At 43.7% G+C, this 71919-nt stretch overlaps 1 protein-coding gene across 2 annotated transcripts; it reads left to right on the top strand.

Moving 5' to 3' along the window:
• The first annotated feature begins 23459 nt into the window (after positions 1–23459).
• Positions 23460–54051, top strand: Gnl3l (G protein nucleolar 3 like). Of its 2 annotated transcripts, XM_059250804.1 has the most exons (16): positions 23460–23579; positions 25746–25815; positions 34333–34373; positions 34960–35067; positions 36392–36508; positions 37769–37856; positions 38162–38293; positions 39301–39404; positions 41199–41343; positions 44176–44263; positions 44689–44863; positions 44955–45097; positions 45350–45486; positions 48341–48468; positions 51427–51649; positions 53893–54051. In XM_059250804.1, exons 2-16 carry the CDS (start codon positions 25797–25799, stop codon positions 53973–53975), a joined length of 1731 nt encoding a protein of 576 aa, XP_059106787.1. In that variant the 5' UTR covers positions 23460–23579; positions 25746–25796; the 3' UTR covers positions 53976–54051. The 2 variants fall into 2 exon arrangements, with proteins under 2 accessions (XP_059106787.1, XP_059106788.1); XM_059250805.1 differs by lacking the exon at positions 34333–34373 and having other exon boundaries at positions 23526–23579.
• The last annotated feature ends 17868 nt before the right edge of the window (positions 54052–71919 follow it).

Raw genomic sequence — 71919 nt, 5'->3', positions numbered from 1 at the left:
ATGTGTGTACTGTGTATATGTGAGTGTGGGTGCATGTGGGCCGCTGAATTCATGTAGACAGCATTTAGGAGCCAGAGGCGGGTAGATCTCTATGAATTTGAGGTCATTCTGGGCTAGATAGTGAGTTCTAGGCTAGCCAGTGCTACATAATGAGACCTTGTCTCAAAACAAAATAAAACAAACAAAAAAACCAACCTGAGCAAATGGTTCCAATGGAGTTTTGGTTCCAGTTGTGGAAATGGCCAAAAGCTCAATTTACAACTGGAGAACAACAATTGCTAGCTGGGGATGAGAACTGCAACAGGTGGAATCCTGCACTGGTTCCACTTTGTAACAATTAAAACAGCGCATCCAATTAAAGGTTGGCTCGGAGGCCATTTAGTCAAGCGTCTTTCTGGGGGTGCTGTGCTGGCTAGTTTTATGTCAACTTGACAAAAGCTAGAGACAGCAGAGTCGAAGGAGCCTCAATTGAAAAAATGCCTCCGTAAGATCGGGCTGTAGCCAAGCCTGTAGGACATTTTCTCAATTAGTGATTAATGGGGAGAGCCCAGCTCATTGTGAGTGGTGCCATCCCTGAGCTGGTTGTCTTGGTTTCGATAAGAAAGCAGGTTGAATAAGCCACGAGGAGCAAGATGGTAAGTAACACTCCTCCATGACCTCTGCACCAGCTCCTGCCTCCAGGTTCCTGCCCTGAGTGATTTCCCACCCTCACTGCTTTTGATGGTGAACTGTGAGTGAAATAAACCCTTTCCTCCCCAAGTTGGCTTTGGTGTTTCATCACAGCAATGGTAACCCTAAAACAGGTGGCACAGAACTAAACTCTGCAAAGGTGGCATGCATATTTATAGCAACTTAAATGGGGTGTCTGCAAGCCCTGTCACCAATGTCATGTAGACTGTGCTGAGACCAGTGTCATTTCAAGGCACCAAGCCCTCTCCAATAACTGAAGAACTGATACAATTTTGGAAGGGACATCACACATTCCTGTCTTGTACATAGATGGTATAAGTAGGGGCACTAACAGGGCTGGATTGCTGTGGTGGGTTGAATGAGAAGTAGTCCAAATAGGCTCAATATTTACATACTTGCTCCCCAGTTGGTGTTGTTTGAGGAGGCTTTGGAACCTTGGGGAAGTGGAGCCTTGCTAGAGGAAGGAAGTACACATGTCACTGGGGGCAGGCTTTGAGTGTTGGCGCCTCAGCCAACTCCCCACCCCCATCTCCTGTGTGTGGATGAAAATGTGATGGGCCTGCTATGATGGATTCCAAATATACAATTGTAGCTGGAGCTTTTTTTTAGCCCTGTTTGGCCCACAGTCAGGACAAATCTCTCTCACCCTCCAGTCCCGCAGCCGCTCAGACCCAACCAAGTAAACATACAGAGACTTATATTGTTTACAAACTGTATGGCCGGGGCAGGCTTCTTGTTATTTATTTTTTTATCTTAAATTAACCCATTTTTATAAATCTATACCTTGTCACATGGCTCGTGGCTTACCGGTATTTTACATGTTGTTACTCATGGCGGCAGCTGGCAGCATCTCTTTGTTTCAGCCTTTTACATCCCAGAACTTTTTTTTCTCTTTGTCCCGCCTATACTTTTTGTCTGGCCACTGGCCAATCAGTGTTTTATTTATTAACCAATCAGAGCAACACATTTGACATACAGACCATCCCACAGCAATACAATATATCCTGATTATAGCCTTGACAGATGGAGGCCCTGATGGGACAAGCACGTAAGTCAACCTGTCCTGTGCAGGTGGACATCCTAGGACCTATGCCTGCCAGTGAGGGATGGGAATATGGCCTCATTTGTGTGGCAGCTGCCTTTGAGTCAGCCACGCTCCTGTAAAGACCCTTGCTTGAGTCACCCACCCGTTCGCTAAGCTAGACTTGGGTGGAACTGTTTCTTTGGTCTCTTGTTGGTGCCCTATCTGGTATACAATAGATACTGTTCATGTCGCTCCAGGAAAAGTCATATGACAGCAACAATACCGAAAACCGAAACCACAAATCAATACTAACCCATAAGAAAATCTCAGTGAGTTCCAAAAAGCAACACTAAGAGAGACGATTTTCTTTGCTCACAACTGGATAAAACAAGCAATTACTACTAAATGTATCTTCCATTTGAATATGGAAAAAAACTCAATTTTTGGGTCAAAGGAGAAATTCAACTAGAATGCTGAATTTCTAGACAATGACAGGGAAACACCACTGTGGTGATTTGAATGAGAAGTGCCCTCCCATAGGTTCCAGTATTTGAATACTTGGTCCCCAGTTGGTGGCACAGTTTGGGGAGGTTTAGGAAGTATGGCTGTCTTTGCTGGAGGAAGTATGTCACCAGGGGTAGGATTTGAGAGCTTAAATCCTCCTCCTAAGCTCTACTTCAAGTTTGTCCCCTCTGCTTTAAACAGAGGATGTGAGTTCTCAGCTATACACACTTAAATTAAAAACCAGGAAAGTCAGGCCTGGTGACAGGCCTATACTCCCAGCACCTGGGAGGCTGAGGCATGAGGAAGATTCCAAGTTCAAGGCCAGTCTGGACAACATAGTGAGCCCTTGTTTCAAAACAAGGGACATAGCTCAACAGTAATGTGTTTGCTCAGTACCGAATAAAAAGGAAAAATCACAGTGAACAAATATTAGACTCAAAAAGTTACAGGAGCTGGGCGGCGGTGGCGCACGCCTTTAATCCCAGCACTCAGGAGGCAGAGCCAGGAGGCTCTCTGTGAATTCGAGGCCAGCCAGGGCTACAAAGCTACACAGAGTAGCTTAAAAAAAAAAAAGAAGAGCCGGGTGGTGGTGGCGCACGCCTTTGATCCCAGCACTCAGGAGGCAGAGCCAGGTGAATCTCTGTGAGTTCGAGGCCAGCCTGGGCTACCAAGTGAGTTCCAGGAAAGGCGCAAAGCTACAAAAGAGAAACCCTGTCTCGAAAAACCAAAAAATAAAAAAAAAAAGAAAAAAAAAGTAGTTACAGGAAAAAATTATTAAAGGGAAACAAAGAATTAAGAAAGGTAAAAGTTTATTTAATTCTTTCTTTTTTTCCAAGACAAGGTTTCTCTGTGTAACAGCTCTGGCCACCATCACCTGGCTTCTCTTTCTTTCTTTTTTTTTTTTAAAGGCAGGCTCTCATATAGTATAGGGTGACTTCCAACTTGCTACGTAGTCCAGGCCGGTCTTCAATTTCTGATTCTCTTGCCTCTATTTCCCAAGTGCTGGGATTCAGGACAGGTACCACCACACTGGACAACAAAGGTAAGAGGATAAATAAAGCTTTAGACAGCAATGGTACTAATAAACAAGCAAATCAATGAGCTGATTCTGTTTTTTAAAAGCTATTAAATTTGAAAAGCTATTAAATAAAATAGCTCATATATTCAAGAAGAGGAAAAAGCACAAATACATAAAGTAAGAAATGAAAAGGTTTTTTTGTTGTTGTTGTTGTTGTTGAGACAGGGTTTCTCTGTGTAGCTTTGGTGCCTGTCCTGGATCTCACTCTGTAGACCAGGCTGGTCTCGAACTCACAAAGATCTGCCTGGCTCTGCCTCCCCAGTGCTGGGATCAAAGGTGTGCGCCACCACCACCCAGCAAAATGAAAAGTTTGGATATGGCTACAGTAAGAAGATGTTTTAAACATCATAAAGTTGTTTTTTTTTTTCTTTTTGAGAGAGAGTGTCTTCCTATGGCTGGCCTCAGTCTTGCTATGTTGTCCAAGCTGGTTTGAACAAGCTGAGACTTTCCAGCCTCAGACTCCTGAGTTCTGAGATTACAGAAATGTAGCACTTTGCCCACCCATAAAAGCCTTTACATAACTCTGTGCAAAAGGTTTTAAAGGCCAGGAAGAAATGGATAATGTCACAGGAAAATGTCACTTACCAAAACTGTCCCCAAAGAGACAAAAATTCCATATGGAACAATGTCCTTGGAAGACACAGAGATGTTGTAAGGAGCTGTCTGCCCCCTGGCAGTACTAGTCTGAGATCTTTTCACAGCAGGGGGGGAATTAACACCAAAAGCAGATAAACCCAATGCTAATTTGATTTTTCTAAGCCTAAAGAAGGAATGGTTTTTGTTCTATGTGGTTCTGGAGGGGAGGGGGGGATCAAGCCCTGGGCCTCACTCATGTTGGGAAAATACTTTGCCATTATGCCATACTCCTAGCCCAAGGAACCGTTTTAAACCTTTTGTTTGTTTCTGTTTTTTTTTGAGATAGGATCTTACTGTGTATCTCTGGCTGTCCTGGAACTCACTATGTAGGCCAGGCTGGCCTTGAACTCACAGAGATCCACCTGCCTCTGCCTCCCGGAGTGCTAGGATTAAAGGCCTGAGACACCACCATCTACAACTTTTAAATCATTTTATGGAGTAAATACAACAAGATCTGACAAAGATCCCAGGAGTAAAGGTAATTATGTAGACCTAGCCTCACTTATGATTACTGGTACAGAATCCTAAATAACAGAATCCATGACTATGTGGAGTTTATTCCAGGAATGTAAGAATCATTTCAATACTAGGAATTCTACTAATAGAATCTAACGTATTATTTAATTCAAATAGAATAATTATATTATCATTTCCAAAGTATACAGAGTCATTTGAAAACAAAAACTAAAAAAGATGTAGTCTCTCCACTTGGGAATCAGAGTGTGTGGGGGGAGTTTGAGGAAGGAGTGGGCTACATAATAAAACCTTGTCTCAAAAAAAATCCAATACAAAATTCAATATAAGGAGTTGGAGAGGTGATGATGGTTAAGAGCTCTTGCTGCTCTCAAAGAGGAGCTGGGTTCAGTTCCCAGCACCCACATGGTGGCTCACAACCATCCTTAACTCCTGTTCCAAAGGATCTGATAACCTCTACTGGCCTCAGTGGGCACCAGGCATGCATATGACACACATACATACATGCAGGTATAACACGCATATGCATAAAACAAAAATAAATAAGTCTTTAAACATTCAATAAAAGAGGAATATATGGTTTCTTCCTTTAAAACTTTATTATTTAAAAAACTTGCAAATAAAACACCAAACAATCAGACCCAAAGTCTATACATCTCAATGAATATATATACAGTTAGAATAGGCATTTGGAGGGGGCTGGAGAGATGGATTAGAGGTTAAGAGCACTGGCTGCTCTTCCAAAGGACCTAGGTTCAATTCCCAACACCCACATGGCAGCTCACAACCATCTGTATCTCCACCAGTTCCAGGGCTTCTGACACCCTAAGACAGACATACATGCAGGCAAAACACAATGCACATAAAATAAAAAAGAATGACACAGAAACTATGAAAATATTATTAAAAAAGAATAGGCATTTGGAATAGAAGCTGTGGAGCTTCATATTAAAATGTATACTTCCAGTATCAACTGTATTTTACACACTAATCTACTACTAAAACAACAAAAATCACAACAGAATTAGAGCTAGAAAAACAGCCAGGCAGTGGTAGCACACACCTTTAATGCCAGCACTTGGGAGGCAGGGGCAGGTGGATCTCTGAGGTGTAAGTTCGAGTCCAGCCTGGTCTAGAGAGCTCCAGGACAGCCAGGGCTACATAGTGAAACTCTGTCTCAAAAAAACCAAAACCAAAACAACATCAAACTAGAGAAACAGTTAGCTTTATAGTATCTTTCATAACACTGTCCATTACCTGCATTCAGGTCTTCCTCATACCCTAATTAGCTCTTCTTGTTCTCTTTCATGTTATACTGTACCCACATGTACATTTGCTTACACACAGACACATAACACACTATTGGCTAAATTCCACACATGTGAGAGAACATGTAGTTTTTTTTCTTTCTGAGTGTGTAACCTCACTTAAAATTATACATTTGAAGTCCATCCATTTTCCTGCAAATTTAAAAAAATTTTCTGAGACAGAGTTTCTCTGTGCAGCCCTGGCTGTCCTGGAACTTACTCTGTAGATCAGAGTGGCCTCGAACTCAGAGATCCACCTGCCTCTGCTTTCTGAGTGCTGGAATTAAAGGCACGCACCACCGCTGCCCGGCTTTTCCTACAAATTTTTAAATTTCATTTTCTTTTAGACCTGAGCAGTCATAATCCATCTTATACATATATCAAGTTCTCATTATCCATTAATTTGTTGGTGGACAAGTAGGTTGATTTCAATTCTTTGCTAAGTGAATAAAGCAGCAATAATATGAGGGTGCAAATATCTCTATGATAGAGTATGGAGTTCTCTGAGTATGTGTCTCCAGTGAAATAGCTGTGGGCTATGTTATAGTCTGTATTGGTTACTCTGATCTTGAATTTCAGGATTCAAGCGATCCTGTCTTAGCCTCCAGATTAGCTGGGACTACATATATGTATCACACACCTCTCTCTCTCTCTCTCTCTCTCTCTCTCTCTCTCTCTCTCTCTCTCTCTCTCTCTCGATATATATTCTTCCTTGATATAATGCTTTCTCTATATATAGAGATAAATAGATTGTGCAAATCCTACACTTTATTTAATCAGGAAATACCAAACAACACTCGTGTTAAAAATTACAAACAACATTCAGCAGTGGTGGTGCACACCTTTAATCCCAGCACTTGGGAGGCAGAGCCAGGCAGATCTCTGTGAGTTCGAGACCAACCTGGTCTAAAAAGTGAGTTCTAGGACAGCCTGGACAGTTGCACAGAGAAACCCTGTCTTGAAAAAAATCACAAACAAGCTAAAGTGATCTACTTTCTCCACTGTAATTTACCAATTTACCATCTGATTGAAGATAGCAATCATTGCAATTAAAAAAGAGACATCAGAAGCCAGGCATGGTGACTTACACCTGTAATCCCAGTACTTGGGGGTCTGGGACAGACCATGAGTTCAAGGCTAACATGGACTACACAGCTTCAGGTTAGTCTGTATGGCAGATTGAGACCATGCCTCAAAAACATAAACAAAAATGTATGTGGTGTGTGACTCAAACTTGTAATCCCAGAGCTGATGGGAGGCTGATGCAGGAAAATAGCCAGGAGTTTGGGGCGAGTCCTGGCTACATGGTGAGTTCCAAGATAGCCTGGGCTATAGAATAAGACTGTATCTCAAGAAACAAAAGTAGGGGCTGGAGAGACGGCTCAGTAGTCAAGAGCACTGGCTGCTCTTCCATAGGACCCGGGTTCAATTCCCAGCAACCACATGGCAGTTCACAACTGTCTGTAACTCCAGTTCCAGGGGATCTGACACCCTCATGCCAATGCACATGAAATAAAATTTAATAAATGATAAAAAGGAAACAAAAGTAGGGGCTGAAGAGATGAGTCAGTGGTTAAGAGCATTTGTTGCTCCTACAGAGGACCTGGGTTTGATTCCCTGAACTGATGTCAGGTTCCTCCCCACCATCTGTAATTCCAGCGCCAGGGAATTCATGCCTCTGGCATCTGCAGGATCTGCAACCATGTGCATGTAACCACATGTACTCGAGTGCACACACACATACTGAAAAATAATAAACATTAAAAAGAACCAAAAATGAACAAGAAAGAAGAAAAATAAAAACTTAAAATTGGAATACAGGAAGTAAAGCTATCACTGTTTATAGATAATAAGATTATATGGGCAGAAAATATGACCAATCAATAGACTATTAAAATCAGAAAACTCAGTAAGGTATTATGATAAAAAATTTATGACCGGGTGGTGGTGGCGCATGCCTTTAATCCCAGCCCTTGGAAGGCAGAGGCAGGCGGATCTCTGTGAGTTTGAGGCCAGTCTGGGCTACAGAGTGAGTTCCAGGAAAGGTGCAAAGCTACACAGAGAAACCCTGTCTCGAAAAACCAAAAAAAAAAAAAATATGTAAATCAGTTAGGAGATATATAGAAGAGAAGGCTCTAGAAAGACAAAATACCTAGAAACAACTTTAAAAAGAAATGCCCCAAACCTTTATGAGAAACATTCATTTAACACCTCAAAGAAACAAACAGAAAGGTGTCTTAGATAGGAAGACTCACAATTATACAAACGCCAAATGAATTTTTCTTTTCTTTTTGTTACTACAATTACATCATTTCTCTCCTTCAAACCCTCCCTTCAAGGAGTTGGAGGTGTGTGTGTGTGTGTGTGATCAAAACAGATAGTGTGAAAAAACACTTTTGATTAAAAGAATGTAAAAAACTCATCTTTATCCTTGGATTAACTGTCTCCTCTCCCTTTTTCTGTTGGGGTTGTTGGCTTTTCTTTTGTTTCTAGAACCTTGTTAAATACCTAGAAAGAAAACACTTGTCAGTGATGACAGTTGTCAGTTTTGGTTTGGTTTTGTTTTTTGAGGCAGGGTTTTGTGCACTCAAGGCTGGCCTGGAACTTGCTATGTAGCTAAGGATGACTTTGAACTCCTGATGCTCTTACCTCCACCTCCCAAATGCTGTGTTTACTGGTGCCCATATTTTTTGGTTGTCATTTTTTTTTACTTTGCTAATGGCTGTTTGCAATCAAATTTCTTAAGATTAAAAAAGATTTATTTATGTATGTATATGAGTACTCTGTCTAAATGTTTGTCTGCACACCATAACAGGGCATAAGTTTCCATTATAGATGATTGTGAGCCACCATGTGGTTGCTGGGAATTGAACTCAGGACCTCTGGAGTTAATAACAGCCAGTGTTATTAACTGCTGAGCCATCTCGCCAGCCCAAGATTTGTTTTTTAATTTTCCTTTATGAGTGTTATTGTATGCATACTATGTGTGTGCCTGGTGCACAGAGAGGTTAGAAGAAGACCCTGTAACTGGTGTTATGAATGGTTGTGAGCCACCATATGGGTGCTGGGAATTGAACCTTGGTCCTCTACAAGAGCAACATATGCTCTAAACTATGAGCCATCTCTCTAGCCCCAGATTTATTTGTATTTTCAAGTGTGTGTGTGTGTGTGTGTGTGTGTGTGTGTGTGTGTGTGTGCCCATAAGTGCAGGTGTCTTAGGAGGGCAAAGATACCAGATCCTCCCTTGAGTTGGAGTTACAGGCAGTTGTGACCACCCAAAATCTGGTCCTCTGCAAAAGCAACAGACATGCTTAACCACTGAGCAATCTCTCCAGCTGCTCCAATCAGCTTTTTGTATCTATGGAAGTGATTTATTTTATTCTTCCTTATCTGTTTTTCTTTTCTACTGCTACTTATTTTATTCAGTTAGTTTAATAGGAATCTTACCATGTAGCCCAAAAGTAGTTTTGAGCTCCTTGGATCAAGGATCCTCCTGCCTCAGCCTCTTGAATATCTCACACTACAGCTGTGTGCCACAGTAGGTTTTCTTTTATGGGCTCTAGATTTTGATTCATATATTTTATAATATATTGTATTTTATGATGTATTGTATATTTGTATCTTTAATTATGTGTATACGTGCACATGAGTGCAGGTGTGCCATGTTTATTCATTTTTTTTCTTTTTTTTTTTCCGAGACAGGGTTTCTCTGTGTAGCCCTGGCTGTCCTGGGACTTGCTCTGTAGACTAGGCTGGCCTTGAACTCACAGAGGTCCTCCTGCCTCTGCCTCATTAAAGGTGTGTGCCACCACCACCTGGCCCTTTGCCCACCTCTTGCCATTCCTTTCCTTTCTCCAGTAGCCCCTTGTGGTGGTTTGAATGAGAATGTCCCACATAGGCTCATATATATGAACACTTGTTCCCCACTTAGAATTGTTAGGGATTAGGAGTATGGTATTGTTTAAGGAGATGAGTCACGGGCAGTGGGATTTGAGGTTTTCAAAAGGCCACACCATTTCCAGTTAGCTCTTTATGTCTTATTGTTGCTAGAGTTTTCCTGCCTGGCCCACAGTCAGGACAAATCTCTCTCACCTGCCAGTCCCACAGCCACTCAGACCCGACCAAGTAAACACAGAGACTTATATTGGTTACAAACTGTATGGCCATGGCAGGCTTCTTGCTAACTGTTCTTACAGCTTAAATTAATCCATTTTTATAAATCTATACCTTGCCATATGGCTTGTGGCTTACTGGTACTTTACATCTTCCTTGTCCTGATGGCAGCTGGCAGTGTCTCCCTCACCCAGCTTCCTGTTCTCTCAATTCTCCTCTCTGTTAGTCCCGCCTATACTTCCTGCCTAGCCACTGGCCAATCAGTGATTTATTTACTGACCAATCAGCAACACACTTGACATACAGACCATCCCACAGCATCTTATGCTTGTGGATCAGACATAAGCTCTCAACTACTGCTCTAGGGTCATGCCTGCTTGCCCGCTGGCCTGCTCTCCACCATGATGGTCATGGACTCACTTTCTGAATCTGTAAGTCCCTAATAAATACTTTCTTTTATAAGTTGCTTTGGTCATGGTGTTTTGTCAAGCAATTGAAAAGTAACTAAGACACCCCCTCTTATGTTTCATGAATTGCAGTGGGTAGCCATTCTAGCTTTGGTCAGGAAGTTCCAACCCCCACTGAGGCTTCGGTAACTATCACGCTTACAAGGTAGGGCCAAGAGAGGGCTCTGAAGACCCAAGATCTGGATGTGCCACCTTCTCTTAGTTCCTGGAATTCTCTCTCCTTGTCCTGCCTATACTTCCTGCCTGGCCACTGGCCAATCAGTGTTTTATTTATACAGAACGATATCCACAGCAATTAATGACCCCCATTTTTCATCTACCTAAGTATTCACAATGCTTGGTAATACCCTTCCACACTGACTGAGTTTAGCCATGTGATTTGCTATACCAATGGAATAGTAGTAGCAAACTTGATATAAAAAGAAATTTCCTGGGCAGTGGTGGCGCACGCCTTTAATCCCAGCACTCGGGAGGCAGAGCCAGGCAGATCTCTGTGAGTTCGAGGCCAGCCTGGGCTACCAAGTGAGTTCCAGGAAAGGTGCAAAGCTACACAGAGAAACCGTGTCTCCAAAAACAAACAAAAAAAAAATTCAAAAAGCTGTTGGGTATTTTCTTTTCTCTTTTGGACATCAGCCAAAGCTGTGAAAATATACCCAGGCTAGCCCACTAGGGAGTTGTAGAACTAAGTGTAGACATCTCAGTTTGTTTTCTACAAGATCCAACCTCTAGCACACCCAATGGAGTGCAGACATAAGTTAGCCCAGTTGAGATGAACAAGAGCCTGACCCAAAACACAGAAACTTCCCACTGACACACAGATTCTAAGTTCGGGTACATAAACATTCATTTCAGTATTTATTTATTTATTTATTTATTTTTGAGACTGAGTTTTTCTGTGTAGCCTAGCTATCCTGAAATTCTCTCTATAGACCAGGCTGGTCTTTAATTCAGAGATTCACCTGCTTCTGCCTCCCAAGTGCTGTGATTAAAGGTGTGTCCCACCTCTGCATGACTCTTCCTTTCATTTTTTTAAAGTTTACTTTTAATTATGTGTATTTGTGTGGGTCTGTGTTTGGGGTATGTGCACATGAGTGCTGGGATCTGCAGAGGCCAGAGGCATTGGATCCCCTGGGTTAGAGTTACAGGCAGTTGTTGAAACAACTCATGGGTGCTGGAAATTGAAGTCTGGTCTTCTGCAATAACCATATGCACTCTTACCTGCTAAGCCATTTCTCCTGCCCTTATTTCAGATTTTACAAAGCACTATAGTGACAGAAAATGCTTTTCATTCTTTTCAGAGTTATCCTGCCTGCACTTTCTTGTGTCCTGGAACTCTGTCTGTAGGCCAGGCTGGCCTTGAACTCTCAGAGCCTAACCTGCCTCTGCCTCCTGAGTGCTGGGATTAAAGGTGTGCGCCACCATCCAGCCTGCACTTGCTTGTTTTCAATATGAATTTAGGGTTAGCTTGTCTGCTTTCAGAAAAAGACGGATTGGTATCTCTCTTTTTAGAGATAGATTATTACATTTTTACTTATTTTTTTTGTGTGTAAAAATGCAGGCATGTGCATGCCATGGCACATGTGTGGAGTCAGAGAACAATTTTGTGGAGTCATTTCCTCTCCTTCTACTTTTATGTGGGTTCTGGGGACTCCAGGCAATTCGCCTGGCTTTCAAGGTCTTTGCCTGAGAGGCTATCTCACCAGCCCCAAATTGGTATTTCTAACAGACTTACACTAAATTTATGAATTCATACAAAAGCCAAGCTCAGCGGCACATGTCTGTAGTCCCAGCTAAGCTGGAGGCTGAGGTGGTAGTGCTTGAGTCCTGGAGTTTAAGAACAGGGTGGCCAACATAATTAAATTTAAAAAATGAATTTGTATTACCAACATGACTGCCTAAGCATGAGCTGGACAAGGACATGCCAAAGTGGATGGGAAAACCCCACAAGGTCTCAAGCCTACACAAAGAACTAAGGCAACCAGGGAATGCTGAGAGTGGGAGAAATAGTCTTCCCCAGGGAGGAACACACCAATTGGTTCTCTAATACCAAATGGTCAGCCCTGAAAACATACATGTGAGCACAGACTAAGCAGGTTGTATTTAGGATATATATGAACGTACATACATATATATGCATGCAATAACAATTAATGACAAGGAGACCATGTGAAAAAGAGCATAATGTATTGCATGTTCATCCAGTGTTTCTAGTGAGGTATCCAGTGAGGCAGGATCTCAGATACACAGATTCCTGCACATCCATGTTTAGTTTAGTGCAGCAATAGTCACAGCCAGCTTGGACTACAGACTGAACCCTGTCTCAAAAAAAAAGAACTGTTGTACAATGATTTATAATTGTATTAGAGTTTTCATCATTGTTGTATTTTGTTTTTATGTATAACACACATTTTTAAATATCAAAGCTATTTTAAAATTATACTTTGGGGAGAATCACTGTGTGTTCAAGGCCATCCTGGGCTACATAGCGAGAATCAGGCCAGCCAGGACTACACAGTGAGACCCTGCCTCACTGGATGCCTCACTAGAAACACTGGATGAACATGAAATACATTATGCTCTTTTTCACATATCCATATTTCATGTCAGGAGGTCGTAGCACATGCCTTTAATCCCAGCACTCAGGAGGCAGATGCAGGCAGATCTTTATGAGTTCAAGGCCAGCCTGGTCTACAGGGCTAGTTCCAGCACAGCCAAGGATAGACAAACTGTCTCAAAAAACAGACAAACAAACAAACAAACAAAAACCAAAAACAGCAACAACAAAAAGGTGTATACCATCATGCCCAGCTCCATAGTGATTTTCATATAAACCAGTGGCTGGACTAATTTATAAAGAGAAAAATGTTAAAGTCTAATAAAGAACAGAGTTAGGTAAAGGTGTATTGAACAGTCCATAGTCATTGTTCTTGGATGGAGTGAGTTGTTATAATGATGCCAACTATTTTTTGGTGTGTGTGTTTGTGTGTTTGTGTGTGTGTGTGTGTGTGTGTGTATACTAGAGGTCAACATCAGGAGACTTCCTCTATTCCTTCCCATCTTATTTTCTGAGACAGGGTCTTCCACTGAATCTGGAGCTCCCAGATTCAGCTAAACTGGCTGGCCAGTGAGCTCCAGAGGGGCTACAGACACACCTAGCTTTGACATGGGTGCTAGGGATCCAGATTCTGGCCTTTATATTACACAGCAACCAACTGAGTTTCTCCAGGCTTCAATCCTCTTAAAATAATTCATAAATTCGAGCTGGGCGGTGGTGGCACACGCCTTTAATCCCAGCACTCGGGAGGCAGAGCCAGGTGGATCTTTGTGAGTTCGAGGCCAGCCTGGTCTACAGAGCAAGATCCAGGAAAGGCACAAAGCTACACAGAGAAACCCTTTCCTGAAAAACCAAACAACAACAACAACAACAAAATTCATAAATTTATGCGGTAACATATAAAATCATTTTAAAAGAAGACTAAAGGGAAGGAACTGCCCTATCAGACACTAAATTATATTATAAGACATTAAAATCAAATGACATTAATGCAGCAACAAAGATCTCTATATGTGTGTCATGGTATATACATATATGTATACATACACACACACATATATGTATACATATACACACATATGTATGTATGTATATATAAATGATAAAAGTGGCATGGGAAGTTAATGAGAAAAAAGGAGAAACTGTTTTGTATTTGATGGCAGGAATTCAAGTTCATTACATGAAAAGAAAGAAAACTGCATCCCTACCTATTACTACTCATAAGAGTGGATTCTAACATACTAGGCCTCGTGGCACAGGCTTTTAATCCCACATTTGGGAGTCAGAGGCAGGCAGATCTCTGTGAGTTCCAGGCCACTCTGGTCTACATAATGAGTTTCAGGATAGACAGACAGAGAGCTACATAGTGAGACCTTGTCTCAAAACAAAAATGTGGATTCCACATAGATAGAAATATAAATTTAGGCCGGGCGGTGATGGCGCACGCCTTTAATCCCAGCACTTGGGAGGCAGAGCCAGGCGGATCTCTGTGAGTTCAAGGCCAGCTTGGGCTACCAAGTGAGTTCCAGGAGAGGCGCAAAGCTACACAGAGAAACCCTGTCTCGAAAAACCAAAAAAAAAAAAAAAAAGAAATATAAATTTAACCATCAAAACCATATTAACAGAAAAAAGGGAGAATACCTTTGCAACCTACAAGGGAACTACTTTAAAAATAAATTTTCCAAACTAAATCTGCAAAGAAAATACAGTGAAGGCTTACTGTAGTTGCCAACAGCAGTTAGATAGAGAGGATATTCTCCATGTTCTCCTATGTACTATCTTGCTGAAAATATTTAATCTTAATATAATCTCAGAGAACAAGAAGATAAATCTAGAACTTGGGACATTCTACAAAACAAGTAGATTGGACTCTTCAAAACTATCAATATATTCAAAACAACAACTGGGCATGGTGACAGACATCTGTAATTCCAATAGCTAGGGGTAGAGGCAGAAGAATCAGGAGTTCAAACTGGGTGGTGGTGGCGCACACCTTTAATCCCAGCACTCGGGAGGCAGAGGCAGGCAGATCTCTGTGAGTTTGAGGCCAGCACGGTCTACAGAGTGAGTTCCAAGACTGCCAGGGTTACAGAGAAATTCTGTCTCAAAAAACAAAAACAAACAAACAACAAAAAACTCCAACAAAACAAAAATCCTACAAACAAACAAACAAAACAAACCAGGTTAAATGTAATACATACATCTTGATGAGATACTGGGATCAAAAAATGAAATAGTTTTAAAAATATTTTGAGGATAATTGGGTAATTTGAGACTGTGACATGCATATATTTGTATACTGAAGATCTATTTATGCCTTAGATATATACGTTAATCTGCATTAACCTTTTTTTTTTTTTTTTGGCTGCGTTGGGAATGGAATCCAGGGCCTTGCTAGGCAAATATTCTGCTACTGAGCTACAACCACAGCCCTGGACCATATTTAACTGCATTATTTAAGTACTGGGGTTATCTGTAGTATGAGTGATTGAACTCTAGGCTTTACACATGCTAGTCAAGTGCTCTCTCACGGAGCTATATCATCAGCCTGCTTTTTGACTTTTTAAAAATTGAGACAGGGTCTCATTCAGTTGCCCAGGCTGGTCTTGAACTCACTCTGTAGCTCACACTGCAGGACTAGGGGTGAGGTTAGCTCAGTGGTAAAATGCTTGTTTTTCTTTCTTTCTTTAGTCTATGTGTTTTTCACATCATGTATCTTGATCCCATTCATTCCCCGTCCTCTCAGATCTGCTCTCCACCCCTGCAACCCCCTCCCCTGTAACCCCCTCCCCCAAGAAAACAAAATTCAAGAAAAAAGGAAGAAAATAATATGAGAAAAAATTTAAAAAGGAATTAAAAATCTTGTCATGGAAGATGCAGTGAGCCCCAACAAGTCACACCATATACCCCTTTGTCTGTATATCTCTACTTGGAAGTGTTCATTGCTAAGAGTCTGGTTGGAGGCCCCTGGTCTCCACTACATTGTCAATGCTGGGTCCCCACTAGGACTCTTCCTGGACATCCCACTGGTGCCCTGTGTTGTGGAGATCCTGCAGCTTTGGGTCTGTGAGTCAGGTCCCTTCACGTGCTCCAGCAGATCATAGATGGGGTGGATGTTGGGGCAGGCCAAGTCACAAGCCTGGGTCTGGGCCTGGGCAGCTGTAGGGTTGGTCTGCCAGATGGGAAGTGGGGACAGCTCTCCCATGTTCACAATTTCGGGGCTGGCTCGCCCATACCTGCACTAATAATGTTGGCTCTATTGTGTTGCCCTGGTCAGGTGTGTAGGGCTTGCTCCCCTGAATGTTGCAGCTGGTGGGGGTCAGGGATAGCTCTCCTGTTCTTATGACCAGAGGGCAAGCTCTCCTATCTGCTCCAAGTGTTGATGGGGGGCAGGTAGAATGCTTATAAACATGCATTAGTCTAAATTCAAACCTGGTACTAAAAATAGCACAAGGGGCTGGAGATTTAGCTCACCAGTTAGGAGTACTGGTAACTTTTTAGAGGACTGGGTTTCAATTTCTAGCAGTCACAAGGTGGCTTACAACTGAATAACTCCAGTTCCAGGGGATCTGACCCCCTCTTCTGGCCTGTCTGGGCACCAGGCACACACATAGTGCACAGACATATATTAAGGCAAAACTCCTTTTAAAAAAAGAAAAAAGAAAAGCAGCCAGGTGTGGTGGTGCACGTATTTAATCTTAGCACTCAGGAGGCAGAGGCAGGTGGATCTTTGTAAGTTTGAGGCCAGCCTGGCTATACAGTGAATTGCAGGATGGCCAGGGCTGCACAGAAATGCTGTCTCGAAAGAAAAGAAAGAAAAAAAGAAAGAAAGAAAGAAAGAAAGAAAGAAAGAAAGAAAGAAAGGCAAAACACCTATACACATAAAATAAATAAAATTGAAAATACTGGTAATTAAAGTGGCTTATAGGTGTTGCAGCTGGGTAGAGCTGTTTAATTGCTTCCCTCCCTTGGCAGCTTGTATAGTGTTTTCTAGAAGCATGGAAGCTAGACCATAGGAAAGAGGCTTTCAGGTTAGACCCATCTCAAGTCATCTGAGTGTGTCCTAAGTGTAGAGTGCCTTCAGCAATAGGGGCTTACCCTCAAGCTCTGAGAGGCAACCAAGAGCTACATCAACAATCTGTATTGTTTTCAGTCACTTGGACTACCCTGGCCAATCATTTGAAAGGAGGTTTCCAGTGCCTGGTACTGGGGTTTTGTTAGTCTACGGATTTTGTGGGGAGCCTTGTCAGCTTAAGTGGTTTACCTTCCTTTAGGATATAATAAATACCATCACATATACAGTATATAATTTTAGGTAAATATAAACTAATGACTCCCGGAAGCTGTATCACATAACCTTGGTGTTGTCCATGGTCCTTCCTCTCCTGCACTGACTGTCCTCTTCCCTTCCCAGCTGCAGCCCATTCCCCTTCTTCCTTTCCTCCCTTTGTGTCACTTGCTTCCTGCTAGTCCCCTCCCAAGCCCTACCTCCACCCCCACCTATGATCCTTTTATACCTTCTTGGTTTCTGTGCTTACTCCATACTCCATGTTGTATTCATCTGAGGCTTTCGAGCTAGGAACCACAGATGGGAGGAAAAACAGGGCATCTGTCCAGGTCTATGCCATTTCATGCAATGCAATCTTTTCTACACCTGTCCATTTACCTGAAAATTTCATGAGTTCATTCTTCTTTACAGCTGAATAGCATTACATTGCATGTATGTATCACCCTTACCAGCATGGCAAGACACGCATAAGAGGCACTCAAATGTTGTTGACACTCAACGGGAGGAAAATCATGCCTGGTATTGGAAACATACCCAGCCTCCCAGGATAGCGAGGTCAAGGAACATAAAAAGAATCTACTACTGCTACCTTGCTAGTGCTAGACCACCATAATTCCTTACTATATCCTAAATTTTATCCCTATACTCAGCCAAGTGTAGCTACCACCCCTCATCAATCTCTCTCTCTCTCTCTCTCTCTCTCTCTCTCTCTCTCTCTCTCTCTCTCTCTCTCGTTTTGCTTTTCCAGACAGGGTTTCTTTGCGTAGTTTAGGTGCCTGTCCTGGATCTCGCTCTGTAGCCCAGGCTGGCCTCGAACTCACAGAGATCCTGCTGGCTCTGCCTCCCGAGTGCTGGGATTAAAGGCGTGTGCCACCACCGCCCAGCAAAGAAGCCTCTCTTTACAGCAAATGGAGACCATCACAGCAAACCACAACTGGACACAGTGCAGAGATACACTGGATTGTGGGGAACCCAGCCCCAATGGATATGCAATTCCAGCATCTATGGTTCAAGGAACGTGACAGGAGAGGGGCAGAAAGTTTGTGAGAGCCAGAGGACCAAGAAGTCTGCTGTGAGACAGTCTCTCCTAGACAGGGCTGCATAAACAAGGCCAACAATGGGAATATCAGTGGACATGTTAGCGTGGAAGGGGGCAAATTTCTCAGGGTTCACTCCTAGACAAAGAACTACAGACAACTAATAACTGCTGGGAGATGAATTAGTCTCTCCCAGGGATGAGGCCTCTCACCGGCTGTCTACTGAAACCACATACACACAACCAATAAAAAATGGACTCAGCTGGCTACATTTATATATACAGACACACAAATACGTTTGTAACAATAATTATCAAAGAAAAAGAGGCTCTCAACTTGAAAGTGGGGGACAGTTTTGAGGTAAGGTAGCTAAGAGGGGCTGGAGGGAGGGAGGGAGGGGCAAACGTAGTATAATTCTATTTCAATAAAAACATTAAAATGAGCTGGGCAGTCGTGGCACACACCTTTGATCCTGGTACTTCGATCCCAGCGGAGGCGGAGGCAGGTGGATCTCTGTGAGTTTGAGGCCAGCCTGGTCTACAAAGTGAGTTCTAGGACAGCCAGGGTTGTTACATAGAGAAACCCTGTCCTGAAACTCCCCCTCCCAAAAAAACATTAAAATAAAATAATAAAATTAAATAGTACAAGTTGTAAAAGGATATGTGAAAAGTGAGAACTTTTTTTGAGACAAGGTCTCACTGCAGCACAGGCTGGTCTGGAACTCACTATATAGCGAGCCTTAATCTCGTGGCAATCTTCATGACTCAATGTATAATTTAAAAAATCTAGAAAACATTACAACATTATATATATATAATATATATATATCACATATATAAGCAATACACACACATACATACACACACACACACACATATGGAGATCCACAAGCAATATCTTTAAAGGAGAACCACCAACCAGGCATAGTACCATCTAGCTGCAATCCCAGCACTCAAAAGGCTGAGGTAGGGGTGATCAAAGCAAGAGGCCAGCCTGGACAACATAACGTGTGCAGGCTAGTTCATGTCAACTTGACATAAGCTGAAGTCAGCTATCTATGAAGAGGGAACCTCAATTAAGAAAATGTCTCGGGCTGGAGAGATGGCTCAGTGGTTAAGGGCACTGACTGCTCTTCCAGAGGACCTGGCTTGGATTCCCAGCACCTGCACGGCAGCTCACATCTGTCTGTAACTCTAGTTCCAGAGGATCTGACACTCATGGCAAAACACCAATGTACATAAAATAGAAATAATTAAAAAGAAAACAAAATGCCTCTCAAGTCAGGTGTGGTGGCACATGTCTTTAACCCTAACATTCTTTAACCCCAGCACTTGAGGCCAGCCTGGTCTACAGAGAGAATTCCAGGACAGAAAGGACTACTAAAACCTGTCTCACAAAACCCAAACCCAAAACAAAACAAACAAAAAAAGGGAAAGAAAAGAAAAAAGAAAAAGCCTCCTAAGGTCAGGCTGGAGGCAAGCCTCTAGGGCATTTTCTCAATTAGTGATTGATGGGGAAGGGTACCATGGTAGTGGTACTATCCCTAGGCTGCTGGTCCTGGGTTCTATAAGAAAGCATGCTGAGCAAGCCATAGGAAGCAAGCCAGTAAGCAGCACTCCTCCATGGCCTCTGCATCTGCTCCTGCCTCCAGGTTCCTACCCTGTCTTAATTCTGTCCTGATTTTCCTCAGTCTTGTGATATAGAAGTGTAAGCCAAATAAACTCGTTCCTCCCCTAACTGCTTTTGGTCATGGTGTTTCATCACAGCAATAGGAACCCTAACCAAGACATAGTGAGACCCTGTTTCAAAAAAAAAAAAAAATCAGGTCGGGTGGTGGTGGCGCATGCCTTTAATCCCAGCACTTGGGAGGCAGAGGCAGGAGGATCTCTGTGAGTTCAAGGCCAGCCTGGGCTACACAGAGGAAACTCTGTCTTGAAACAAACAAAGAAAAAATCAGGAGAGAACAAACAAATACAGGATGTTGATTATCTCTAGACATACATAGGAGGCTTAATTTTTTTGTCTAATATTTTATCTTCTAAACTGGATAGTAAATATGTGGGTGTTTGCTATACATTTTCAATGGTTTGTGAGCCTGAAATAAATAATTCATATTTTTATTTATAATTTTAAAGTCAAAGATATACAACAAAATATTAAAAATAGTTAAATTTATATCAGCAGTGGCTTATTAGGTTTTTTTTTAGGGGGGAAGCTTTCAAGACAGAGTTTCTCTGTGTAGCCTTGGCTGTCCTGGAACTCACTCTGTAGACCAGGCTGGCCTTGAACTCACATTGATTCACCTGCCTCTGAGTGCTGGGATTAAGGGCGCATGCCACCAACTGCCTGGTTAGTTAGGCTTGGCTGTGATAAAACACCATGACCAAAACTAACGTGTTATCTGAAAGGGTTTATTTCAGCTTACACTTTTGGGTAATTGTCCATCACTGAGGGAAGTCAGGGCAGGAACTCAAATAGGGTAGGAACCTGGAGGCAGCTGCTGAAGCAGAGACCATGGAGCAAGTGAGTGCTGCTTACTGGCTTGTTCACCATGGTTTGTTTGCTTGCTCAGCATGCTTTCTTATTATCCCCATCCCAGGAACCCTTGCACCACTCGTCCAGGGGTGACACCACCCACAATGGGCTGGGCTCTCCCACACCAATCACTAATTAAGAAATTTGTTGGATGGTAGTGGCGCACGCCTTTAATACCAGCACTCTGGAGGCATAGGCAGGCAGATCTCTGTGAGTTCGAAGCCAGCCTGGTCTCCAAAGTGAGTTCCAGGAAAGGCACAAAGCTACACAGAGAAACCCTGACTCGAAAAACCAAAAAAAAAAAAAAAAAAAGAAAGAAAGAAAGAAAGAAAATTTGCCCCCCTCCACACACCTACAGGCCAATCTTGTGGAGGCATTTCCTCAACTATGGTGCCCTTTTCTCAGATTACTCCAGCTTGTGTCAGGTTGACAAAAACCCCATCCCAACCAACCAATCAACCAAACTCCCAGAAAAAATAAAACTACCAGCCTAGACAAATAACTTTCTAATTCTGAACAGCATCAGAGTCATGGGCTGGCTTATTAAAATATTAATTATGGGGCCCCATGACCAGAATTTTAGTTAAGAAAATTAGGTTTGACTCACGAATTTGCATTTCCAACAAATTCCAGAATGGTCATGTCCTCTGGTAGTCCAAGCACCACATTTTGAGAACTACTAATGGAAAAAATAAGATTATTTTTGAATTTTATCCTCCTTACATTTCTGTGTTTTTCATGTACCTGAGAAGCATGTATTACGTTACAGGTTTTGTTGTATCATAAACTCACTTTCATCTAGACTCGGCACTTTCATGTTCTTCCTGGAGACAACCATTTAAGATCCACGACTGAACTGGAGATGGGAACTGGAGATGTAGTTCAGATGCTAGAGTGCTTGCCTAGCATGCAAGAGGCATTGGATTGGATCCACTGCAGGGCACACATTTAAATTGGGTGTGGTGGTACATATTTATAATCTTATTACTCCAGTAGTGCATGGAGAAGGAGTTTAAGGCCATCTTTGCTACACAGAAATTCTGAGGCCATACTGGACTACAAGATACTCTGTCTCAAAACCAAGAATTTCCTTTTTAAGACATTCTGGCTGTGCAAAGCTGGCTCTTCTTCAATTCCCGATCCTCCTGTCTTAGACTCTGTAGTCCTGAGGATTACAGGTATGCATAACATACCTGGCACTTATTTTTCTCTTTATCCTGACCCATTTTTTCCCAATGCTATCTACTAAATTGTTCAATCCCCACTTATTTGCAGTGCACGTCTTAATTTCACTTAACAAATTTGCTTGAAGCCTGTGTTGTACTGGGTCTCCTTGAGAGTTCAAAGACAAATTGTCCCTGCTCTGAGGAGTCCTCTCTCCCGTGTAATGAAGCCACGTTAAGTATAGTATAGGGACTGGAGAGATGGCTCAGCGGTTAGGGGTGCTTCTTGCTCTTGCTGAGGACCTGGGTTTGATTGCAAGCATTCATATGGTGGCTCACAACCATCAGCAACTCCAGTTTCAAGGGATCCAACGCTTTCTTATCTCTTCAGGCATCAGGCACATACGTGGTGCACATACATACATAAAGGCAAACACTTGCACACATAAAATCAAACGAATCTATTAAAAAACTTTAATAAAAAATTACTATAGTGTAGTATTGTGCTAAATCCCAGACAGGTAAAGGTAAGGACTGCTATGATTCTTACTCAACTGGGAGCCAGGGAAAGTGTCATAAAAACAATTGCATAGAAACTTCATATAAGTGACAGGAGTTAGGCTTTAAAGAAATAGAACCTGCAAATGTTGTGACGACTTTGGGGGTTCGGAGGAATCTGGTGTCTAGGGTGAAAGGTAACAGTGAATCCTATACTGTAAGAGGAAGGCGGGCAAAAGGGTTATTTTCAGCGGGGATGGGTTGAAAGGGAAGAAACACTCCTTCAGGGTGTTGCCTTACCTAGCCCAACCCCACCCCTAAGGTTTAGGCTTGAGGAGGGAGAAAGGACTGGAATTAAATGACCAGGAAAGATTTAAATTAATAGTTATGTGGGTTTTTTTTTTTTTGAGGGACATCTCACTCCCCAGTCAAGTCAGGAGTCTCTTGAAATGCTTTTTAAAGACATCCTTACCTACCCTCGCTTTACAGCTACGTTTAGTTTCTGCAGACACAGGAATCATACATGAGGGAGATGAGAGGGTAAACCGGTGAATGAAAATCCCAATAGTTCAGGTTCCTGCTCCGGGTGAGCTTTGCTATGTTTCAGGGTCCTATGAGACTAGAAGGCTGCTGAGAACAGCTAACTAACTCACTTCAGGTGGGAAATACTGGTCCAGACAGACACGTGATCCCGGCGGCCATTTTCTCGCACCCGGCCTGTCGCCATCGCCATCTTCCAGAAGGACAAACGATTGCCCCCCTACCCTCTTCTATCGCCGCCAGTGATTTCTTTGACGACTGAGACTGGAGACTATGTATCTTTTTTTTTTTTTTTTTGGTTTTTCGAGAGTATGTATCTTTAACCCTAGCCAGGAGGTCGCACAAAAGAGTTCGTTTTACAAATAGCTTTTGTGGCCACACGAGTATACACACCCACACACCCCGCCCTCACCATCGCCCGGCTGCCGCCCCCCCCCCTTTGCTATTTCTTTACCCGCGGGCAGCCAGGAGGCGGGGCCAGCGTGGGAGCCGGGGCGGGACTGCGCGGAAGCAGCAATTATCTCGAAACTCCGCCCCCGCGCAGTACGCAAAATAGGCGGAGCCACTAGCTGGGCTGGGATCCGGAAGTCCGGGCGGAGCCTAGCTGCGCGGTCCTCGTCAGGCAGCGTTGTGCTTCTAGCAGCTCTCGGAGGTCCCTGCCGGAAGTGTAGGTAAGAGACTACTCTCTTCTTTTTTTCCCTTGTTAGCGCTCACCTAGCCAGCAGTGCAGTGAGGATCGTTTTTTTTAAGGTGAAACCAGAGATGTTCGCCATCCTGGACTAGAGAGGTGAACAGCTGGCTCGCTTCTGAGGTAGAAGGGCCCAGAAGAGGGATACGGATAGCTCCACGTGTGGAGATGCGCTGAACTGCATTCTGGCGGCCCCAGAGAGAGGCTAGTAAGATGCACTCTGGGCCATATGCGTGACACAAAATGTCGGTTGCCTTCTGCCTTTGAGGATATTTGGCGTCATTTCGCTTTACTGCCATTACTCTCTTGTAGACAGACGCCCCCTTCCATGTAGGAGCAGATCTATTACGTTTATATTGCATTACCTAATTTGTAGACAGGTGTCAACCCATCAAAATGGTGGCGGTGACATCGTCCCTGACGTATAAGCAAATAATTTCCAGTACAAAGCTGAACAGTATAGACTTCTTCTGGCTGATTAAGGCACAGATCTTCATCGAGGCATCTCCTTGTCCACCTCCATACTGGTATAGAGGAGCTCAGAAATATGTAATATCTAGAGGAAGAGAACTCCTGATACAGAGACTTGCCCTTACCGTGTCTACCCTTAACTAATCGACACCGTCATCCTGAATATCAAAATGATTAGAGACACGTGCGGGCAGACACACAGACTTACACCCCCCCCCCAGTGGAGACTCCTCACCGTGGAAAATTAGACCCCATACTTACCCCATAATGAATGGCTGTTTTATTGACTTTGTAAAGGCCCACCCCCAAACTGGCTCACAGTACATGGGAATAGACTTTAGTCCATTGAGAGGAAGTTATGTCTGTCAAGAAGACCTCAGGGTGAGCGACTCAGATTTATTCTCCCTCCTTTTGAGGTAGACACAGACTCCATCCTCCAAATGATTAATAATCACCAAATTGACCAAGAGAGAGGCATCTGTGCAGTAGAGATGCAGATCATCCCCCTCATTTAGCCTTGACAGCTAGTGATATCACTGATTACCCTACAATATAGGGCATTTGAACTCTGTCATTTTTTCCCCCCCAGAACTAAGGACAGAACCCAGGGCCTTGCGTCTACCACTGAGCTAAATCCCCAACCCCAACTCTCTCCTTATCTAAAGTATAGGAGCTTAGATTTCTTCTCACCTAGGGTAAAATGAGAGACGCATACTTCCCAAGGTGGGAGCAGATTCATTGAGTTTATAATTGCATGGCCTTATGCCGTCTTATTTCTTAGCCATATAGAGAACCAGAGGCCCTATTCCCTTCACTACTAATATATACTGCTGATTTTAACCCACATGAAATGTACACACACCATTCCTGTCCACCACCTATGGAAGGATTCAGAATAGCCTCCATCAGGCAAAGGTGTGTGGACCCTCCTCATTCAAAGCTGCACGATTTCCTTCATGCTACCTCTTCATAGAAATAAGCATAGCAGCCTTGCTCCTTATTGACAGATGAGTAAAGAGAACTAGGCTCTTCCTTTTCCAACATTAAGAAGTGCCTGGATCAGTGCTCTCTCATGTAGCAGAGACGCACACAACGACTGTGTTGATTTCTTAAGTCAGTGACCCAAGAATAGAGGGACAAATGACTAATCCTTTCTATTGTCAGGGTACAGACCCCAGCTACATATGCAGGTGAGATTTGCCCCTCCCCCCCAAACCCTGAGATTTGGCATTGACGTCAACCTATGCACACATAAGAATTCTAAGAACCTAATTCTCTAGGGTAGAATCCTGGGATTTGTTCCCTTCCACATCTCTAAGGGTAGGTGACTCACAGAAGCCCCCTTTGAAAAAGCAGTCCACTTCATGAAATAACAAGTCATTTGCTCTTCTCCCCAGTGTGGAGGGGTTTAGCGCTAGTCTTTTACCTACAGTGTGACACTACAAGTATTCATTCAATGTATTGGAGGCATGGACTCCATCCAGGAAGAGAGATTCTGATCTACTCTCTTTGAGTGATACAATACTCCTTTCCTTGTGTGTACTCAGCCATATCAGGCCCTAGGTCCAATTGGTCCTTCCTGATCATGTTCTGTGATGTGCTATTTTGCCTTTAAGAGGCTTAAAAGGGAATTGTGTGTCCTAGGTCTGTCTTAAAGTTGCTGCCTTTATTCCAACAGGAAGAAAGTGGCAGATTTGAAGGCTTCTCTTTGCAAGCTTGTCTGATCATCATGATGAAGCTTAGACACAGTGAGTTTCCTCTACCACCCTCTCCCAGTCCTATACATTCAGTATTCATGTTATTTCACAACAACTTTGCTGTTTTTCTTTTTTATTTGTTTTGAGGTTGGCCTTGAATTTGCTGTGTAGCTGAGGCTAGTCTTGAACTCTTGATCCTCCTGCCTGAACCTCCCAAGTGCTGGATTTACAGGCATGCTCCACCACATGTGGGTTTTTTTTTGTTTGTTTTTTTGGACTAGCCTCAAGTTCTTTAAGTAGTCCATTGTGGCCTTAAACTCCCTTTTATCCTGCATCAGCCTCTCAAGTATTGAGGTTGTAGGAATGTGTTGCTAGGCTTAGCTCACAACTTAAAAATTACTCAGTATGTCCCTGCTCTCTCAGTCTGAGTCTTTTACATATGGTACCTTTGGTATTCTCATAATTTCTTGTAAGGAAGTCAGTTCTTCCTTTCTCCCCGTTCTCATTTCATAGATGAGAAACTGGAGGCTCAGCAAGGGTGAGTGGCTGAATCTGAGGTAAACAGCAGTAAATAGTATATGATGCTGCATAATAGCCCCCAGCACATCTGTCTTCATAACTTACATCTTTCAGTTGATACCATAAGTTGTACTGGTTTTATGCTGCAGCCACATTGAGTTTCAATCTCACCTCTGTGTTTTTTAAATTAGCTGTGTAGCCTTGGCCAAATCACTTAACTCCACTTTCCTTATCTACAACACAGAGGTCATTAATTATAATGTCTCCCTATTTGTATTGTTTGGGGGATTTTATGTGTCTTGACATAGGGTCATTCCAGGTAGCCTATGCTGGCTTTGTCATCTTTCTGCCTGACTCCATCCCTGAATTGCTGGCATTACCGTCATGAGGTACCACACCTGTCAAGAGGAATTTCTTTTTGAGTCAGTGCTCATGTAGACCAACCTGGCCTCAAACTCACTATGTAGTTGAGGATGACCTTGAACTTTTTCTTTTTTTTCTAGACAGGGTTTTTCTGTGTAACAGCCCTGGCTGTCCTGGAACTTGATTTGTAGACCAGGCTGGCCTCCAACTCACAAAGATCCACCTGCCTGTGCCTTCTGAGTGCTGGGATGAAAGGTGTGCCACTACCCCGTGACCTTGAATTTCTAATGTCCCTGTTTCCATTTCCTTGGTCCTAGGGTTACCCGTTTTATGAAACCATGCTCAGAATAGGATTAAAAACTATTTATTCATTTGTGTGTGTGCGCGTGTGTGCATGCACACTTGTGTGGCATGGCACATATGTGGAGGTCAGAGACAACTTGTAGGAGTCACTTCTCTCCCTCTGCTATGTGAGCCAACAGGATTGAATTTAGGTTGTCAGGCTTGTTGACAAGCAGCCTTTTACCCACTGAACCATCTTGCTGGTTTCAGGGTAGTTTTTTTGTGGTGGAGCATGCCTGTAAATCCAGCACTTGGGAGGTTCAGTATTTCTCAGAATGGCCTCAAATGCTGGGCACAAGGCATCCTCTCATCCTAGTCTCCTGGGTATCTGGAATTATGAAGAATTAATGACTTTAAAGAGATGAAATGGTAAGAACAGTGCCTGGTACTTTGTAAGCACTTTCTGTAAGTACAATCATTTCTCTGTTTCCATAGGAGACTATTTTTCAAGATCTTTGGCAGATAAAAAAAAATCATTGAATGTTCAAGTCCCTCTGTAAAATAGCATGTCATTTGCATCTAGTCTACACATATATTCCCCTGTGTTTTAAAACTTTTCTAGGTTGCTTGTAATGATCTAATACAATGTAGGTCATATGTAAATGGTTGTTAGACTTGTTTAGGAAATGATGACAAATAATATCCAGTACACATACTTTTTTTTTTTAAAAAAATTACCTTAATCTAGTCTGTTCATATGCCTGCCATGGTACATGTGTGAAGGTCAGAGGACATCTTTCAGGAGTGAGTTCCCTCCATTATGTGGGCCCCAGGGATCGAATTCAATTCATCACGCTTAGTGGCAAGTTCCTTTACCCACTGAGCCATCTTGCTGGCCCCTAGATGCAGTTATTGTTTCAGTTAATTGAGTCTGTGGATGTATCACCCATAGATATGCAGAGCCTTATAACTGTGTTATAAGTATTGGATTAAATATTTCAGACAGGTATAGTGGCATACACCTTTAATCCCAGCAGAGACAGATAGATCTCTGAGTTCTAGGCCAGCCTGGAACTTGAAAATCCTTGTCTCAAAAAAACCCATATATATATATATTCATTCCCCAGTCTTATTGGTCATGGCCATGCATACTTATAATCCTAGCACTCAGGAGACATAAGTAGGAGAATTGTTGCAAGTTTAAGACCAGTCTTAACTGCATAGGGAATTCCAACCAGCGTAGATTATATAGCAAGACCTTGTTTCAAAACACTCTGCCAACATTCAGACTCTATTGATCCTTCGAATTTAGCATTGCCTGATTTCTGAATGTTAAATTTTTCTTAACTAAAACAGACCATGTGGATGAATTGCTGGTCTTTCAGCCTTCAGAAAGACCACCCCCCCCTTTTTTTTTTTTGATGAGACAGGTTTTCTCTGTGTAGCCCTGGCTGCTGGGATTAAAGGTGTGCACCACCACTGCCCAACTTCATTTTTTATTCTCAGTGCTTTCATTGAGGTAGGGTTTCACTCTAGCCCAGGCAGCCCCAACTGACAATGTAAATAGCCTGGAACTTACAGCATCTCTCCTACCTCTGCCTCCCAAGGGCTGAGATTACAGGCAGAGCCACCATACTCTGCTGGGGGAGTCTTACAGAGTATTTAGCTACATTTTCTGTGGTGCTGGGTATTAAAACCCAGGACCTTGTGTGTACTAGGTAAATGATCTATACCTGAACTTTACCCCCATGCAATTTTAGTTGATCAGTTTTGAATGGTCATTTAAAGGGGGTTGTGTTTTATAATTTAAAAAGTTTACAGTGACCAAGCATGGTGATTCTTACCTCTAATCCCAGCATTCTGGAGACAGAAGCAGGATTTCTGCAAGTTTTAGGCCAGTCTGAGTTGCATATTGAGGTGCATCTCAAAAAAGAAAAAAAAAATCTAGGCTGGGGAGATGGCTTATTGGATAAAATGCCTTCCATGTAAGCATGAGGGCTAGAGTTCGAATCCCCAGGACCCACATAAGAGCTGGGCAGGCATGGCAGCCTCTTGTTATCCCTGTGCTCCAGAGGCAGAGATAGCAGTCCCTATGGGCAAGCCAGCTAGGTAAGGCTACCTAAATCAGTGAGCTCTGGGTTCAGTTGAGAGACCCTGAGAGAGCAATTGAAGAAGACATGTGTTGTGAACTTTGGGCCGCAACAGCCACATGTGCCTCCATACCTACATGTGCCCCACACATGCAAACACACATGTGCAGCACATGCATCACATCCACACTCACATGGAAAATAAAAAAGCAAACTGTTAGCTGGATGTGGAGATTAATATCTATAATCCCACCACTTGGGATGCTGAAACAGGAGGATTGCTGTGAGTCTGAGGCCAGCCTGGGATAAAAGTGAGACCCTATCTCAAAAACTCAAAAAAGTCCCAAACCCAAAAGCTTATAATTGCAAGTGTTGGTGGCAGAGGTTTATAAGCCTGCTTGCTAACCAGTTGATTAATAAGCACTAGTAAAAGTATCCCAGTGGCGCAACAGAGGGGAAAGGAGGATGTGGCTGGATGAATAAGGACTGAGTAAAAGGTTTGTGTACCTGGGAGACTGGACACATAAACATGAAGACAGGAGAGTAGTGTCTGAGACTACTTTCAGAAGTCCAGGACACTAGGTGGTGTCCCCTTCAGTATAGTCATAGGAATGGATGGTTGGGTGGCTGAGATGGAGTGGAGATCCTTAGAGGTGAGGATATCAAGGAAGTGGGAAACCCAGGTTATTGGAAGGGCTACCCCGTGACCTCCAAGTGGATGGTGACTGAACTTCTTTGGAAAACAAAGCTGTGAGCCGTGCATTTCTGTAAATGAGGAAAGGGGACTCTTCAGTGACAGTGACACAGCAGAATGATGGGGACCCCAGAAGAGCAGCAGGGATTTTATTGTATTTTTTTCCTTTCTAACAAGAGGGGACATATGGTTCCAGTCTGACAGTGGTGAGTCTGAGGTACATCTGTACCTTCTGGTTTTAAGATTAATGTGCTAGAAAGAACATCCATCTTTTGAAAAATCTTCAAAGTAAAGCTTTCTGGTTGGGAGAGCCAAGACTGAGGGCAGGAGGTTGGCCAGTTGTTCCTGAGGAGAGGCTAAAGGCATCTGAGAGTGCTGACCCCCTATGTACAGGAGTTCCAGAGGACATCAAGGTAGTTAGCTGCCAGGGAAGAGGAGGAAGGGGACAGATGAAGTCAGTGCAACTGTGCATATACCGGGGACATTTGCGAGAGTAGAGTACGGAAGATAGAGGTAAATTAAGGGGTGGATCTGTGCTGGATACTGATAGGAGAGTTGATGATTTTAGGCCTAGATATTAGTTAGTAGATGCAGGCAATGGGCCTTAGGAATTTAAAAAAAATTTTATAGTTATGTAGCTCCAGCTACTGGGGAGACTGAGGCAGGTGAATTGCTTGAGCCAGAGTTTCAAACCAGTCTGGATAAAATAGTATGACTCACCTTTCTAAAACAAAAACAGTTCTTCAAAATCGTATAGCTAGGTGGGTGTTGAGTCAGAATAAGAACTCTGACCTGCCAGCTACATAGTGGTAGATGTTTCTCCTTAGGAACTGTAGTAAAGCCAATGACCAGAGGATCCTGAGTGTTGTAGTGCTGAGTAGTGGCTGACTGTATCCCTTTCTCCGTTTCTGTTCCCACTCTTCCTTCTCCTCTTTGAAGTAGATGCTTTAAGTGATGTCTTTTCCATGCTTCTATCAGTGCTAAGGCTCTGTCACCAAGGAAGTTAGGGAGATGGAACTTATTGAGTAAAAATACTGAGACCTAGTTCTTTCTAGCTATCACATTCCTTTGGTGGCAGCTAAGTGCTTTGGAAGTAAAGGAGACTTGAGTTCTATTTTGTTGTTATCAGATAGGGAAATTGCCTGTACTCCCAGCACTTGGGAGGCTGAGGCAGGAAGATTGCTACAAGTTCAAGACAAGCCTGGGCTACATGACTGTGTTGTCATCCTGCCCCCAGGGAAATTTGATACATTCACATTTGTTATGGCATCTATATTCTGGTCAAATTTTTACCATCTTATTATACATTTATTGTTTTCTCTTCCTCCCCACTTTTTGCTAAACTAATAGCATGATTAAACTTGTCTTTCTCTACTGTGTTGCCAAAGTTAAATACTAGCTTTTTTTTTTTTTTTTGGTTTTTCGAGACAGGGTTTCTCTGTGAAGCTTTGGAGTCTGTCCTGGAACTCGCTTTGGAGACCAGGCTGGCCTCGAACTCACAGAGATCCGCCTGCCTCTGCCTCCCTCCCGAGTGCTGGGATTAAAGGCGTGCGCCACCACCGCCCGGCAAATACTAGCTTTTTTGATCCTACCCATCCAGAGCGAGACTTGTGTAGCACATTTCATGCATTTGGTTTTCCAGTGTCCATCTCTTGATTCTTGGAGTTTTTTGATATTGATGTCTTAGATCTGAGCTAGTTCCTTGGGTTATTCTTCTTGGTTTTAAGTTACAGTTCTCAGCCACATCACCAGTTTTCTTAGATCTATTAATAAGTTCTAATCTATTTCCTGTTTAACTGTATTTTGTTTTCTTTACTTTGCATCCTTTATTCTGATTTAATTTTGGTTTTTATCTCCTTCTACTCTCCCATTTTCTCTTCTTTCTACCCCACTCTCACTTGGGCCTTGAACATGTTGAATACATTGTCTACCATATCCTGTAAGTTTTATTTTTTGGCAGTAGTTTTGCCAGAAAGGAAATATTTTTACATAAGAGTGATCAGATAGAGGATTTTGGCTTGGGACACAGTCAGTCCCTTTCCCCTGAACTTATTGAACATCCTAATCTAATGCTTTAACCTTGAAACTTTTTGCATGCCCACATGATATCTCAAGTAAAAAATTCTGTACTGTGAAATTTTGTTACATGCATAGAATTACTGAAAATTAACTTTAGCTTTTGTGTTTAAGGTATATGTGAAACATAAATTAATTTCATAGTTTAAATTGGCTCGCTTCTCCCAAGAGTAGCCTATACTGGTCTTGAACTCACTACATAGCCAAGGAGTTACATTGAATTTCTAGTTCTCCTGCCTCCACCTCCCAAGCACTGATATTACAGATGTGTAGCACCATGCTCGTTTTTTGGGGTGTTAGATAAAGAACCCAAAGTTTTGTATGAATACTGTATCAACTGAGCCACATCCCTAGCTCTTCCCTTATGATAGCTCATTGTTTATAATGTAAACATTACAAACTCAAAAAATCAAAAGCTGAGACACCTCTGATGAAAAGTGCTTTGGATGACAGATACTCAACCCCTCAACTGGACTGGCTTCTCTGTCAACCATACTGACTTCTCTGTTAAGTGTTCAGAGTCTGCTTTTCTTTTGTTTGTTGGGAACCATTATTTGGATACTTGTACTTGTAAAACTTTTCTCTCTCCTTTTTTTTCTTTTTTTTTTGAGACAGAGTTTCTCAGTGTAGCCTTGACTGTCCTGGAACTTGCTATGTAGACCAGGCTGGCCTCAAACTCAGAGATCTGCCTGCCTCTGTCTCCTGAGTACTTGGCGTGTGCCACCACTATGCCCAGCCTAAAACTTTTCTCTTTATCCATGGAGTTCACAAATTTTATCAGGATATGCTAGGATGAAAGTTTTTTGTTGTTAATCTTTTTCTTTTTTGGCACTACTGGAGCTAGAACCCAGATCTTTGTATGCTGAGCATTTAATTCACTACGGAACTAAATCCCCAGACCCAATGTCTTTGGTTTCTATTGCTGTGATAAAATGTCATTACCAAAAGCAACATGGGAAGGAAAAGGTTTATTTCAGCTTATGTGTTCCATTCACGAAGTCATCATTGAATAATAAATAAGTCAGGACAGGAACTCAAGCAGGGCAGGAACCTGGAGGCAGGAGATGAAGCAGAGGCCATGGAGGAGTGTTGTTTACTGACTTGTTCCACATGGCTTGCTCAGCCTGCTTTCTTGTAGAACCCAGGACCATGAGCACAGGGATGGCACCATCCACAATGGACTGGGCCCTCCTTATCAATCCCTAATTAAGAAAATGCCCTACAGCCAGATCTTATGGAGACATTTTCTCAGTTGTAGATTCCTTTTCTCCAGCTTGTCTCAATTTGACCAGAAAACCAACCAGGCACCCATATTTTAATCTTGATGCCCCATGTACCTTTCCAATCTGAAACCTTAAGCCTATCTTCAAGGTAAAGAATTTTCATCAATTGTTTTTTTAAAAAATTACTGGATGTGCCTAGTCTTCCTTTTTTTGATTTTTTTGAGACAGGATTTCTCTGTGTAGCCTTGGCTGTCCTGGAACTTGCTCTGTAGACCAGGCTGACCTTGAACTCACAGAGATCCGCCTGCCTCTGCCTCCTGAGTGCTGGGATTAAAGGCGTGCGCCACCACCCCTGTCCAGATGGATATACCTAGTCTTATTGTAACTTGATATGTCATGTTTGGTTGACATCCCTGAGAGGCCTGCCCTTTTCTTAAGGGAAACAGAAGTCGATCTGGGGGGAGAGGGGAGGTTGGGAGGACTGGAGGAGAGGAAGGAGGGGAAACTGCAATCAGGATATACTCTATAAGAGAAGAATAAATAAAAATTATTTGTTTCTCTATTTGTACCTTTTCTTTTTCAAGAATTCTGTTATTTGAAGATTAGTTTCTACATTTTCCAGTTTTGTCCTCATTTATAATTTTCTTTGGATTTTTATTCCATATAAGCTCCCTCCCTTGGTCTTCTAGACTATCAATTTGGTTGTTGCTGATGTCCTTAATGAAGAGTTTATTTTGACTCATTATTCGAGGGCTTACATTTCATTATGACAGGGAAGTCATGGAGGGGAGGCAGCTGGTCGCATTGCAACCATGGTTAGGAAGTAGGGAGAGATGAGTGCTGGTGCTCAGAATGCTGGCTTCTGTCCTTTTCCCCTTGAATTCAGGCTGGGACTCTAGTCCATGGGATGATACTACCCACATTTCAGCCTCTCTGGAAACACCCCTAGAGACATGCTCAGAGGTGTGTTTCACAGCTGTCCTAAGCAGGACTTGGGAGTGGTGAGGAGAGGTAGCTACAAATACATGTTTGGGTCGCTCAATAGAATTCCATTAGTAATTTATGGAGTTTGCATGGAAATAATTCTCCAAGTGTTATACCTAGTTACTTCCTCTTGGCACTGACTTTGCCATCTGTAGCTCACCAGTGATCTGGACAGACATGGCTTCTAAGGCCTCTAAATTTCCTAGTTAGTCTGGCCTTCTGATTAAAGCTTAACAAACATTGGGTAAGTGGCTGATAGCTCTTGTTTCTCTTCTCTTCTCTCTCTCTCTCTCTCTCTCTCTCTCTCTCTCTCTCTCTCTCTCTCTCTCTTTTGCAGAAAACAAAAAACCAGGTAAAGGTTCCAAAGGCTGTAAGAAGGTAAGTGGGCCGTACCTTCAGGTGACGTATGTGTATTGTTGGAGGTCGGTTCAGTAGTTATTGGGTGACTCTGGACAAAGTACCTCATTGGGATGAACAGATCTGGCTTTTTCTGCCACTCAGGGCTGCAGCAGTCACCTGCATATATGAAGTTCCTTCCAAAAGCTATAGACTGCTTTGTGCTTGGGTTACTTGTTAGGGATTATTGCCATCCCTGTATATTTTGGTATCAAATTCAGGGCCTTGAGCATACCAGGCAAGTGCTCTACCAATGAGCCTCACACCCTCAGCCCCCAAATTTGTATTTTTGACAAGTTCTCAGGTCTTGGTGCCGTGGGTCCCAAGACCTATTTGTCAGGAAAGGGTTCCCTTTGGCCTTGGGAAACCATCCTGACTGCCCTTGTCCCCACCACTTTCCTATCAGTCCCTGCCTGGCTAGTGGAGAAGGGTCTTGTCCTAGCTAGGCAAGCAGATTTCTGGGCAGAACCCCCAATCCAGGCTATATTCCCCTGCTCCTCTGACTGTAAGGTGTTTTCCATAGATCCATGAACTATGCTTATTTTTTCTTTTCTTGTTTGGTAATCAGCCTGCAAGGCAGAATGGGAAGAAAGTAACATCCAGACCATCATCTGCTCCCCAGTTGGTTCATGGCAATGATCATGCCAGTCGGGAGGCTGAGTTAAAGAAGAAAAGGGTGAGCCTTTTGTCTTTGGGGAGTGATACCTGGTTTGAATATGTGATCTGTATAAGTGTGGGGGCCGAAGGGCAGAGCTTCTTGATGCTCTTTGTGGTTGGGGGTTGGGGGAGTGAGGCAGGTTACATTGATACTGCTTTTAAGTTTTCCATTTGCTCTCCTTGTTCTACCCTCCCAGTTCATTGCTGTCTGGCTTATGTTCCCAGTGTTCCACTCAAACCTCTGCTGCTGGCCTCTCCTCTACACCCCCTGTATCTCATTTGAGACCATGCTTTCCTTAAAGCGCTCTCTCTCTCTCTCTCTCTCTCTCTCTCTCTCTCTCTCTCTCTCTCTCTCTCTCTCTCTCTTTTTTCCAGAGCTGAGGACTGAACCCAGGGCCTTGCGCTTGCTAGGCAAGCACTCTACCACTGAGCTAAATCCCCAACCCCAGCTCTCTCATTTTGACTGTGTCATCTCCCATTCTTGGATGTCTCCTTCCTCTGTGACTAGCCCTTTGCAGTCTCTTGCTGCCTGTTCCCTGTTTTCTTGGTTGGTTGAGGCACGGTCTTGCCTTGTTGCCCAGGCTGGTCTTGAATGCTTGGGCTCATGAAATCCTTCCCCCTCAAACCCTGAGTAGTAGTATGTGCCAGTGTGGCAGCTCCCTTTCTGCTCGGTACTTCCTATGACCTTGTCCTTCTTTGGACTTGAGTGTTTTCCGTTCAGAGTGCTTCTCTCTCTGCTTCCCAGGTACTCTTTTATTTTTCTTTCTTTTATTCTTTTCAGCTCTTAATAATTTTAATTACTATACTTTTTTTCTTTTATTTGTGGTGGAGGTGGTGGTGGGAGGGAGCAAGTGTAGCCCCTCGTCACCATGGTGGATATATAGAGGTCAGAGGACAACTTTTGGAGTCAGTTCTCTCCTTCCACCATAGATTCCAGGAATTGAACTTATGTTGTCAGGCTTGCATGGCAAGACTTTTTACCCCTGGAGCCACCTTGCTAGTCCTTTTTTGTATTTCTTGAGACTGGCTTGAATGATACAGGGTCTTGCTATGTAGCTCTGGCTGGCCTGGTGGCCTAGAGTCCAGTATGTGGTCCTGGCTGGCCTTGACCTAATGGCAGTTCTCCTGCCTTAGCCTCTCAAGCCGCTGGATTTACAGTTGTGTGCCACTACACCCAGCTCTCCTTGTAATTTTTCTCCGCCACTCCCCTTCCCTAGTTTCTCTGTCTTTTTCTTCTCAAATATTCTGTTCTCCTATCTGTCTTTTTCCTGTATCCCCACTCCTTCTCTCCTGTGGACGGCAGATCTACTCAGTTCCAGTCACAGTGCGTGTTTATTTGTTAGGTTGAGGAGATGAGGGAGAAGCAGCAGGTGGCCCGGGAGCAAGAGAGACAAAGACACAGGACCATTGAGAGCTATTGCCAGGATGTCCTGAAACGTCAGGAGGAGTTTGAACACAAGGTAAGAGAGCACCTCTCGCTGCTGGGTGGGATTGGAGTGGACTGCTGTTTTGCTGTAAGAAATGGCTGTATAGTGAAACCCTGTCTCAAGAAAAAGAGAAAACGAGTGTAAGGTCAGTAGAGGAAAGGGATGAGTGCAGAGAAGGAAAACAATTGGAAAAGAGGTAAGATAAGAGGGAGAAAAGGGGGCTGTTTGCAGCATGCCTGTGACCACACATCTGTGCAGAATGCCTCTCCCAAGCTTGAGCCTGAAGATGGAGTGGCAGTCGGGCTGGGGACCAGGAGAGGTATGGCTGGGGAGTGCTCCAGGAGGGAGCATATGAAGGGAAGACTGAGACACAGAGAGCAGATGCAGAGTATGTCCCCTTGTGGGTGTCCTCTTTCCCTTTCTGGCGTCTGTTGTCTCCCAAGCACAGTGTGCACTTGCAGCTCTGACAGCCCTCGATGATTTCCAGTAAAGGTTTTGTTTCCTGGTCCAATGTGCCTCATAGATTATTTTTGCATACCTTCCTCCTTTATCCTGTTTTTTCCACACTCTTGTGACCAAGCAGACATTTGGCTGGTGCTCAAATGCACATGCACACATAGGAATACACACAGATCCCATGGATCTGTCTACTTTTCTAGTTTCCCAGCATTTTTGCTTGTTGGCAGTGCTACTTTAAAAAAAAACTTATTAGGCCCGGTGGTGGTGGCGCACACCTTTAATCCCAGCACTCGGGAGGCAGAGCCAGGCGGATCTCTGTGAGTTCGAGGCCAGCCTGGGCTACAGAGTGAGATCCAGGAAAGGCGCAAAGCTACACAGAGAAAACCTTGTCTCAAAAAAAAAAAACAAAAAAACCCAAAAAAAACCCTTATTTATTATTAGTGTGTGTGTGTGTGTGTGTGTGACAGAGAGAGAGAGAGAGAGAGAGAGAGAGAGAGAGAGAGAGAGAATGACTATGCATGTGTATGGAGGTCACCGAACACCTCTCTGGAGTCAATTGTGTCTTTCCAGCATGGTTCCAGGAATTGAACTCAGAGCAGCAGACTTCAGAGTGAGCACTCTGAGTGGCTGAGCCTTTGTGTTGGCCCATTCAGTGCTACTTTTAGGTGGTCTGGGACTCACATGTGTCCTCCAGCTTCCTGTGCTCTTCCAAAGCCTTGTTGGTTCTCGTGTCTCTTCCCTTCTTCCTTCTCTTCCCTTCTTTCTTTTCCCTCCCTTTTTGCATCTACTTGCCCTTTTCTCCATAGATTATTATACTTTCCCCCCCTCCTTTAGGAGGAAGTTTTGCAGGAATTAAATATGTTTCCTCAGTTGGATGATGAGGCTACACGGAAGGCCTATTACAAGGAGTTTCGTAAGGTAGGTGGATTCATTTTTTCTTCTTTCTTTGTGTTGTTTTTAGATAGATCTTATTCTTTAGCCTAGGCTAACCTAGAATGCACTGTGTATTCCAAGCCTTGAACTCCTTGCAGGCCCTTTGTCTCATCATCACAAGTGTTGGGAGTATAGACTTAAGCTACATAACAAGTATCCATTTCTTAAAGCCTTTTGGCGGGGACCTCAGTGCATTTTCATGTCTTCATTTCTGTTTTTTTTCTTACTGAAATGGAGACTACTACCTAGTCCATTCTCAGCCTTCTTCCTTTGTATTTTCTGTCCTGCAGGTAGTAGAGTACTCTGATGTGATTCTGGAAGTCCTGGATGCCAGAGACCCATTGGGCTGCCGCTGTTTCCAGATGGAGGAGACTGTCCTTCGAGCAGAAGGCAACAAGAAGCTGGTCTTGGTCTTGAATAAGATTGGTAGGTTTTGGAAAGATTGGGTAAGGCAGGGAAGGGTTAAGCTAAGGCTAGCTCAGATTAGGCACTGAGACCCAGCAACTCAGTGGCTTTCAGAATAGCCATTCAGGCCGGGCGTTGGTGGCGCACGCCTTTAATCCCAGCACTCGGGAGGCAGAGCCAGGCGGATCTCTGTGAGTTCGAGGCCAACCTGGGCTACCAAGTGAGTTCCAGGAAAGGCGTAAAGCTACACAGAGAAACCCTGTCTCGGAAAAAAAAAAAAAAAAAAAAAAGAATAGCCATTCAGAGGAAATCTTGTTCAGATTTCCAAAGGCAGAAATATTGTCTGGTATCCACACAGACACATACAGAATGTAGCACGGATTGGGGGTAGAATCTGAGCCTGTTTGCCTCTCAGCTCCCTTTCCTTGCAATTTTGAGCAAGTTCTGTGGCTGGTCATTCTTAGAGCCCTGTCCCCACAAACTGGAACTCAAAGATTGGGACAAGAGAGCACAGGGCTTGGGACTCACTGAGGTGTTAGTCTTATCCTACTTTTGCTGTTTTCTTCGTGATAGCTGATAGCTCATGTCACTCGTGAGGACTTCTATTTCTCTAGTAGTAAACAGGACATGACCATCTCAGTCCCACAGCTTTGTTGTGAGAATTAATGAAGAGCTTGGTTTATCACCAGCACTTCACAAATCATAATCATTCTTGACAGCCCAGCCTGGAATGATTAGGAAAGGGAATGGGAATAAGATATTTGGGCACTTTGCAATGGAAGGGGGATGTCTGGGACAAACTGCTTCTTTACATATTTTCTTCAAGAGAGTAAGCCTTCTCAGGGAGGGCCAACTTGTCCTGCGGATCAAATTGTCCTTTGTAACTCCATCCTGGGGACTAGGCAGGGACAGTTAGGGCAAGAGAGGAGATCTGTTAGTAGGAGGTAGGCCTAGACAAGGATGTGTGGCTTGGGGGAAGCCATGGAAATAATGTTCTTACAAGACCTATCTGTTTCTGTTTTTCCCAGACCTGGTTCCCAAGGAGATTGTGGAAAAATGGCTGGAGTACCTTCAGAATGAGCTGCCAACCGTGGCTTTCAAAGCCAGCACCCAGCATCAGGTCAAAAACTTGGTAAGCTTGGCCTCTTTCATTGTGGTCGGGGGCCAAGGTTGCAGGTGTTATGATTTGGATTGGGCTTTCAACTTTGAAGTGATTCCTCTAGTGGGTGACTTGTTAATTTTTATTTTACTTTACTTCTTCCTATATTACTGCTCTTCAAAAGCATGCTTTTTTCTGGCTGTGAGGAAACAGTAATGTATACTGTCTATAGGAGATCTGGGAAATAGAGTTAACTACTTGTTAACTCTTCAAAAAACTATTCACTTTTCTCTTCTTTAAAACAAGACATAGGCTGGAGAGATGATGGCTCAGTGGTTAAGAGCACTTGTTTCTAGAGGACCCAGGTTCAGTACCCAGCACCTAAATGGCAACTCACAACCATCTGTAACTCCAGTTCCAGGGGATCTGACACTCTCTTCTGACCTCTCCAGATAATAGGCATGCATGTGGTGCACAGACATACATACAGGCAAAACACTCATACACATACAAATAAATAAATCTGTTTTGTTTTCTTTTCTTTTCTTTTCTTTTCAAGGCAGGGTTTTTCTGTGTAGCCCTGGCTGTTCTGGAACTCTCTGTAGACCATGCTGGTCTCAAACTCAGAGCTCCTCCTGCCTTTGCACCCTGAGTGCTGGGATTAAAGGCGTGCGCCATCACCACGACTTTAGTAACTAAATAAATTTTAAGTAAATAAATCTTTTAAAAGAAACCCAAACACGGCAAAATACTTCCAATTGATATCAGTATAGAATACTTATAAAATACTGAAGTATTACAGTAATGTTGGTTGTTTTGGGGGAGGTAAAGTGGTTATTGGGGGACAAGGTTTTCAGTTTTGCACTCTTTTTACAGTGCTAAGAATGGAACATAGAACATCTTGCCTGTGTAGACAGACATTCTACCACTGAGCTCCTATTTTCCAGTTTTTTTTTTTATTTAAGCAGTGTTTATGTTAATCTATTTGCATGTATGTATCTCCTTGGCATGTAGACAAGTGTTGGTGTAAGCTAAGTACTGGGCAATGGTGTGGCTGGGTCATACATAGGCCTTATGCTTTTGATATTTTCTTAGACACTGACAAATGATTATTTATAATAGCTATGCCAAGTAATCCTCTTCCCACTTGGGTAGATGGATGTGTGAAGAGGGCCTCTTTCCCTACACTCTTGCCAACATAGTATGTCTAACATAATTTTGTGGCTCCACCCCCCCACATCAACAATAAAAGTAGGGAGGTTGGGATGGTCTTGTCCTGTGTGAGAGGTCAAGGGAAGATCAGCTTTGGGCCAGGCACCCTCTCGGCACAGGCGGAGAGGCAGGCTTTCCTTTTGTGCGTATGAGACACAAAGCCCCGGAAAGGGAAATAGGCCTTTCCTCATAGTCCTGTGAATGAGAGAGCTAGAAATGAAACCTAGCTTCCCTCATGTCTTCATGTTTCTGCTATGGGAGGCAAAAGTCATGTATGTTGAGGCAGGAGAAGGAACAGAGAAAATTGGAGAAATAAAGACACAACAACTTAATCCCAGCACTTGGGAGGCAGAGGCAGATGGATCTCTCTGAGTCCTAGGCCAGCCTGATCTATAGAGCAAGTTCCAGGACAGCCAAGGCTACACAGAGAAACCCTGTCTCAAAAAACATAGACACACCAACTAGAAGCAAGGAAGAGCTGGATGTAGTTGCTGTGAGAAGCCTATGAGATTCGTGATCCCAGGGTGGTTCTGAATATTCCACTGCAAGTTGGCAATGTGAGCGTAGAGTCTGTCTCCCACCTGATGCCCATTTTGTAATATACCTCATTTTCAGACTCGGTGTAAAGTTCCAGTGGACCAGGCTTCTGAGTCGCTGTTGAAAAGCAAAGCCTGTTTTGGAGCTGAAAACCTCATGAGGGTCCTGGGGAACTATTGCCGCCTGGGGGAAGTGCGTACCCACATTCGTGTGGGCGTTGTAGGTAAGGCTGCGCAAATTAGCATGGGGCACACTCCTTCCTTGGGCAAGGAAGGAGGGACAGGGTTTGGAATTTTGTGTTGTTTCTTTGGGGAAGAGAAGAGGGGGTTCAGGAGTGGCTTTGCAATGTGCAGTTTGGCTAGTGGGCATGGGAAGGCATATTCAGATTCACCACCGTTAGAACCAAATAAGATGCGAAAACACTACAGTCTGTCAGAGCTATGGGGGGAAAGTGTGGTCCACCCACCTCTTACAGATGAGAACAGTGAGACCCACAAAAGGAAATAAGGCGGAGTGGAGGCTTAAGTGTGGGTCTTTCTGAAACCCGCAGTACTGTAGAAGGGGGTGAAAGGGGATTGGGGCAATTGAGAGGCAGGCAAAGATCATCAGGGAGGGAAAGAGTCTCAGCTCGAGGTACTGAAGAGAACTGGACAGAAAATGTGTAGTTATACACCATACACTTGAAAAGACAGCACGCCAAAAGAACAGGGAGGCCAGATTACAAAGTGGATGGGGAATGAAGAAGACAAATTGAAGTGACAATCATAAAGAGACTTTGGAAGATGGAAAGTTTGAGTTCAAGGCCAGCTTTAAGTAACTTAGTGAGACCTTGATTCGTAAAAAAGCAGAAGAAGCTGAGAGTGTTGCCCAGTGGTGGAAGGCTTCCCTAGTATGTGTGAGACCCTGGGTTCAGTCCCCGGTGTTAAAAATAACAGGAAACAGCGGGCGGTGGTGGCGCATGCCTTTAATCCCAGCACTCGGGAGGCAGAGGCATGCGGATCTCTGTGAGTTCGAGGCCAGCCTGGGCTACCAAGTGAGTTCCAGGAAAGGCGCAAAGCTACACAGAGAAACCCTGTCTTGAAAAACCAAAAAAACAAACAAACAAACAAACAAACAAACAAACAAACAAAAAAAAACAGGAAACAAAGTGTGTACAGAGACCTGTAGAAGGCATGGTAAGGGAGAACAGGCATGGGGCTGGAGAAGAGATGGCTCAGCGGTTAAGAGCACTGACTGTTCTTCCAGAGGACCTGGGTTCAATTCCCATCACCCACATGACAACTCACAACTGTCTGTAACTCCAGTTCTAGGGGATCTGACACCTTCACACAGACATATATATATATGCAGGCGAAACACCAATGCACATAAAATAAAAAATTATTTAAAAAAAGAACAGACACTGGGGATATGTACTTGTGTAGATATGCATATCAAATAAACATTACGGGAATAATGCCAGTTTGAAAGAGATAGTTATGACACAAAGGAACATACAACATAGGCCCCCACACACATACAGATCTTCAAGAACATGTAAATCCCTGTGCATGGAGTCATGTACAGGCCTGGAAGGGATACGTCTACAGGCACAGACTGAGGCAAAATGTCCAGACCAAGTTTTTCCACACTCACACTATTGTCTCTGTTTCCCCAGAGCAAATAAGCCCCAGGGACACGACATGTGCCCAGATACACTGTAACCGTCTGATGCAACCTAGAATCATGGGGAAACAACCGGACATGTCTGTAATGAGACAGAAATGTTTGTATAGAGAGAATTAAAGACAGTTAGAAAAACAAGGCCATAATGAAACACAGATGGATGGGCACGTTTCTGTAGACAAACTCCAGAGAGAAGGAGCATAGTAACCATGTGATCAGACATGGAATTGGTGGGGTGGAGAGAATCAGAAAAGATAGTGTCCAGAATGAGAAAGAGCTTTTTAGATGCATAGACAAAGAGCTGTGAGAGCAGTTCAGTGAGAGGTCCAATGAAAGGGAAAAGCAGCTGGGCAGTGGTGGCGCACGCCTTTAATCCCAGCACTCCAGAGGCTGAGGCAGGCAGATATCTGAGTTCAAGGCCAGTCTGGTCTACAGAGTGAGCTCTAGGACAGGAACCAAAACTACACGGAGAAAAACCAAAAAAGAAAAAAAAAAGGGAAAAGCAGTCACATTTGAAATGAAAAAGTGACCAAGAGACACATAGAGGTATATAGACTTCCAGGTAAGTTCCCAGCTCTTCCCAGGCACACATGTGAGAGAGTTGTACATACTGGTATACTTTTTAGTACACATAGAGGTGTATAGACTTCCAGGTAAGTTCCCAGCTCTTCCCAGGCACACATGTGAGAGAGTTGTACATACTGGTATACTTTAGTACACATAGAGGTGTATAGACTACCAGGTAAGTACCCAGCTCTTCCCAGGCACACATGTGAGAGAGTTGTACATACTGGTATACTTTAGTACACATAGAGGTGTATAGACTTCCAGGTAAGTACCCAGCTCTTCCCAGGCACACATGTGAGAGAGTTGTACATACTGGTATACTTTAGTACATATAGAGTGCAGGGAGAGAGAAACTCACAAAGACAGCCCTAGCCTGGAGTGGTGCACAGGTGCTCAGCTACAAAGATGCCACAGGCGAAGACAGCTGTGTAGAGAGGGGGCATCTGGAGAGTAGTCCCTTCTCCCCAGGGGAGTTACATGTCAGAACAGGTGGTCTGTTTCAACACTAGACTCCACCTTCTGTTGGGTCATGTCTATGAGGCCTGTCTTATATGGAGCACCTCTCCAGGCTGGTTGTGGTGGGAGGTAGACTGCACATCTAGAGAGAGGGCCCTGTATGCCTAGAATGCCAGAAAAGGAGGAGAGAACTAGAAATACCCTGTAGAGGCTTGCCCAGGGTCTAGGGTGGGAAGACAGGAGGCCAGACTCTACTTTTGGCTTGTCCATGACCTGGTTACTGCCTCTGCCAGGCCCTTTCTTAAGCAAGCTGGCCTGAATTCCTGTGAGCACTTCCTGCCTTGAGCATTCTGTTCCTACTTTGCAGGCCTTCCCAATGTGGGAAAGAGCAGTCTGATCAATAGCCTGAAGCGCAGCCGTGCGTGTAGTGTGGGAGCTGTTCCTGGTGTCACAAAGTAAGATCTGCCCACTTCCCTGCTTCACAAATCCTGGACATTACCATTCCATCATAGCTCACGTGCCTTCAGCCCCTGCCCCTTTCATAATTGTGGACCATCCTCTGATTCATACCGTGGGTTTAGGAATCCTACTAATAGCCCTCATTTACCTAGCCTATCCCAGGTGTTGGTTGCTGAGTCTTTTATAACAACTGCAAATATTGAAGCAACTGAGACCCAGAGAGTCAGAAACTTGCCTGAGATCCTAAGTCCCCAGTGAAATAGACTGGCTCTATAGCACCTCAGATCTCCCTGGTCCTACATTTCTCCACTTCATCTGAATTATACCTTCCCTCTCTTCTTTTAACTCTCTCCAACCTCTCCAGGCCCAACATTTGTGACTAGCTCTCGGGTACAGCTGGGCCTTGTTTTTCTCTCTCCAGATTCATGCAGGAGGTCTACTTAGACAAGTTCATCAGGCTGCTAGATGCTCCAGGCATTGTCCCAGGACCCAATTCAGAGGTGGGCACTATCCTGCGTAATTGCGTCCATGTGCAGAAGCTGGCAGACCCTGTGACCCCGGTGGAGACCATCCTTCAGCGCTGCAACCTGGAGGAGGTTTGGAGCAGGGTCCTCAGTGGATGCCCTATCCCACTACTTCAAAGGTCCTTCGCTTGTTCTCATGACTTTTCTCTTTCAATTTTGCTAGATTTCCAACTACTATGGTGTCTCTGGATTCCAGACTACTGAGCACTTTTTGACTGCAGTGGCCCACCGCTTGGGAAAGAAGAAGAAGGGAGGTGTATATAGTCAAGAGCAGGCTGCCAAAGCTGTCCTGGCTGACTGGGTGAGGTGAGGAAGGGGTAGAGTAAGAGGTGGCGTTCACTGATGCCAGTGGGACAGCCTGACCTCCTGGGTCCCAAGGTAGGGGACAGCTGAAGAACTGGTCATGCCTTTCTTGGTACTCTGTGCCTAGTGGTTATGGAGCAGTTCAACACATTGTTCGGAAAGCCATTGCGTGGATTTCTCATCCTATGTCCTCTTTGGTAGGTTATTTGTTCTCAGCAACATCACCACTGACCCCCCCCTTCTCTCCCAATATAGTGGGAAGATCAGCTTCTATATCCCACCACCACCTACTCACACTCTGCCCACCCATCTCAGTGCCGAGATTGTTAAGGAGATGACTGAGGTCTTTGATATCGAAGATACTGAGCAGGCCAATGAAGACACCATGGAATGTAAGTGTGGATGGGTGGGGTGACTAGTTTTGTTCTACTAGACCCCAGACCCCATGTCAGATCACACATTTCATCTCTCCTTCCCTGGGGCTACTTGGGCTTGGTGTTAAATTTTATTCACTGTCCTGCAAGGTAGAAAATTCTAGTTTGGGCTATGAGGGTAGGGGTGGTGGTAAACATTTGGTAGATTGGCTGACTAACTGGTACCCCTTTAGGTTCTTTGGAAGTGAGACTCCATTTCTTTTCTTTTCTTTTTTTTCCGAGACAGGGTTTCTCTGTGTAGTTTGGGTGCCTGTCCTGGAACTCACTCTGTAGACCAGGCTGGCTTTGAACTCACAGAGATCCACCTGGTTCCGCCTCCCAAAAGAGTGCTGCGATTAAAGGCGTGTACCACTGCCGTCGCATGAGACTCCATTTCTTTCTTTTAGGTTGAAATATCCCTTTAAACTGGGCTGTGGTGGCATACATCTTTAATCCCAGCACTCGGGAGGCAGAGCCAGGCAGATCTCTGTGAGTTCAGGGCCAGCCTGGTCTACAGAGTGAGATCCAGCACAGGCACCAAAACTACACAAAGAAACCCTGTCTCAAAAAACCAAAAAAGAAAGAGAGAGAGAGAGAGAGAGAGAGAGAGAGAGAGAGAGAGAGAGATATCAAGATCAAGATCCCTTTAAAAAGCTGTGGGAGGGGTGTGTTTTTGAGACAGGTCTCACTATGTAGCCCTTGGCTGACTATAACTCATTATGTAGACTAGGCTGGCCATGAACTCAGTGATCTGACTATCTCTACCTCCTGAGTGCTGGATTAAAGGCTCATAAAGTCCTTCTTTGGTGTGTATGTTTGCATGGGTCTGTAATCCCAGCCAAATCAAATGACCAAATGGTCCTCCCTATTCTCCTCCTTCCTATTGCCTTAGGCTTAAAAAAAAGTGATGTTGAGGATTAAACCCAGGGCCTTGTGCAGGCTAGACAGGCACTCTACCACTGAGCTACACCCACAGGTGCTCTAGGCTTTCTTAGACAGTATTTTACTATGTAGCCTTGATTGACCTGGTGCTTACAGCCTAGGCTGCCTTTGAACTTTAGGGAATTCTGTCCCATCGGGTTCTTGAGTATTGGTATATGCCACCATACCTGGCTGCCCTAGGATCTTCTCAGCATTCTTAGATTTTCTTATCACCATTGGCTAGTGAGATATAGCTGAGTGAATGAAAGATTATATTTACTAGGTGTGGTGGAACATGCCTTTAATCCCACTACCTGAGAGGCAGAAGCAGGTGATCTCTATGAGTTCCAAGCCAGCCAGAGCTCCATAGTGAGACCCTGTGTCACAAAGAGTCTTATTTGCTAAAGGGCACATAGACAGTGGTAGGCAGTACTGGCCTTGGCACCAGCTCTCTGTTCTATTGCCTGAAGTCCCTCAGAGTGGTGAAGTGGTTATAAGTATGAGCTGCCTGCAATTAAGTAAATCTAAGTTTTGTTTCTCACTAGCTGTATGATACTGAACAAGTCTGTTCACTTCACCCTGTCTCAGTGATACCTTTTGTAAAGTAAGAACAGTAGCCCCACTCCATAAGGGTATCGTGGAGATTTACTTAATTTGTAAAAGAGGACCAGGGTATAGGTCAGCGGTACAGCTCATGCATAGCATTCACAAGGCCCTGGTTTGACTCTCAGCACCCCAAAAGGAGTAAAAGATATAGAGGAATAGAGCCTGGCATATAGTAAATCTATGCTCTGTAGATGCTCTCTGGGGTATATGGAGGTAGGACTTGCTAAAACTGGTGAGTAGGCTTCTGCTCTTAGATACTATTTGTAGCCTTGGCTTGTGGTTCCTACTTCATTCTCTGCTCTGCCCATGGCTCTCTGGTCATACACTTGGGAACAGCTGAGAAAGCTCTGCTTAGCCCAAAGTCTTGTTTCTGTTTTTCTTGAAGGCCAGTCATTTTCTTCTCTGGGTCCTCTAAAGTCCTGGATTATAAAAGAAGATGAGAAGACTTGCCTGATTTCTAGTTTATTCCATGTGTGGCTTCAGGCAAGTCAGCCTTCTTGTTGAATTTAATTTCTGATTCTGTCAAGTGGGCAGTTGAGAGAGATTTGAACTCATGTTCTAATGGTGATGCTTGACCCTGGCTGGATTTGTAAGGACAAGAGGAGTGTCGTCACTAAAGGGAGTTGAGATGAGCATGGGGAAGAGGATAGGGGTAAAAAGCATTTGGAGGAGTTGGTCCTAGTGTTGGATCTTGAAGAGTGAATAGGAATTAGGACGTTCAGTGAGGTGGTGGGATGAAGTTGATAGATGTAAATATGAGGGTAATGTGGCACAAAGCAATAGGCGTGTCTCAGGGTTGCGGTGGAGGCCAGTTCTAGGCAAGGGGCAGGAGGGAGGAGAAGAGAGGCCTGGTCCTAGGAAGGGAATCCTCATGGTTCCCTTCATCACATTTGAGCCAGAGTACCGTAGGTGTCCTCTGCTGGGTTTTACCTTATCCTATGAGTAAGAGTTGTGGAATTCCCTTTTCTCACATGAGCAAGCTGAAACCACAAGGATAACTCCCAGCAGGCGATTGTCCTATAATATCCATGCCTTTGGTTTGTTTTTATTTTGAGACAGGGTCTCGACATACAGCCCAGGCTGGCCTTGAACTCATGATCCTCCTGTTTTACCCTCCCAAGTGCTGGGATTACAGGTATGCACCACCTGGATTAGTATTCATGCTTTTAAATCTTTGTTATGTATCCTCTCAGCAGAAACAGCCTCACTCACCCCCACTCCCCTCATGCCCTTTTTGCTGAGGCCTGATCAGAGGGCTGGCAGCAAAGGGGGAGCCAGGATCCTAACAATGGTGTTTGTGTTTAAGGCTTGGCCGTGGGAGAATCCGATGAGCTTTTGGGTGACATGGACCCACAAGAAATGGAGGTCAAGTGGCTCCATTCTCCGCTGGTGAAAATAGCAGATGCCATTGAAAATAAAACCACCGTATATAAGGTACCTCTCCACATCCTCATGACAGTTGTCTCCTGCACAGGGTTCTGGGAAGCAGTCAGTTCCTTCCATATATGGCTCCTGGGGTAGTGAGGTCTGAGTTGCTCGCACACTTCCTATGGACTTGTGCATGCTTGACCTGGTGTGTTCTTTGCCAGACAATGACATGTCTGAGGAGCTCTTTCAAGCAGCTTTTGCAGTCCTGGCTCCAGTCCATAGAACAGGTGTCACCATCTTGGCCACCCAGTTACTCAGTTAGCAGATGATTCTCCTTCCCTGACTAGTATCCAGGATCTCATACACTTTTAATCACCAAATCCCGTAGCTATTCCTTACCATATTTCTTGAGACATGGTCAAAATTTCTCATCTCTGTGATTCCTGTAATCCTGGAGTATGCTTCTAGTCCTCAACTTACTTGGATATATGCTTCATGATTTCTTTTGTTGCTGTTTGAGACAGGGTCTCATGTAGCCAAGGCTGGCTTTGAACACCCGATCCTCTTGCCTTCCAACTGCCCAGTGCTGAGATTACAGGCATGCACCATCATGCCTGGCTATTCTGTGGTTCCTAATAACCTAGTCTGACCCTGTCACTTTCCCTACCTAAACACTTCTCCATGGCTTGCTATACAAGATCTTCATGGCATCGTATGACTGAATGTTTTCCCACCATCTTTTTTTTCAGTCACGCTGTCTCTGTTCCTCCAGAGTTTTCATCTCAGACACGTAGGAGGAGTGATTAGGGGTGGGTGATAATAAGAGAACAGCCCGTATCTAAGGGCCCTAAACTATATACTAGTTAGGTGCTCAGGGAACCTTTAAGCTGCATCTTGAAGGCTGAGTTCTCTGGGCAGTGGCATAAGTGCTGGGCAAGCCCTTTACCACTGAGCCACATCCAGCCCCAAGTAACTAGTTAAAATAGAGGATGCTTTTCCTATTGTTCCGGGATTATCTCACTTAAAATTGGTTTAGAGATTGTGTCACATGATTACTTCAAGAGCTGTCCTTTATTTTTCATGGTGATATAATACCTAGAAAGATTTATTAACGAAAATGTCTTGTTGCCATGCTAATGAGAATAGTCATTCAGAAAGAAACGGGCTCAGGTTGGCCAGGGAGGAAACTCACCTTTAGTCAATACATAGTAGAAGGTAAGGTCTGAACTTGTACAATGGCAGGAGTCACACTCTTCCCATCTTCACATAGTTCTAGAAGATTCCTGTTGCCTAAAGAAAAAAAAATCTATAAACTTGTCTGTTTAAGGCTACCTTTTCAAATGATACTTTTCACTGAGCCATAAGTCCCTGGACATAGTGTATTTCTTAGAAACTGACAGTAGTCCCCCATTTTTGTACTACAAATTCCAGACTCAACCCCGGGCCCTCAGCAGGCCACCTTGTTACACAACTCCCAAGAAGTACTGTATGGGCATCCTGTGTAGTGAATGCTATCTCTGTCACTAACCTTAGTAGCTTGGCTCAAACCACCCCATCTTACCTTTACTATAGGGCAGTGGGTAGTTATACTCACAAGCTATAGAGCCAGGCTATTGGGGTCTTAATTTACCCCACTGCTTACTTGCTAGCTCTGTGACTTCAGGTGCATCCCCCCAGACAGGGTTTCTCTGTGTAGTTTTGGTTCCTGTCTTAGATCTCGCTCTGTAGACCAGGCTGGCCTTGAACTCACAGAGATTCGCCTGGCTCTGCCTCCCAAGTGCTGAGATTAAAGGTGTGCGCCACCGCCGCCCGCCCGACCTCAGGTGCATTCTTAACAGGAATTAAATTAGTAATACATACAAAAGGAGTTAATATAGTCACATAGTGCTGCTTAACAACAAGGCTATGTTCTAAGAAGTACAGTGTTTTAGGATTTTTGAGACAGTCTTATGGAGCCTAGCTACCTTCAAAACTCAGTGTCACTGAGACTGGCTTTGAACTCCTGTTCTCCCTGCCTCTACCTCCTGAGTGCTGAGACTATAAGTATGCTACCATGCCTACCTTGATAGGATCTTCATTGTGGAAATATCCTAGAGTGTACTTACATAAACTAAGATGTTTGTGGCAGGCCACCGTCACATATGTGGCCCATCGTTGCTTGACCCATGTTTATGTGAATACATATTTCCTTAGGTATGTGCGTATTTGTATGTTAGATTGGTATGCGATACATAGTAAATGCTTTGTTAATATTTGCTTTTACTACTCACATGTACCTGCCACACAGATACCCTTTGTAGTACCCCATAGGTAGACAACATGCTCTGAGTTAGGTTTAGCTTGGTTACTTACTGAAGGTAGAACTAAATCTGACTTATTTCTTTGTTCCCAGGATTGTCCCCCATAGTCGGGCATGAAGTGGGTGTTAAAAATACTAGCTGTAGCTGGGTCATGGTGGTGCACACCTTTAATCTCAACACTTGGGAGGCTGAGGCCAGGCCAGCCTGGTCTACAGAGCTAGTTCCAGGACAGCCAGGGCTGTTACACAAAGAAACCCTGTCTTAGAAAAGAATACTAGCTGAGTAAGTCCTTGCGTTATTTCAACAAAGGATCATAATATGAATTGTTATTAAAGGAATGACTCTTTCTTTTTGGGTTTTTTTTTTTTTTTGAGACAGTCTTACTCTGTAGCCCAAACTAACCTAGAACTAAACCATGTAGTCCAGACTGACCTTACGCTTATGGCAATCTTGCCTCAGCCTCTTGACTGCTAGATTACAGGTGTAAGCTATTACTGCTTCCTTTTCCTTTTCAAATTATTCTTGTAAAAAGCCTTGCAAGCTATCCAGTGTTCACTGCTGTTTGACACATGAACAAATTGAGTCTCACAGGCTAACTAAGCACCAGTTAGGATATGGTGGAGCCATTACTGGCTCCAGACTCCTTCTTACTCAAGCCTATCCTTAGTTTCTCTGTGGGAGTGTTTGGAGATCAAGACCCCATCATTATTCTTTTTCTCCCCAGATTGGAAACCTCACTGGGTATTGTACCAAACCAAACCGTCAACAGATGGGGTGGCCTAAACGCAATGTGGACCACCATTGCCCCCAAAACAATCGTATAGTGGAAGTCAGTTCAGTGGACCGCCGCCCGATGTTGCAGAGGATCCTGGAGACAGACCCACTTCAACAAGGCCAGGCTCTGGCATCTGCCTTGAAGAATAAGAAAAAATTGCAGAAGCGTTCAGGTAGGGCTACCTGGCCATTCCTATGCTCTGAAAATGCATGACTCGGGGCAGAGTTTGGGTCTTCTTGAATAAGCATCTTAGAAAGCCTGGAGGGATGGGGTTAGGAAGCTCATGGACTGGCAAGTGGGATTAAAGGCATGTGCCACCATGCTGGGCAGAATGTGTATTTTCATTTGTACTGTATCGGTAGGAAATGCATTTGGAATCCCAGAGGATACAAAGTCAAATCTCTTAAGGCTTCCCACCATAGGCAGCTGGTTAATTTCTTGCCCTTCCCCCTCTTTTTTTCTTGAGATAGGGTTTCACTGTGTAGCCCTGGCTGTCCTGTGTAGACCAGGCTGGCTTTGAACTCATAGCGATCTGTCTGCCTCTGCCTCTCGAGTGTTGGGATTAAAGGTGTACGCCACCACTGCCCAGCTAATTTCTTGCCCTTCTTAAGACAGATGTATTCAGAAGTCTTATATTCTGTATCTTTTTTTCCATACCAATGCTTGTCACTGAGCATACAATTTTTGCTTCATAATTTCTCCATTCTGTGTCTTTGGAATATTTCCACATTAAGACACAAAGGAATTCCTTCTTTTTGTATAAATGGTGGTCCTTTGTGCAGCTGACTCATTCAGGTTTTCAGAATATATATAGTTGGTCCTCCATATCTGTGGCTTCTGTCCTACAGATTCAGTCAAGTGAAAATAAACATTTGGAAGCAACTGCATCTCTAGGTGCTAGAAAGATGACTCTTTCCATCTTAAGAGCACTTGTTCTTGCAGAAGACCCAGGTTTGGTTCCCAGCACCCACATAATGACTCACAACTGTCTGTAACTCCAGTTTCAGGGCATCCAATGCCTCTTCTGACCTCTCTAGGCACTTAGCATGCAGGTGGTGCACATACATAGTCTCAGGCACATATACATATGCATAGAATCATTTTTTGGTTGTTTTTTTTTTCATGACAGGGTCTCATTATGTAGCTCTGGCCTGGAACTCATTATGTAGACCAAGTTGGCCTTGAACTCAGAGATCCGCCTGCCTCTGTCTCCAAGTGCTAGGATTAAAGGCGTGTGCCACTATGCCTGGCTAATAAAATTTTAAAGTTAAGATAGGTGCAGGCTATGTTTCTTGTCCCTATTTCTTGAACAACACAGTATAGCAGCCATTTCATAGTATTTGTATTGGATTGGATATAAGAAATCTCAATGTGCAGGAGGATGTGTGTAGGTTATGTGAAGAAACTACATTGTTTTTAGTAAAGCTGTGGGTTTGTTATCCTCTGTGGATACTGAGGAGTGAGAAAACAGTTTTTTAGTGAATTAATAAAGGTAAGTATGCTTACTCTTCAGTATCTGTGGTCACAAAATACAAATGTAGCCACATTGTGGTAGTGGTACATGTTTTTAATCCCAGCACTCAGGAGGCAGAGGCAAGCAGGTTTCTGTGAGTTCGAGGCCAGCCTGGTCTACAAAGCAAGTTACAGGACAGCCAGGGCTGTTACACAAAGAAACCCGGTTTCAAAACAAAACAAAACAACAAAATACAAATGTTGGTAGGGTTGATTGACTCTGTGACATATCCTCTTTTTAACTAGGCCATATTTTATAGCCATCTTCTGGCTCTACAGAGTCCTAGGAATCCAGGGATGGATTACCCTTAAATTCCAAGTCTTGTTAGGGAGTAGAGAGGAGACAGAACAGACACTTGACAGTGTCGAATCATCACCCTGAGGGCACTTATAGCAAGCACTTCAAGGGAGCTTGAAGATAACCCAGCTTGGAGATAGGGGGATTCAGCAGAGGCTTCCTGGAGAAGTCTCTGGGAATCATGAGGAACATGTATGTCTGGTGGATGAGAGCTGTGAGTGGTAAGCATTCAGGCTCAAAGCCAGTACTCTGGGCGCTCCTTTGCTATGAATGCTCGTTTGGGGGTGGGTAGGGTAATGGAGGAGTGCTAAGTTCACACAGTAGGAGGGAGTTACTATTTTGGTACTTAGACACAAAAATACTTGAAATCCTGTGAGTCTGAACCCCTGAGTTGAAGCTATGCTGGGATGATCACTTCACAGTGAATGGGTCTGCCTGTGAGGTTGAATGACAGTTTGAATGGCCCATCAGTTTGGCTGAATGATTAGATGGGTAACTGAGCCTGTGGGAAGGTTGGGATAGGCCAAGCTAGTGAAGCTGGCTGTGACAGGCCTTCTGTTGGCCAAGCCAGCCCCCAAAGATTGCCTGTTTTTCTCCATCTACAGATAAAATCGCCAATAAATTGTCCGATTCCATGATGTCGATCCTCGACCTCTCTGGCAACAGCGACGACACTGCTGGAGACTGAGCAGCTGATCTTCCCCTCATACTGCAAACACTGTTTGTTTCCTATGGGATGGGAGAATACAGGTGTCCTTCGATTCTCCCTGATGTACCTACATAGTAGAACACCTCCCACACCATGTATCTTCTGCCACAGTGCCCTCCATTCTCATCAGTTAAGAGTCTTAAAGGTCTGGAACTGCCAAACCCCAGTACCCTCTATTTAATTCTTGCTGTCTTGGAAAATGACTATTTATTTGTTTTTGTGGTGCCAAGGATTGAACCTAATAGGTCGTCACACATGTTAGACAAAGATTCTATTGCCAAGCTGTATTATTATTATCATTGGAGAAAGAGTCTTGCTTTGGATCCCACTTCGCTTACTCAGCCTCCACTGATTACTACGTGTAATCAAGTAGTGGATTACACGCTTTTGTCACCACTCCCAGCTCCCACTGTGTTTTACAAGATAAAATATCAGCAGTGTCTTGGCATGGTACCTACACACCTGAAATCCTGACACTTGGGAGACTGGAGCTAGAAGGATTGCAAGTTACAGGACAACCTGGACTATCTGGCAAGACCCTTTCTCAATAAAACAACCTAAAACAAGTAAGAGTCCGGGCAGTGGTGGTGCGTGCCTTTAATCCCAGCACTCAGGAGGCAGAGGCAGGCAGATCTCTGAGTTCTAGGCCAGCCTAGTCCAGGACTACAGGGAGAAACTCTGTCTTGAAAAACCAATAGTAAATAAATAAATAAAAATGTAATTATTAAAAATACAAATAAGCAAAGTCCAAGTGTTAGCAATGTAACCTGTACTCTCAGTTCCTGTGTCCTACCCTGTGGGTTAGGCTGATAAGGGTTGACCTCTTAGGGAAGGTGAATCTTCTAAAGGTTGGACTGCTGAGAAACCTGGTGGCAGTGGTGGTGGGGTTGTCCCCAGACGGGTGATCCTTTCTGTTTTTATCACCCCACAAGATCTCAGTGCCTAGGCATCCCTAAGGCTCTTGGCTACGTGTTTTCCAAATCAATAGGTAGGTCCTCATCTGGGTATTGTAGGAGTAGAGTCTTCTATGTTTCTGGAAGTGTCTGGGGATAGGGAAGAGGGATGAAGATTCTAGAAGGGGTATAGATACCCTATCCTAGTGAGTTGGAAAGCCATTGGCTGCAGGATGTTCAGGGAATGCAGCCCATACCCATGTTTTTCAGACAGAGTTAGATACTGGCTGAGCATAAACTACCAATCTCTGAGAATCAGTTAGCTCCTTCAACTTGCAGTGCATCCCTACCAGGAAGGGATAAGGCTCAGAAAGCTGACTGACTGTGCTCAAACCAGCGTTAAATGGCTAAATGGCGGTGTGCTAGGTTTAAAAGGAATGTGATTAAAATCCTATGCTAGCCTTTTCTGCTGTATTATATTGCCTTCTCAACATAGGAACACTGGTCAGGCATCTACCCTGTGGTGTTTTCTGTTGTCAAAACTTCTAAGTGTGTTTTCTCTACTCTGGTTTTAAAAACTGGTAACATTTTATGAAAACTGCTTTCCAAGTCTCTTTAAATGGTATTCAACTTAGTTCACTGATTTCATTGAAGTTTTGGTAGATAATAATATATTAGAAATAAAAGCATCTAGACCCTTGGGAACATAATCTGTCCAAAATAAAATAGAACTAAAATAATCATGCCAGGATAAGAATTTTGGACTCTGACCAGGTGGGTGCCTCACACCAGTAGTCCTGGCACTGAGGATGCTGAGGCGAGAAGATGGCTGTGAATCTGAGTCCAGCCTGGACCGCAGAGTAAGAGACTGTCTCAAAGCAAACGAAAATAACGATATTCTAACTCTGTTGTATCTTACGGATGTGTGTGTGTGTGTGTGTGTGTGTGTGTGTGTGTGCACAGAGGGTCTCCTCCATGTAGCCCAGGGTGGTCTTGAACTCCAGAGCCTTCTGGTCAGCTTCCCAAGTGCTGGGTTTACAGGTGTTTGCCATCATGCCTGGTTGTGTCTTAACTCTTAAAGCAATTTCTTGGATCTTTATTCTCATTTTAAAAAATAATTTTTCTACAATAAATTTCATCCTTTATAATCTTAAGTTCTGTAAGTTTGGATACCTGTTAATAGGGGTGGTCTGCCACCATTATCAAGATACAGAAGTTTTAGTCAGTGGTGGTACATGCCTCTAATCCCAGCACTTGGGAGGCAGAGGCAGGTGGATCTCTGAGTTCGAGGCCAGCCTGATCTACAAAGTGAGTTCCTGGACAGCCAGAACTATTACATAGAGAAACTATGTCTTGGAAAACAAACAAACAAAAACCAACAACAACAGAAAAAAGGTATACAGCATTGTTGTGATGTTCTCCCCAAACTTACCATGTCTCCTTGTAATATAGCCTGCCCCCATCCACAGATACTGTTCCTTAGTATGGATGTCATAAGTCACACAGGGGCTTACTTTATGCCATTAAGCTTTTAGCTTTGTACTTTGAAACTTTACATTCAAGTAAAATACAGTTGCATCAGCACTGATAACTGGATAAAGAAGAGTAACCGTGAACACAAGAACAGAAGGATTCTGTTAGCCTTCCCAACCATCTCGTGCTGTGATAGTCAAATCCAGTTCTCTAGACCCAACCCATGGCAATCACTGACGTGTGCTTTCACTTTCTGCTTTGTCTCTTGAAAAGAGTTGTAAGTGGAATTTAACAGTACGTAACTTGTGAGTATAACTTGCTGTGAATTTTAGATTTGAGATCCGTATCACTGGGTGTATCAATAGTTCTGATTTCTATTTCATACTCCATTGTGTGGATATACTGCTGCTTATTCAATCCCAAGTTGGAAAACATTCTTTACAGTTGAGGAGGAAGTTATGAATAAAGCTGCTATAAGAACTTGTGTGAGACTGTGTTCATTCATTTCTTTGGCATTACTACCTAGACTTGGATTGCTGGAATCTATGGTAAGCATATGATTAACATTGTAAGAAACTGCTAAACTTGGTTCATTTAATGTTCATTAAAAAAACTTTATTATTATTTTGCCTGCACATATGTCTGTGTACTATATGCATGGCTTGGTGTCCACAGAGGCCAGAAAAGGGTGTCAGATCCCACGGAACTGAAATTATAGGCAGTTGGTTGTGAGCCACTGTGTGGGTGCTGGGAACTGAACTCGGGTCCTCTGCAAAAGCAGCCAGTACTCTTAAGTGCTCAGCCATCTCTCCGACCCTGATGTACACACTAAGTTCACTTTTTAAATTTATTGATTTTCATTCTCTCTCTCTCTCTCTCTCTCTCTCTCTCTCTCTCTCTCTCTCACACACACACACACACACACACACACACACACACACACACACTATCCATCTGTTGATGGACATCTAGGCTGGTTCCTTAACTTGTCTGTTATAAACAATATAGCAATAAACATGAATATGCAGCTCCCCCCGTAATATGCTGATTGGATTCCTTCAGGTATATCCAAGAGTTAGGACAGCTGTTTTGTACAATAGTTGTACATACATTTTAAAGATTTACTCAGTGTGCGAGAGTGAATGCCACGTGTGAGAGTGCCTGAGGAGGCCAGAAAACATCAGATTCCTTAGAGCTGGAGTTCTAGGTTGTGGCATAGGTGCCAGGAACCAAACTCTGGTCCCCTGGAACAGCAAGTCTCTCTCTCTCTCTCTCTCTCTCTCTCTCTCTCTCTCTCTCTCTCTCTCTCTCTCTCTCTCTCTCTCTCTCATCCCACCAGCAGCGTTTCTCTTTCTCCACATCCTCACCAGCATTTATTGTCATTTGTTTTCCTGGTAATGGCCATTCTGACTGGGGTAAGGTGGATTCTCAAAGCGGATTTAAGGAGCCTTTCTCCTATGGCTAAGGATGGTGAACATTAAAAAAATTATTGATTTATTGGCCATTTCTATTTCTTTTTAAAAGATTTTCATTAATTTTTTTTGAGAATTTTGTAATGCACTGTCAGATGTGTACTTGGCAAAGTCTGTGGGCTGTCTCTGCCAATGCTTTCCTTAGCTGTGCAGATCCCTTTTAATTTTGTGCAATCCCATCTGTCACTTTTGGGGGGTCTTTCCTGTGCTCTAGGACCTTTTCTGAAGTCCTTGTCTATGCCTGGACTTTAAGTGTTTCCCCCATGTTTCTTTGTTTCTTTTTTTTTTTTCTTTTGGTTTTTTGAGACAGGGTTTCTCTGTGTAGCCCTGGCTGTCCTGGAACTCTCTCTGTAGACCAGGCTGGCCTCGAACTCACAGAGATCCGCCTGGCTCTGCCTCCAGAGTGCTGGGATTAAAGGTGTGTGCCACCACCATCCAGCTTGAATTGATTTTTGTGCAGGGGAGAGATGGTGGATCTTGTTTCGTTCTTCTGCAGGCTACCATCAGCACCATATTTTGAAAAGGCTGGCTTTTCCCCAATGTATAATTTGACAGCTTTGTCAAAGATTAGGTGTGTGGGTTTATTTCTGGATCCTCTTCTGTTTGTGTGTCTTTGATAAACTGTTTCCAATGTGACACTACCATTCACCTCCCATCAGGATGTGGAAGATTCAATTCTGTGCCGGCCAGTGGTGGTGCATGCCTTTAATCCCAGCACTCAGGAGGAAGAGACAGGTGGATCTCTGTGAGTTCAAGGCCAGCCTGGTCTACAGAGTGAGTTCCAGGACAGGCACCAAAACTACACAGAGAAACGCTGTCTCGAAAAACCAAAACCCAAGGGAAAAAAAAAAAGATTCAGTTCTGTATCCTCTAGCACTTGGCTGATTGTGCCACCCCACCCGGCAGCTAGGCAAAGGCTTTACCACTCGAGCTGACTTCTCTAGTTCTCTTGTTGGTATCCTGCTAGGTATTCAGTAGCATCTCATTGTGGTTTTGATTTCCTAGTAACTAATGATTTGGTCCTATTTTCATCTGTTCATTTCCCATTCATATATTCTCTTTGTCAGAGTGTGCAGCTCTGTTGATCATTTATTTGCAAGGGCGAGTATCAAACCTAGGGTGTTCTTCCATGCTACACAAGTACTCTGCCATTAGCCATGCCCCAGATCTCCCTTGCACATCTTGTATTTGTTTTATTGTTTGGAAGGTTTTATGCTGAATCCAAATTATCAGATACGTGCTTTGTAAAGAAACTTCCAGTTTGTGGCTTATCTTTGCTTTTTTTTTTTTTTTTTATAAACAGTGTTTTTTTTTTTTAAAATAGAAACAAATATAAACTCAGAGGGAAACCCTATTGGCAGATTTAGTTTAAAAGTTGTCATAAAGTAGACATAAAATTACTGCCTTAATCATTTTAAGTGTACATTTAAGTGGCATTCTATGTTCACATTATTGTAAAATTATCACCAGTCCATTTTAGAATTCTTTTCATATCGAATACCCAGAACTCTACACCTATTATTACATAATGCTCCTCTGTTTCTTCCCTGCAACCACAATTCTTTTTTTTTGTGACTCTGAATTACAGCCTCACATATGCAGAATCATGCAACATTTATGCTTATGTGACCTGCCTGTTTGACTTCACTTAGTGTAATGTCTTCAAGGTTTATCCATATGGTTTGCAAATTTCTTTTTAAGTTTTTGATTTTTGAGACAATGTAGCCTTGGGTGGCCTGGAACTCACTAGGCCAGTCTAGCCTCAAACTCATAGTAATCTGCTTACCTTTGCCTCTAAGAGCTCAGATTAAAGGCATGCATGTGCTACTGTACACAGCCTGCAATTTCCTTTGTAAGGTGCTGTGTATTTTTCAGCATTTGAAGTGTAATTGATAAAAATTATCTGTTTAAGGTGCCTTTTTTTGGTTTCTTTTACTTTTTTTGAGATAGTATCTCATGTAACCAAGTGGCCTTGAACCTTAGAGATGGTATATCTTTTGGACATAATACCCGTCCAAGAGGGACTGAGTCATCTCACGAGAGCTCTATTTTTAATTTTGGGGCAACCACCATACTGTTCCTGTAAATGGTTGTACTAATTTATATTCCCACTAATAGTGTATGAGGTCCTCTTGGGTTGGGTGGTGGTGGTGGCACATGCCTTTAATCTCAACACTTGGGAGGTAGAGGCAAGGGGATCTTTGAGTTGATGCCAGCCTGGTCTACAGAGAAACCATGTCTGTAAAAACAAAACAAAACAAAAAATAAAATAAAACAAAGAGGTCCTCTAGGGCTGGAAAAAAGGTTCAGCAGTTAAGAGGTCCTACTCTTCCAAAGGGCCTGAGTTTTATTCCCAGAACTTCCACTGGGAAGCACATCCACTCCTGCTCCAGGAGATCCGATGCCCTCTTCTGGCCTCCTCAGGCATCTGCAATCATATGGACCCCCAACACAACACAATTGAAACAGTAAGAATCAATCTTAGTTTGAAAAAGAGCTCTTCTTTCTCTGAAGCCTCTCTGAAGCGTGTCTTTTTACTTTGTTTTCATTCTTGGTGTTGAGATAAGATCTTGTTATGTATCTAGGCTGCTTTCAAACCCTTAAGAACCCTTCTGCCTCTGCTCTGGTTACATGGCTACAACACTATGCCTGACTTCTCCTGCCATGTTTATAGTATACATCCTGACGTATGATGTGATGTGCCGATGGGATTCTGACTTGGCGTGTCTTCATTGTAAATATTAATATACTTGGCCAATTTTTCTTCAATGAAAGTTAGTGAGCAGCGAGTTATCCCTAGCATAGAGTTAGGCATGTTATAGAAAGATGAAAAGCATGTTTCCTTCCCTCAAGAAGCTCTTGGTCTACAGTGAAAATACCAATATGGTTGTTGTTACAGCAGAGGTTTCTGCAGAGAGTCTTCGTCGCCTGGGATACGGAAGGCCTAATTTGGCAAGGAGAGGGTTCACGGAGGGGTGAGCTTTTGAGCCGAGACTTGAAGGGTGAGGGAAAGTCCTGCTAGGCAAATGGAGAGCAGATTCAAGTCAACATCTCAGTTCTTAAGCAAGAAATAGCATTTTTCAAAGAAAGGGTCTTTTCCTCCTTGTTTGTTCTTAACAATTTTGTTCAAAATGGATCTCGATGTGTGGATTTATGCCAGTACCAGACTGTTTTTTATTAGGCATGTAATGGTATTTGAAATTAAGAAGTCTGATGCTTCCAGCTTTATCTATTAAGGACTGTTTTGAATTTTAAGATTTTTTTTCTAGAATTTTGATAGTGATTACATTGAACTTGTAGATTACTTTGTGTAGTATGGACATTTTAACAAGACTCATTTCCATGCTACCTGAACATGAGTGTCTTTCCATGTATTTGTATCTTTCATTTTTTTCTTTTCCCGTGTCTTTCTTTCCCCTTTTCTCTTTCTTTACATTGATTTTTTTTATTATTATGACCAGTTAAATGTTTTTAAAAGATTTTAAAAATGTTAGGTGTATGAGTGTTTTGCCTGCATGAATGTATGTATACCGCATGTGTGTACAGTGCTCACAGAGGTCAGAAGAGGGTGTTGGATCCCCTGGACCTGGGGTTATGAATGCTTGTAGACCGTCATGTTTGTGCTGGGAACTGAACTCTAGTCCTCTGCGAGAGCAGCAAGTGGTCTCGATGGCTGAGCCGTCTCCCCACGCCCACGTTGTTTTTCTTAAATTTATTTTATAGTATTTTATGTGTATGATTGTTCTGCCTGCATGTGTGTCTGTGTACTACTTGTGTTCCTAGTGCCTGTGGAGACCAAAAGAGGGTGTCCCGTTCCCCTGGAGCTGGAGTTACAGACAGTTGTGAGTCACTCTGTGGGCGCTGGGAATTGAACCTGAGTTCTCTGGAAGGACGGCCAGTACTTTTAACCTCCAGTCTCTTCAATGATATATACGTTTTTTTCAATTCAAATTTGTTTCTCTTTATTTCCAAGTTGCTATTACACTGGTTGATACTCACAGGAAAAAAAGTTCAAATGAAACACTTCCAGGCAGCCGTTTAAATCAAGCAGCAATAACAGCGAGTCCTTGGAACCTCCAAGGGGAGTTGACCCTTTGTTCCTCTGGAGTGGAGATTCCTAGTACATTTAAAGTTGGTCTAACTTCCTGGAGAGCATAGGGGTAGATTTCCTTATTAGGTCCTGCTTTGTCCCTAACAGCTTCCAAGATATGAACCATGCTGGCAAAATCACTTAACGGTCTGCATACCTGTAAGCATCGCTAATGATTTGGGGCTCAGGAAGCAGATCATAGCCAACAAGGGTGTTCATCCCTTTACGCCGTTCCCGGGTATCTATGTCTGGCTTTCTGAAGCATGTCACTCACTGAGGATCAAACTCCTTAGCTGTCCCATGTGACCTGGGAGAACACCAGCAAGTGGACTGGATGGTGGCAGCAGGGCCAGGGCGGGGGTGGGGGGGAGGGGGAGAGGGGCAAGGCGAGGCAGGGTGCAGGAGGTTGCTGCTGGTTGTGGCTGTTCTGTAGCAATGGGGGATAGCAGCCAGCATGAAGGCTACCAAGGTCCCGGGGCCCCGAGGCTGAAGAGAAGCCCCTGTGAGCTCCTGGGCAGTCCAGAGCTCCTGGGATCTGGGCTCATGCACCCTTTACAATATTTTCATTAATTTTCGGAGAATTTCATGCAATGTGTATTGAACATTTTCATCTCCCCTCCCCCAGCTTTTCCCATGACCACATTCTTCATCCTCCTATCCCTTCCCACCCAAGTTTGAAATTTCTTCTTTTCTTTTCTCTCTCCCTATTGAGTCCAGTTTGTGTTGGGAGCCTTCAGAGCAAGGCCTGCTCTGACAGGGGGTCAACCTACCAGAGGTCACAGGTCACATAGTTAAACGAAACCGACTTTCCCAGAAGCAATCAAATGCCAATAGCTTCTCCACTAGTTGTGGGATTTTGTGGCCACCTCCAGGTCTCCATTCTGGGATTTTATCTGGCTTAAGCTTGAGCAGATCTTACACATGCTGTTACAATCACTATGAGGTCAAACGTGCAACTGCCATGTTGTGTCTGGAAAACACTGTTCCCTTTGAAGTTATCCAGCACTTCTGGCTCTTAGAATCTTTCTGCTTCCTCTTCCTCCGAGATCCCTGAGGCTTGGGGGGAGGGGTATAGTGTGATATGTACGTATGTCCTGTTTAAGGCTGATTACTGATTACTCCAGTCCCAGTGTCTACATATTGACCACTTCTCTGATGAGGCTTGAGAAATGCTTTGATATATGATGTGATAGCTTCTCTTGATTGTCAATTTGACTACATCTGTAATTAACCCAAGTCATCTGGGTACACCTGTTAGGGATTTTTTTTTCTTAAAACATTTGAAGTGAGAAGACCGACTTTTAATCCAGATCTTTTGAGGTGGGAGGATACACCTTTAATCCAGATTTTTTTGTTGTTATTTTTTCAGACAGTGTTTCTCTGTGTAACAGTCCTGGCTGTCTCAAAACTCACTGTATAGACCAGGCTGGTCTCAAACTCACAGAGCTCTGCCTGCCTCTGCCTCCCCAGTGCTGGGATCACAGGTGTGTACCAACTGCCACCCAGCTAACCCCGATCTTTGAGGTGGGAAGATCCACCTTTAATGTGGAGCACACGTTGTGCTGGCAGCCAGTATGAAAGACATGGAAGCAAGCTTGTTTTCTTTGTCTGTCTGCTCTCACTCTCGCCATTAATTTCATCCATCCCTTCACTGGCGTTAGAGCGTTCTTTGTGATTCTAACATACACTGAAGAGCAGCTGAGACATCCAGCCTGTGAACGGGACAACTACTAAATTCTTAGACCTTCTGTAGGTAGACAGCCATTGTTGGACTAGCTGGCCACAGCCTAAGCCATTCTAATCACCTTTATATATACATATGTGTGTATCATTCTCTAAGTTCTGTTCCCCTAGAGAATCCTGACTAATATATGTAGGTATAACAATAAGTCCTTCGGAGTAGCTTTAATACTATGTTCACTTAGCAGAATGATAGTATCGGGTTCTGGCCCCTTTAATAGTGTCAGGTATGGGTTCCATCTCATGGAGCAGGCCTTAGATCGGATCAGAAAGTGACTGGTTGCTCTCAGGCTATCCGTGCCACTCTTGCACCAGCAGGCATGTCTTGTCAGGCCCGCTGTTGTAGTTTGCAAGGTTCCCAGCTAGGTGGGATTGATGCTACCTTTTTCTTTCAGCGGTATACATAGCACCTCCTAGCACCGTGAATGCTAGCCAGTAGGGAGGAAGCTCCCAGGTGAGTCCCAGCTTGATTCCTTCATGTCCTGGGACTCCAGTATGTGATGGCTCCAGCAACAGAGTCCTAACCATGAAGTCCTAGAGTGTGGCCAAGAGCATTGGCAGTAGCCTGTAATGCTTAGCGGAGGTTGTCTATGTTGACTCTATTGACTAACAACTCACAAAGGGATAACCCAATCCTAGTGTTGGGTTTTCATTTGCTAGCACAAGGTATCTAGTTGGGGTATTGTCTACCTCCACCATTGTAGGGTAACCCCATTAAACTTTTTGTATAAGTATATATTTTAGAAGGCATGCATAGTATTAGCTTCTATATGGCATTTTCAAAAGATTCTTAGTGTTAGTTATCTTGCCCCATTTGTCCTCCTCTGCCCTGCCCTCACGCCTACCCCCATTTAACCATTCTTATTCATTCCCCCTTTAATTCTTTATACCACCATGTTCTATCTTCCCTTGCAAGCTCCCCTTGGCCTTGTACTCTTACTGGTTTTCATACCTCTAGGGTATGAAATTCTAAATTGAGCACATATATCTGAAGATTCTGAGGTAAGATCCACAAATGAGAGAAAACATCTAATGTTTATCTTTCTGGGTCTGGGGTTACCTCACTAAGAATGATTTTTTTCTGGTTCCATCCATTTACCTGAGAATTTCATAGTTCTTGACAGCTGAATGTAAATGAATCACATTTTCATTATTCATTCACCAGTTGATGGGCAAATAGGCTGTTGCCATTTCCTAGCTTTTGTAAATAGAGCATCAGTAAACATAGAGGAGCAAGAATTCCTGTAGCGAGATACAGAGTCTTTTAGGGTGGGTATCTGCCCACCCTAAAAAAAATGTATCTAGCTGGACTAGGTATGATATGTCTGTTTTCAGTTTTAGTGAGGAGGCTCCATGCTGATTTCCACAGTGGTGGATCGGGTTGCGCTCTCACCAGCAGTGAATACATGCTCCCCCGCTTTCCCCACATCCATGCTGGCATCTGTTGTCATTTGTTTCTTTGATCTTGGACCCTTTGACTGGGGTAAGATGAAATCTCAAAGTAGTTTTAATTGGCATTTCCCTGGTGGCTAAAAATGTTGAACATTTAAAAATGATTTCTTAGCCATTTGTATCTCATTTTGTCAGAACTCTCCCTTTAGTTCATTGCCCCTCCCCTTTTTTATTTTTTTTTTTGAGACGGGGTTTCCAGGACAGCCAGAGAAACTAAAGACCCAGACGTAAGTCCACACTCCTAAGGACACCTGAATTTTTACAAAGAAGCCAGAAAAACACACCGGGGAAAAAATGCAGCATCTTCAACGAATGGCGCTGGTCAAACTGGAAGTCTGCATGCAGAAGAGTGCAGATAGATCCGCATCTATCACCCTGCACAAAACTCAATTCGAAACGGATCAAGGACCTCAACATAAATATACCCTGCCCCCTTCCAGTTCCCACGGATTGCTTTTTTCCTGCCTAGGGAACATACTTTCTTACTTATTTTAGACCTTATAATTTTGTGTTGAAAACTGCAAATTAAAAAATACGCCGGGCAGTGGTGGCGCACACCTTTAATCCCAGCACTAGGGGGGCAGAGGCAGGCAGATCTTTGGTCTACAGAGCGAGTTCCAGGAAAGGCGCAAAGCTACATAGAGAAACCCTGTCTCAAAAAACCAAAACCATAATATGCTGGGCATGCTGGTGTGTGCGTTTCATACACATTTTTTTTTTTTTTTTTTTTTTTACAAAATATGTGACAGTTCTGATATTCTGATTTTTCTCTTTCTGGTGTATTTTTGTTGGTTTTATTTATTTACTTACTTATTTATGGTTTTTTCAAGACAGGGTTTCTCTGTGTAACAGAACCCTTTGCTGTCCCTGAACTCACTCTGCAGACCAGGCTGGCCTCAAACTCACAGAGATCCACCTGCCTCTGCCTCCCCAGTGCTGGGATTAAAGGCATGTGCCACTGCCTGATTTATTGGACTTTGTTTGTTTGTTTGTTTACTACCTTTACTGAATTTTGTTTGTTTGTTTCCCGAGACAGGTTTTCTCTGTGTAACAGTCCTAGCTGTACTGGAACTCACTTTGTAGACTAGGCTAGCCTTGAACTCACAGAGAACTCATTGGCCTCTGCCTCCTGAGTACTGGAACTATTTTTTGGGGGAAGGAGGGGGTCAAGAGAGGGTTTCTCTGTGTAATAGCTCTGGCTGTCCTGGAACTCGCTCTGTAGACCAGGCTGGCCTCGAACTCACAGAGATCCGCCTGGCTCTGCCTCCCATGCTGGGATTAAAGGTGTGTGCCATCACCACCTGGCTTTTGAACTAATTTTGTAAACACTTATTTGTCATGTGTGGCCACTGAAGATTTTCATTGGTGAGCGTAATGGTCAGCCAATGGCTGCCCAAGGTTTCCTTAAATGCCTGGAACCAGTGACTGCCATTTCCAAGCGCACCTGCCTTTTGTTGGGGGCACAGCTCTGCCTCAGGTCGCACTTCTTTGGTGTCAGCCATAGGGGAGGCTTTATGGTGCCTTCATTGTTTTCATCCCTATGTGTGAACACAGCCAGCCATAGCTGGAAATACGGGGCAGTTTTTCAACGATCCTATGGACCTCTCATTTATCAGCATTTCACATACATTTTGGAATCCGCTTACTTGCTTCCTTAAAACCTTATTAGGAATTTCACCCTTTGGTAGCAATAACACTAAACAAATGTAGTCGTTTTAGGTGGTTGCATTTTTCAGACCCAAGATCAAAGCCACCTTCCCCACACTGCCCAGCCTCAGCTGTTTGTTTTGTGTGTCGGTGCTTACAAAGCCTTCCTGTCCAGCAGTCCGCCTCCTCCAGCCTAATTTAGCCTGTGAAGATGGAGGATTGTGACAACTGGTGCAGAAAGCCTGGCTGAGCAGGCCACAAAGAACGGACGGATGGACGAGTCCTCACGTCCTCACGTCCTCGCGCTTATTACGGAGAATACTCATCTCCAGCCGTGGCCTTTTGTCTGGAATCTAGAGTCCTGCCTGTTTTGTACTCTTTCCCCACTCCACAGGAAAGTAAGTGGCTTGTATCCATAGCAACCCAGTGACACAGAGGACTATGAGCCTAAGGCCCGGTAGGAAATTTACAGATGACATTTGTCCAAGGTAATGTCCAAATAAGGCAGGTAGAATGGAACATTTCATCATCTACCAGGTGACAGTTGCTCCCCAAACTACAAATTTCATTTCCTTTTAGGGATGCAGTGGCCTCTAGGTGTGCCTTACTTGCTTGGTTTCTAGATGTCTTACAGAAGGTCTTAAAGGACCTTTACATTTTAAGCTTTCATCGATTTGATTTTATTTTTGAGACAGGGTTTCACTAAGCAGCCCTGGCCTTGAACTTGTGATCCCTCTGCCTCAACCTCTTAAGTAATGGGCTTATAGGCATGCACTATGATGTCTGGCATCATTTTGCTTTGTTTGTTTGTTTGTTTTGGTTTTTTGAGACAGGGTTTCTCTGTGTAGCCCTGGCTGTCCTGGAACTCACTCTGTAGACCAGGCTGGCCTCGAACTCACAGAGATCCGCCTGCCTCTGCCTCCCCAGTGCTGGGATTAAAGGCGTGTGCCACTATACCTGGTTCATTTTGTAGTTTAAAGCATACAAACCCTGTACATGTTTTGTTAGATTTATTTCTAAGTATTTAATTTCTTTGAGCTGAAATAAAGATTATGTTTTAATTTTAGTTTCCACTTTTTCATTGCTGGTATAAAAAATATAGTTAATTTATGTATATATTTTTCTTGAGTCTTGATAAGGCCTGTTTTGTTAGCTGTTCCTTTAATACTTGATGATAATGCATGTTCTGCACTTGCTGGATGGAGTAGCCTATGTTTATTCTTTCTTGTTGATTGATAGACTACTGGGTTCTTCTATATCACATATATCACATAGAGAGGATATACATGGTCTCATTATTTTATCAATTGTTAAAAGAAGGGTATTAGACTACTCAACTCTGGCTGGTGAAATGGTTCAGCAGGGAAAGGTGCCTGATGTCAAGATGGACGACTTGAGAATGCATAATGGAAGGGGAGAGCAGCCTAGGCAAGTTGCCCTCTATACACACGTCATGGGGTGTGTGTGTGTGTGTGTGTGTGTGTACACATAATAAATGTAAAAAAAGAATGCTCAATTCTCACTGCGGATTTCTCTACTTTTCTTTGAATTCTGACAGTTTTCCCTTCATACATTTTACAGTTCTCTTGTTTACTGCATACATTTGTAGGATTGTTATATCTTTTAATGAATTGCTTTTTGGGAGATTTAAGAATGATAGACGGGGTTGGGGATTTAGCTCAGTGGTAGGGCGATTGCCTAGCAAGCACAAGGCCCTGGGTTCAGTCCTCAGCTCTGGAAAAAAAAAGAACGATAGACATTTTATTTTACATGTCTCTGTGTATGTATGTGCGCGCGTGTGTGCGTACATGTGAAGGCCAGAGGTCAGTCACCTTGGTCATTGCTCAGGAATCACTCATCTTCTTTTTCCAGACGGGATCTCTTACTAGGACCTGGGCCTCACCAAATTAGGTTAGGCTGGCCAGGGAGATCCAGCCCATAAGATACATATTTTTATTTTAGTTGTGAAAGCCTTTAGATGTGTAGAAACGTTGCAAAAACAGCAGTCCCCACGGACTGCGTAGTCTGTTCTTGTGTAAGGTCCCTGGCGTGAGTGAGGGCTAAGAAAGTGAGGCGAGTGGCATCACTACACTCCAGGCGCTCCTCAGCTTTCAGCAGCTGTCTCCACCAATGCCCCGTCCCCTCCAGAATCTGCCATTACACTGATGAAGCCTCTCACCTTGAAGGGCCAACCAGGTCTCGATGTCCCTAGTTTTGTGTTGTCTTGGTTTCCTTATAATCTGATTAGGGCTATGGGTTTCAAAGAGAAAGTCACAGAAGCATGGGCCTGCTTCGGCAGCCACTAAATTTGCCCTTAACATGCCACATGTGGTCTACCTCCAAAGCTTTTTCTGTGCTGCCCCCAAGCCTGAGTCTGTCTTTTTTCTACTCACTTTTCTTTTTCAAGGCAGGGTTTCTCTGTGTAACAGCTCTGGCTGATCTGGAACTCACTCTGTAGACCAGGCTGGCCTTGACCTCAGAGATCCACCTGTCTCTGCCTCCAGAGTGCTGGGACTAAAGGTGTGCGATCACCCAGCGGCAAACAACTTTATATGGACAGTAGAAACACTGAAGTTTATGATATACAAGAGTCTTCAATCTGAGCCAGAGTGTTTCAGGCCATGTTCATTGGTGTGTGGCACAAGGGCTTGTGCAGTGTGCAAAATGCACATGTTTGTGTTAAGTGTAGCATGATCGAGCACGTCCAGAAACACCTTGGATTCATTACACATCTGATTTTTAAAATTTATTTTTATTTTTTTGAGATTATAATATAATGACATCATTTCCCCCTTCCCCCTCCCTCCGAACCCTTACGCATACCCCTCCTTGCTTTTTTCCAAATTCATGGCCTCTTTTTCATGAATTGTTGTCACACACATATATGTATATACACACTTTCCTAAGTACATAAATACAACCTGCTCAGTCTGTATAACGGTACTTATATGTATGCTTTTGGGGCGACCGTTTAGTACTGCACAAGCAGCTGGCATGCTCTTCCCTGGGGAAAACTACGTTTCCCACTTTCAGTGCTCTTTCTGGCCTGTAGTTCTTTGTGCAGGGCTGAGGCCTGTGGGCCTTTCCCCTGTCCGTGTTAGCATGTCTGTTGCTGTGGTCCTTGTTCATCTCAAAGCCATAGGCCACAGTGTAAGAGAGCTTCTTAATGAAGACTATATGGCTGGGTGTCTCTTTGGGAATAAGGCAGGACCTTTCCAGTGTGGCCTTGCACACACAGAGGTCCTGCCTGCTAAGTGATAGGATGAAGGGTGTGTGCTACCGCTGCCTGACTTCTTGGTTTACTTAAAATGGCTTGCTGTTTCCTCTGATCTCCAGGCAAACTTTATTTATTAAAGCACAAGTAAAGTATCCCCACAAGCTGGAGGGAGGAAAGGGGGTGGAAATGATGTAATGTCATACTCATGAAATCCTGAAAGGGCAAACTGCTTCTCTTTGGCTTATTATCTCATCTCTTGAGCTTCTTGTGGAGCAGATAATTTTTGACCAGCTCTGCTAGCCCAGGGGACTCATATGAAGATGCTACCACAAAGTCATGAAGATTTGCTTCCTCTGTATTGAAAATGTTACAGGTTTATTGCTTAGCTCCGTGATTTGAAGATCTGGTAAAGACCTATGGCACACTTTTATTGAAACTATACCGCACCACAGTGAAAGTTCTGCAAACTGTCTGAAAAAACTTCTGAAGATTGTTCATTTGCTTTGTACATATTGCTCGTTTCTTGTCATCAGTTGAGAAAAACTTGTCCTAAAGCGTTGGGTCTAGAAATGTGGTGTGGGCAAGAAAAAACATAAACATAATCAGGCTTATAAACTCAGCACTCAAGAAATGGGGACAGGTGGGTCACGAGTTCAAGGTCCTTTTTTTTTTTTTTTTTTTTTTTTTGGTTTTTCGAGACAGGGTTTCTCTGTGTAGCCCTGGCTGTCCTGGATCTCACTCTGTAGACCAGGCTGGCCTCGAACTCACAGAGATCCTCCTGGCTCTGCCTCCAGAGTGCTGGAATTAAAGGTGTGCGCCACCACCGCCCGGCTCAGGAGTTCAAGGTCTTATGCTACATAGTGAATTTGAGTTTCAGGCCAGCCTGGGCTACATGAGACTCTGTCTTAACTACCATCCCTTCAAAAACATTGTAGGGAGATTCTCTGTGAACTTCCATCTACATTACAGGTTTTTATCACATGCACGTTAGTTACACAGTCTGCCCTGGGGTAAGATGATTGGAATCTTGTAGGAAATTCTTGTCTGGTTTCTTTCTGAACAGTTTCTGTTGTGGGCGTACATATATATTTATGCTTCAAGCGGTGGGATTTTAATAAAGGAAACAAAATGAGGACTGGAGAGATGACTCAGTGGTTAAGATCACTTGTTGCTCTTGCAAAGGACCAGCTTTGATTCCCAGTAGCCATGTGGCAGCTTGAAACCATCCATGAACTCCAGTTCCAGGGGATCTGAAGTCCTCTTCTGATTTTCAAGGGCATCAGCATGCACATGGTACTACATGCAGGCAAAATACTCAGACATGTGAAATAAAAGGAAAAAATAAAACAAAACAGAATGAGGGGTGGGATTGTAGCTCAGTGTGTTTGGTGGCCTGATTCCCCTCCAAGCACCGCCACCACTAATGACTCCCCCCAGTCAAGAAAATCTTTTATGAAGCATGAGGGAACAAACATGGAAAAAGAAAAGACCCTTGGCAAAGTAGGGGGGCGAGCCTTGGGAAGCTAAAGCGAAGCATCTCCTTGGACTTTTTTTTTTAAAGCCCTTGAAATGTCTTCTTCCCTGAATTTAGGGTTGGAGAGTTTGAAGAAAGACAGGATGGCTGATTGGCCCACAACTGTTGTATAAACATGTCCTGATTTGGTCTTGACTTTGTTGAGACAGTCCATCAACAGGGGTCCTACCATCAGGAAGAAAGCCCACAAACCTTTGTTTTAAGTGGTCAGGCTTTTTTTTGTCTCAGATGAGGAGGGTGAGGAGTAAGCCCGCCATATTGGAAGTTCACCATCTTTATTCCGTTGCCATGACCCCTCTCCTGTCTGCCTACCAGGGAGCCAGTCTAACTCCTGGTTCCTCATTCTCCACTCTTAGAGGTCACCCTAACTGCTGTTCATGGTTTTGGGCACAGACTCCTAACTGC

The sequence above is a fragment of the Peromyscus eremicus genome, chromosome X (genome assembly GCF_949786415.1).
Source record: "Peromyscus eremicus chromosome X, PerEre_H2_v1, whole genome shotgun sequence".
NCBI lineage: Eukaryota > Metazoa > Chordata > Mammalia > Rodentia > Cricetidae > Peromyscus > Peromyscus eremicus.
Note: the sequence above shows the minus strand (reverse complement) of the source record. Positions and strands in the feature narration are given on the sequence as shown.

What these genes read in the sequence shown, in the direction of transcription:
- Gnl3l (XM_059250804.1), top strand. An exon ending in AGCGCTGCAACCTGGAGGAG is followed by an intron (nt 44,864 to 44,954) that starts GTTTGGAGCAGG and finishes CAATTTTGCTAG; the next exon opens with ATTTCCAACTACTATGGTGT. An exon ending in CAATGAAGACACCATGGAAT is followed by an intron (nt 45,487 to 48,340) that starts GTAAGTGTGGAT and finishes TTTGTGTTTAAG; the next exon opens with GCTTGGCCGTGGGAGAATCC.